The 72,089-nt window shown below is 38.4% G+C and overlaps 1 protein-coding gene and 1 pseudogene across 1 annotated transcript; both read right to left on the bottom strand.

Moving 5' to 3' along the window:
• Nucleotides 1–43,010: 43,010 nt before the first annotated feature.
• LOC101115277 (olfactory receptor 5V1-like) lies at nucleotides 43,011–43,949 on the bottom strand. Its single transcript, XM_004009416.2, has one exon. The coding sequence runs from the start codon at nucleotides 43,947–43,949 to the stop codon at nucleotides 43,011–43,013; it is 939 nt and encodes a 312-aa protein (XP_004009465.2).
• Nucleotides 43,950–70,708: 26,759 nt separating this feature from the next.
• LOC101115031 (olfactory receptor 5V1-like) lies at nucleotides 70,709–71,656 on the bottom strand (annotated as a pseudogene).
• Nucleotides 71,657–72,089: the final 433 nt, after the last annotated feature.

Below are 72,089 nucleotides of genomic sequence, written 5' to 3'. Positions count from 1 at the left end.
TCCATGGACACCCGTAGAGTCTCAAAGAGTCGGACATGACTGAGCAGCTTTAAATTCATTTTACTTCACTTCACATATAGCCCTCTCCAGAGAGTAGAATTTCTTTACAAGCACATATGAAACAATTTTAAAACACATCATATATTTTACCATGAAATGAATCTCAATAAATTTCAAAGCATCAAAGATAACAAATATTATCAAACATGTAGTGTGTGTGTATGTGTGTGCGTGTGTGTTTATCTGCGTGTCTGCAATTTGGAAAACTCAGCAGTGGCCACAGGACTGGAAAAGGTCAGTTTTCATTCCAATTTCAAAGGAGGGTGATGCCAAAGAATATTCAAACTACCATACAATTGAGCTCATTTCACATGCTAGCAAGATTATGCTCAAAATCCTTCATGCTAGTCTTCAGTAGCAGGTGAACCGAGAGAACTTCCAGGTGGGCGAGCTGGGTTTTGAAGAGGCAGCAAAACTAAAGATCAAATTGCCAATATTCTTTGGATCATGGAGAAAGCAAGGGAGTCTCAGAGCATATCTACTTCTGTTTCACTGACTATGCTGAAGCCTTTGAATGTGTGTATCACAACAAACTGTGGAAAATTCTTAAAGAGATGGGAGTACCAGACCACTTTACCTGTTTCCTGCGAAACCTGTGTGCAGGCCAAGAAGCAACAGTTAGAATCAGACATGGAACAACTGACTAGTTCAAAATTGAATTCATGGAAACATTACTCGCAATAGCACAAAACTGGAGGAAAAAAAAAAAAACAGAAAAAGTTATGTTTTAAAAATGTATTGCTACATATCAGTTATTTAAGTGCTTTATAACCATCAGCACTTGCATGAATAAATCTCCAAGGCCAAACTTTGAGTTAAAAAAAGACCAACAACACTTTCAGTATGATTCTCTGAATATAAAACTCAAAAGAAAACACACATTTGAAGACACAAATATTTATGATAAAATTGTAAAGAAAAGGCATTGACTAAAACAAAATTGACGGTGTTGTAGCTCTCTAAGAAAGATAGGAGGCAACCACCAGGAGTTTGAATTCATTGCTGATGTACATTTCCTATATGTGTGGTGACCACAGGTAACTTTCCTTAATTTTAAATGTATAAATGTTAACAGAATGTATTTCCTTGTGTATTCAATATATTTTATAAATATGAATTAAAATAATTTTACTTTTAGAAATGTCAAAAATAACACAAAACCATTAAGGAGACCTCATTTCGTTATTCTACTGCATCATATTAACAAGTACGTATTGTCATTCCACTCCCAATACATTTGCAAACCCTGACATGCTTCTAATAAGCAAATGGCCCATGAATTCTGTTCTGAGAGTCACCTAAAAGGGTAAAACACTCAATAACGCTTCTATTAGAGTAAACCAGAAATCAGCAGTTAATTAGAACATTCAAAGCAATGGGTAGTCCAATGTATAAAAATATATGAAGATACGATTTATTCCATAATTAATCTTTAGACAGAACTTAAATAGCAATAAAATACTAATGTATTCCTATCAAAATAATGATACATTTAATACCATGCTGGTGGCATCCAAAACAAGCAGATAAATAAATAAATAACAGAAGATATATTACTGTAGATGTGACAGGGTAAAAAAAAGTGAATACATTTGGATCAACTTGCATAAGGATGTTAAAAACTGCTTCTGATATATACCAAAGACATATAATATGCATATCAGATATATGTATATTTACACATTAAAACAAAACTTTCCTCTGACAGGAAGTTCAGAATATATCTGAAGATCTGAAACAGGTGACATGGTGCAGAGTGGGTGGGGTTTAATCACAGGCTCTGTCACTATGAGAGAGTAATAGTTTCCTAGGGATAAAGAAGATAAAGAGTTCATGGAAGAAATGATGGACTGGAACAAGACCTTTGATGTGAAGCCAGAGGACATGGATTTCTGGCCTCTTTAAAGGGCTAATCCAAAGTAGCCAAGCTCCTTGCTGTCTGTGCTTACCCTTTTGATGGGAAATTTTGTTATTCCCATTAAACTCGTGGTTTGGAATTTGACAAGAAAGGCTCAGTATTGCTGCTAAAAAGGGTGAGACAAAATGCCTCTGACTCTGGACCTGTTATATCCACAATATCTGAAAGGGGTGCAAAATTACAATTAATCACAAGAAGCAGTTTTCAGTTGGAATCCCAGATAGCTACTTGCTGAAAGTTACCCGGCTGCTAGACAGATGTGTGTGTGTATGTATGTCTTCATGTTACAAAAGGAGAGAGAGAGAATCTCCATATTGTTAAGCTTAACATTAAGAAAAACTAATATATTAGTAGAAACTAATATAGTAGGAGCTCGTTATAGTTGGAATGTATTGATACATTTTGAATAAGTACAGTCTCGCCACACATGCACTTAAAATATCCACTTTAAATTTAGTGAAAAGAAGTATAACTTTTATTTTAAAAGAACATGAAATTATGAAACATATCAGGAAGGGCAAAAGGAAGATAATTGAATATAAAATAAACAAAACCAGAAATCTTGGAAACAAAATATATTTACTCTATTAAAAAAAACATAAAAGATATTCTATAGTCAATATTAGACAAAGAGCAATTTAGCTTATTAGAAGATAATAATGAGATATTTGCCCATATAAAACAAACAAAAATGATAAGAAACATGAAAAGCTGTTACAATGTGGAGAGAATAAGGCAAGCATATGGGTAATGGATGTCAACAACAGCTATGGATTTTTATAATCTTTAATAAGATACACAAAGAACACACCATGTAGTGTGTTTGAAAATTTTATGATTTTCCAAATGATAATTAAATATTTGAAGCATTAACATCTATTGTATAATGATAAAGTAATGATAATTATTAACTTAAACATTTATAGGATTGAAATACTCTCTTTAAATCAGTACAAGAAAAACATGGGGGTACAGAGAATGTGGGAAGGCTATGGCATGTTTCAATTGAAAAGATGTGTTTAAGCTATTTGGGAGGCTAGAACACTAAGTAGAAAATAATAAAAATAGTTTTGCACTGGAGCGTAGTCACAGTAGCAGGAGGGTGAGAAAGCTCATGGAGTTTTCTTTATCCTAGAATTTCTCCAAGATAATAGGCTGAAATTGAAGTGCTGTGACTAAAATAAGCCAATCCAGTCTATCCAATAATTTTTGTATTTTTCACTGATGACTAAATGTTTCACTATATTGATGCCATTAATAATTTTTTGCTTTTTTTTGTTTTTTTTTAACCTTTATTTTTTTCTTCCAATTTTACTGATATTATTGGCATGATTTGACTACATACACGATGAAATGATTATCACAATAAGTTTAGTGAACATCCATCATCTCATAAAGGTACAAAATTAAAGAAATAGAAAACAAATTTCTCCTTATGATGACAACTCCTAGGATTTAATCTCTTTTATTTTACATTGTTCTTTTTTATTTTTTAAATTTAATTTCAATTTATTTATTTTTTATATGAATTTATTTATTTTAATTGGAGGATAATTGCTTTGCAATATTGTATTGGTTTTGCCATACATCAATATGAATCCACCACGGATATACACGTGTTCCCCATCCTGAGCCCCCTTCCCACCTTCCTCCACATACCATCCCTCTGGGTCATCCCAGTGCATCAGCCCCAAGCATCCTGTATCATGCATCGAACCTGGACTGACAATTCATTTTATATATCATATTATACATGTTTCAATGCCATTCTCCCAAATCATCCCACCGTCTTCCTCTCCCACAGAGTCCGAAAAACTGTTCTATACATCTGTGTCTCTTTTGCTCTCTCCCATACAGGGTTATTGTTACCATCTTTCTAAATTCCATATATATGTATTAGTATACTGTATTGGTGTTTTTCTTTCTGGCTTACTTCAGTCTGTATAATAGGCTCCAGTTTCATCCACCTCATTAGAACTGATCCAAATGTATTCTTTTTAATGGCTGAGTAATACTCCATTGTGTATATGTACCACAGCTTTCTTATCCATTCATCTGCTAATGGACATCTAGGCTGCTTCCATGTCCTGGCTATTATAAACAGTGCTGCGATAAACATTGGGGTACATATGTCTCTTTCAATTCTGGTTTCCTCAGTGTGTATGCCCAGAAGTGGGATTGCTAGGGCTTAAGGCAGTTCTATTTCCAGTTTTTTAAGGAATCTCCACACTGTTCTTCATATACACAAAAATAAACTCAAAATGGATTAAAGATCTAAACGTAAAACTAGAAACCATAAAACTCCTAGAGGAGAACATAGGCAAAACACTCTCCGACATACATCACAGCAGGATCCTCTATGATCCACCTCCCAGATTATTGGGAAAAAAAGCAAAAATAAACAAATGGGACCTAATTAAACTTAAAAGCTTCTGCACAACAAAGGAAACTATAAGCAAGATGAAAAGATAGCCTTCAGAATGGGAGAAAATAATAGCAAATGAAGCAACTGACAAACAACTAATCTCAAAAATACACAAGCAACTCATGCAGCTCAAGTCCAGAAAAATAAATGACCCAATCAAAAATGGGCCAAAGAACTAAACAGACATTTCTCCAAAGAAGACATACAGATGGCTAACAAACACATGAAAAGATGTTCAACATCACTCATTATCAGAGAAATGCAAATCAAAACTACAATGAGGTACCATTTCACACCAGTCAAGATGGCTACGATCCAAAAGTCTACAAGCAATAAACGCTGGAGAGGGTATGGAGAAAAGGGAACCCTCTTACACTGTTGGTGGGAATGCAAACTGCTAATTTTTTGCTTTTTAATATTCTAGCTTCCGTTCTTGGGCTCTATGAATAAGTGAAACTTTTGTGTAAAATTTAAATAATTGAAGAACTCTTGTGAAGTAAGACAGCTGAACAGCCTGTGTCTCCACACCCAATAAAATATCCACTTATACTTTTAACCCAGTGACAGTTTTACCATAAATGCTGTGACATCGTAAAAATAATAAAATAAAGCTAAGTTGCAAGTCTGGAGTTATGTCTTCAAGATATGAAATAAGTGGCATGTCAGGGAAAAGAGTTTGTACTTGAAATGATTAGTTTATTCTAGTAAATAGAAAAGCTTCATAAACCATGAGGATCAGAGTTAAACAAGCCCACAGGCACCAACAATTGCTTCTGCTATTCTGCTACTGCAAATAAAAGAGTGCGCTATTATCCTACAACTCCCAATACACCTGTAAACACAGACATAATGTGCTTAATGATAGGCAAATGATTCATGCATTGTGCACGAAGAATCTACCTGATCCCAGAGAAACCTAAAACTTTTTCTCAAAGTTTCTGTTTGATTCACTGCTGCCAAGTTTCCCTTAAGTGAACTTGAGGCTTCATTAATATCTAGAGTGCAGGGAGAGCTGAATTAGAAACCCAAGGGATGTTTAAGCAAGCTCTTCTTCTCCTGGGATCCAAACTACAGATATGTGTTTGCAATTTCCTCTATTTTACTATAACTTTTTAATTGTTATACTGTAACACTCTAACAAGTCCCTTGGCATGGACCAGAGCAAGGTCCCTTGACACAGTCTGGGTTTAACTGGCAGGACTCGCAATTCCAGGAAGTTCTTAAATAATGAAAACAAGTCTGCTTTAAAGCCTTTTTTTTATATATAAGTTCTGAGACAGTGATTTAAATCTTTGTTCATCTCCTATGCATTTAACATGACCTCTTTTTAATAACTAGTCTCACTGGGATACCAAGTGATTATCAAGTTAGTGAAATCAAACCACGACAAGGGAGCTCTGTGTGAAACATCACCATCAAAACAAAGCAATCACACTTTGAATTCAAATTATTTGGTAATTCTGGTGCTTTTTATTTGTTCTCAAACAAAAGTTCTTTTCTTTTGTTGCTGTTTTTATTACATGCTCCTGAATTTACCTTTGAAAATCAATGTATCATTGAGTCTTCTATTAATAGACAAGCTTCAGGAGAAAAATGCTAGTATGCATCATCCCAACCAGCACTAGAAAGACAATTTTGATTTTATAATCTACTCATATGCCACACAGTTTTCATATCCTCTTCCTACACACTACCTCAAAACAAACAAAAAAGTTCTACTAGACATAGACTAAAATATTTAAATAACTGATTATCATGATTACAACCAGAATTTAACAACATCATAGCCAATCAGTGCACATGATGAATTATCTATGTTAACATTTTAGCTGGCGAAAGAAATGGCAGCTCTCTCCAATATTCTTGCCTGGAAAATACCATGGAGTGAGGAGCCTGGCAGGCTACAGTGCATGGGTCACCACAGTCAGACACGACTTAGCAACTAAACCACCACCACCACCACCATCACTTTTTAACAGTTGCAACACAAAATGTTCCTTGTAGTTATTGAAAGTCCACCTAGGAGTTTCTGTTCCCACTGTTTCGTAGAAGCGATTATAGTCGCTTGTCCTCACATGTTTCATTTGAAAAAGTTAAATACATTTTAAAATATTATATGCATTTTTAAGATTATGATTGAAATGAAACAACTATTCCTTATTTGGATAGATTTAGTGCATAGAGTTTAAATACTTTTAACTAAAATTTGATACCTTAGGTTTGCCCTTCCTTTTTAGGTACATGTTAGTAAGCATACTTCTGAGATCTGTTTTCCATGATGTACTTTTTAAATTTCTTATTTATAAAATGTGATATTTTCTCCCCAGCCAAGTTGCTTATTTCTCTCCACCTGATCTAAGACATTGCTTAAAGCAGATCTTACATAAGATCTTACTTCATTAGAAATAAAGAGCACAGAGTTAAAAAGAGCCATTATGAAGAGATAGGCCAAGGCCCAGGGGGCTTTCTTGCCTCACACCATTTGAAATCACTCAGGATAGGATATATATGACATATAGGAATATGTTTACACTTTATATATATTTGCATATTTATATATAACAAAGTCTATAAATTTATATATTATATTAACATATATTTTCATAGGTTTATACTCAGAACTAAGGTAAGTTCACTGGTGCACATGTATCTTTTCAAATTATTGCTTTCTTCAGATACATATCTTATTAAAGACTGTTGTTCAGTCTTTTAGTCATGTCTGACTCTTTGCAACCCCATAGACTACAGCATGCCAGGCCTTCCTGTCCATCACCAACTCCCGGAGCTTACTCAAGCTCATGTCCATCTAGTCACTGATGTCATCCAACCATCTCATCCTCTGTTATCCCTTTCTCCTCCAGCCTTCAATTTTGCCTCAAAATTGGAGCTTCAGCTTCAGCATCAGTCCTTCCAATGAATATTCAGGTCTCATTTCCTTTAGGATTGACTGGTTGGATCTCCTTGCAGTCCACAGGACTCTCAAGAGTCTTCTCCACCACTACAGTTCAAAAGCATCAATTCTTCAGTGCTCAGCTTTCTTCACAGTCCAACTCTCACATCCATACATGACTACTGGAAAAACCATAGCTTTGACTAGATGGACCTTTGTTAGCAAAGTAATGTCTCTGCTTTTTAATATGCTATCTAGTTTGGTCATAGCTTTTCTTCCAAGGAGCAAGCATCTTTTAATTTCATGGCTGCAGTCACCATCTGCAGTGATTTTGGAGCCCAAGAAAATAAGTCTGTCATTGTTTCCATTGTTTCCCCATCTATTTCCCATGAAGTGATGGGACCAGATACCATGATCTTTGCTTTTTGAATCTTGAGTTTCAAGCCAGCTTTTTCACTGTCCATTTTCATTGTCATCAAAAGGCTCTTCAGTTCCTCTAACTAAGGTCACATGATACTGAATGGGGTTTGATGATACAGGTATGTAGGTATTGTTATAAGACTACTCCTACAAAAGATTGATTTAACTAAATCCCCAGCAAGCTCATATGAGGACAGACTGAGTGCATGTGAGGATGAAGAAGAGCCTGAGAAACCAGTGGAAAAATAATGAAAGTAAGCACTTATTGTATTCCTGATTAATTAATAAATCATGTGTTGTCAGAAACTCCATGTTAATTATATCTCATGGTCTCAAATATACTTCCCATCCATCCATCCAAAACATCCATCTATCCATCCAAAACATGCTCATCTGTGTTCAACTCTTCGTGACCCTATGGGCTGTAGCCTGCCAGGCTCCTCTGTCCATGGGATTTCCCAGGCAAGAATACTGGAGTAGGGTGCCATTTCCTACTCCAGGGAACCTCCCTGATTCAGGGATTGAACCCTCCTCTCTTATGTGTAATGCATTGCAGGAGGATTATTTACTGACTCATATTTGATTGCAATTTTAGAAAAAGATTATGCTCATGAAAAATATACTCTCAAACATTTTAGTGAAGATTCTCTGTGCTCACCTACGAGAGATCCCAAATGAAGAAAATTCTCCAAATTTTGTACAGCACAATAGAAATAAATATCACTCCCATAAGTCTCTTAGGAAAGCAAAACTTTTTTTATTAAAAGAGATAGCTTGTGCACAAAGGAGGTGAAAAAGGGTATCAATTCTGGCAAAATTTCAGGGAAAGAGTTTTAAACACAGTGTGAGGAAGGGGCCCACAGGATGCCTGATCAGTTTGTACTCATCTCAGATTGGTTGGCATCAAGATGAAGTTACAAGCATGATCAGTCTTCTGGTTTCAACCTGTCAGCAGATTTTATCTGCTGTGGGACTGCTTCCTGTAAAAATAGGAATGTGCATAATGCCTTTATCTGTATCTTTCAGGGAACTGGGAATTGGGTGATTCTGCTAGGTGGAAGATTCATAGTCCCACTTTTCTTCATTGGAAGCTATGTACATCTGTACAAAGTTGCAACAGAAGGAGAGCTAACCATTTACTCTTGTGGATAACTGGTTATTGTCTCAGAAGCCCATGCTTTAAGGTTCTTTGTGTTACTGGGTTTGTCAAGCCCACTTCCCCAAGGCCATTTCATCATCCTTTCCCAAAATGACAGTACTCTTTTCTTTATATTTCAAAAATATGGAATTTAGATACTATTGCTTCCCTTATAGCTCAGTTGGTAAAGAATCCACCTGCAATGTAGGAGACCCGAGTTTGATTCCTGGGTTGGGAAAGTCCGCTGGAGAAGGGATAAGCTACCTACTCCAGTGTTCTTGGGCTTCCCTTGTGGCTCAGCTGGTTAAGAATCTGCCTGCAATGTGGGAGACTTGGGTTCAATCCCTGGGTTAGGAAGATATCCTGGAGAAGGGAAAAGGCTACCCACTCCAGTATTCTGGCCTAGAGAATCTCCTAGAGATTGCAAAGAGTTGGACACAACTGAGTGAACTTCACTTTCACTTATATACTATCATCTAAAATCAAAGCACTACCACCAATGATATTGTTCAGGTAGAATTTTTTTATGAAGAAAAATGAATCTCCCTAATTCCCTGGCATAAGACAAGTCTGATGAACTGAATGTGTACAAAATGGCATATTTAAGCTTTATCTTGAAAAAATATAGACAGAGTACCTGAGGAACTATGGACAGAGGTTCATGACATTGTACAGGAGTCAGTGATCAAGACCATCCCCAAGAAAAGAAATGCAAAAAGGCAAAATGGTTGTCTGAGGAGGGCTTACAAATAGCCGAGAAAAGAAGAGAAGCTAAAAGCAAAGGAGAAAAGGAAAGATATACCCACCTGAATGCAGAGTTCCAAAGAATAGCAAGGAGAGATAAGAAAGCCTGCCTCAGTAATCAATGCAAAGAAATAGAGGAAAACAATAGAATGACAAAAACTATAGATATCTTCCAAAAAAATTAGAGATACCAAGTGAATATTTCATTCTAAGATGAGCAAAATAAAGGACAGAAATTGTATGGACCTAACAGAAGCAGAAGATATTAAGAAGAGGTGGTAAGAATATGCAGAAGAACTGTACAAAAAAAGATCTTCATGACCCAGATAATCATGATGATGTGATCACTCACCTAGAGCCAGACATCCTGGAATGGGAGTCAAGCAGGCCTTAGGAAGCATCACTATGAACAAAGCTAGTGCAGGTGATGGAATTCCAGTTGAGCTGTTTCAAATCCTGAAAGATGATGCTGTGAAAGTGCTGCACTCAATATGCCAGCAAATTTGGAAAACTCAGCAGTGGCCACAGGACTGGAAAAGGTCAGTTTTCATTCCAATCCCAAAGAAAGGCAATGCCAAAGAATATTCAAACTATCCCACAATTGCACTCATCTCACACCCTAGCAAATTAATGCTCAAAATTCTCCAAGCCAGGCTTCAACAGGACATGAACTGAGAACTTCCAGATGTTCAAGCTGGTTTTAGAAAAGGCAGAGGAACCAAAGATCAAATTGCTAACATATATTGGATCATGGATAAAGTAAGAGAGTTCCAGAAAAACATCCACTTCTACTTTATTGACTCTGCCAAAGTCTTTGACTGTGTGGATCACAACAAACTGTGGAAAATTCTGAAAGAGATGAGAATACCAGACCACCTGACCTGCCTCCTGAGAAATCTGCATGCAAGTAAAGAAGCAACAGTTAGAACTGGACATGGAACAACAGATTGGTTCTGAATTGCGAAAGCAGTATGTCAAGGCTGTATACTGTCACTCTGCTTATTTAACTTCTAGGCAGAGTACATCATGCGAAATGCCAGGCTGGATGAATCACAAGCTGGAATCAAGATTGCCAGGAGAAATATCAATAACTTCAGCTCTGCAGATGACACTACCCTTATGGCAGAAAGCAAAGAAGAAATAAGGACACTCTTGATGAAAGTGAAAAAGGAGAGTGAAAAAGTTGCCTTAAAACTCAACATTCAGAAAACTAAGATCATGACATCTGGTCCCATCTCTTCATGGCAAATAGATGGGGAAACAGTGACAGACTTTATTCTTTTGAGCTCCAAAATACTACAGATGGTGACTGCAGCCATGAAATTAAAAGACACTTGCTTCTTGGAAGAAAAGCTATGACAAACCTAGACAGCATATTAAAAAGTAGAGACATTACTTTGCTGACAAAAGTCTACCTAGTCAAAGCTACGGTTTTTCCAGTAGTCATGTATGGATGTGAGAGGTGAACTATAAAGAAAGCTGAGCACTGAAGAATATGCTTTTGGACATCAATTTGGAGTCTTTGGAGAAGACTCTTGAGAGTCCCTTGGACTGCAAGGAGATCAAATTAGACAATCCTAAAGGAAATCAGACCTGAATATTCATTGGAAGGACTGATGCTGAAGCTGAAACTCCAATACTTTGGCCACCTGATATGAAGAACTGACTCATTGGAAAGACCCTGATGTTGGGAAAGATTGAAGGCAGGAGGAGAAGGGGATGACAGAGGATGAGATGCTTGGATGGCACACCTACTGGATGGACGTGAGTTTGAGTTAGCTCCAGGAGTTGGTGATGGACAAGAAAGCCTGGTGTGCTGCAGTCCATGCAGTTGCAAAGAGTCAGACACGACTGAACAACTGAATTGAACTGATAATATTTCAATTTTTCCTGAGTCCCAGGGACAGAAGAGCCTGGTGGGTTGCCGTCTATGGAGTTGCACAGAGTCGGACACGACTGAAGCAACTTAGCAGCAGCAGCAGCAGTATTCCTCTGGACATCATAAGATTCTGTCCAGAGGTATTCAATAGAGAACTATTTATATGTACGCTAAATCACTTCAGTCATGTCCGATTCTTTGTGACCCCATGGACTGTAGCCCACCTACCACCTCTGTCCATGGAATTCTCCAGGCAAGAATACTGGAATGGGTTGCTATGCTTTTCTCCAGGGGATTGTCCTGACCTAGGGATAGAACCCCTCTCTCAAAAGTCTCCTGCATGGCAGGCTGGTTCTTTACCACTAGCACCACCTGGGAAGCTGCATCACTCAATCATGTCTGACTCTTTGCAACCCCATGGACTGTAGCCTGCCAGATTCCTCTGTACATAGGGATTCTCCAGGCAAGAGAACTGGTGTGAGTTCCATGCCCTCTTCCAGGGGATCTTCCCAACTCAGGGACTGAACCCAGGTCTCCCACACTGCAGGCAGATTCTGTAACATCTGAGCCACCGAAGCTTGCTTTATACATAAATCCAATCTTAACAAGCTCCTCTAAGAATTAAGTTAGAAATGGCCCTCAGAGTTCAACTTTTAGTATCAACGAATGCCAATATTTAGACAGGTGCTTCTGCCCCTAATATTTTATAAATATCATTACTTTTTATTTTAGCTCTTTTATGATGTCAATATCTACACTTAAAACTTTGTTTAAATGTAATTTATTTTGGAATGAAGAGTATAGATGTTATCAGTGTCATGGCAAATGTGTCTCTTTTCACTTGCAATGCCAATCAAATGATGGCAGTTTTTCTTAGGATCCCAAGGTAAACTGTAGCTATTTGGGAAAAGAGAACTGGAGGTACATATGGCAAGATTTAAATAATATGGCTTTCTTATTTTTTTTCCAGCTTTCCTGAGATATAATATGACACATGAGATTATATAAGTTGAAAATGTACGATGTAGTTATTTCATGTATATGTGCAAAATAAGCAAAACTTTCTTTATTAAAATATGCTTCATTTGACTTATATGAAATGTTCATATATTGATATTGGCTATCTGCTCTATTTTTCTGACTTGAAGCTTTTATACCAGTACCATTCTTCCTCAGTTAGTATTGCTCTATGGTCAATCTTTGTGCCATGTGTTTCCTATTAGTCTTACTTTTTCATATAATTCCTGGATATTTTTCAATATAATTGTGTTTTATAATACATAATATGGGGCTACAAGCAAATGGAATGCATAATATATATGTGCAAGTTGCCTTTCATTATTAAACAAAAGGTAGCATGTTGATGTATGGCAAAACCAATACAATATTGCAAAGTAATTAACCTCCAATTAAAATAAATAAATTTATATTTAAAAAATAAAAATAAAAAATAAACAAAAGGTAGCATTGTCTATAACTGTTCCATAATGAATCTGTATTTTTTAGTTATTAAAACAATGCATGAAAGAAAGTGAAGTCGCTCAATCATGTCTGACTCTTTGCGACCCCATGAACTGTAGTCTAGCAGGCTCCTCTGTTCATGAGATTTTCCAGGCAAGAGTACTAGAGTGGGTTGCCATTTCCTTCTCCAGGGAATCTTCCCAACCCAGGGATCAAACCCAGGTCTCCCGAATTGTAGGCAGACGCTTTACCATCTGAGCCACCAGGGAACTCAATACTTAACATTGTTTGTATACAAAACAATGCATATGTTAGGGTAAAATCTTCATAACCTTATTTTTATTTCTTGTGTTGAGAACATTGTGGTTTTTATTAGCTTCCTTATTGTTGTCTTGTAAGTATTGCCATCAGTTTGATTATGGGCAAAGATCTCCATAGAATAGGAGAAAACATTTCCAAATGATATATCTGACAAGGATTAAGATAGACCACATAGGTCAAGCTGAAAGGTAGGAACTAGTAAGAGAGGAAAAATGTTCTCATTTTTCCCCCAATTCATTATTGTCAGTGAATGGGTGTTTAATTTTTGCATTTATGCTCTTCAGTGATATTATGGTAAAATTTTACTTTCTTAAATATTCTTGTTAAGCATAGATATTAAGAATTGTTCATTTCATAACATGTGGAAGTGTCAACTCATAAGGTAGTACACCTGAAACTAATATATTGCAAATTGACTATATTTCAATAAGCAAAGATTGTGTTTGCTGAAGAAGGTTTGAGGTTATGTTGTCTTTTTCACATTCTCAATGTGTGTAATACTGGCATATATATATTTTCTTAATCATGGAATAACTCATGAAGAAAGCCATCAGGGCTCAAAATATAATAGATTTAATATTTTATATGAATATCAGAGGATTCAAATTATCTGTTTCTTCCACTGCAATTTTTTTAAGTTGTATTCTTTGAAAATTTTATCTGCATTATCTAAATTGTCATTTATTGTCAGTTTTTAAAAATCATATCCATTAATTATCTTTTGGATGACTATAGGTTATGCAATAATATTCTTTTTCTTGTTCTGGTATTTGCTAATTTGTCTTTGTTCTCTGTCTTTTTTCATCATTATTATTGGTTTTATTCAGAAATGCAAGAAGAGACATTACAACTGACAACACAGAAATACAAAGGCTCATGGGATTATAAGGAACAATTATATGCCCATAAAATGTACAATCCAGAAAAAATGGACAAATTCCTATAAATGCACAATCTCCCAAGACTGAACAAGGAAGAAATAGAAAATATGGCCAGATCAATTATCAGTAATGAAATTGAATCAGTAATAAAAGAACAGATGGCTTCACAGGTGAATTCCACAAACATTTAAACAAGAGTTAACATCTATCCCTTCCAAACTATTCAAAAAATTTCAGAAAAAGAAACACTTTTAAACTAATTTTGCAAGACCAGCATCATGCTGATACCAAAAACAAAGATACCATACACACAGAAAAGAGACGATTATAGGCCAAAATCACTGATAGGCATAGATGCAAAAATCCTAAACAAATTATTGCTAAATCAAATTCAACAATACATTGAAAGGAGAAAACACTATGAACAAGTAATGTTTATCCCAGGGATGCAAAGTGTTACTTGCTCAGTTGTGTTCAACTCTGTGACTCCATGAACTGTAGCCCACCAGGCTCCTCTGTCCATGGAATTTTCCAGGCAAGAATACTGAAGTGGACTACCATTCCCTTCTTCAGAGTATCTTCCCAACCCAGGTATCAAATCCAGGTCTCCTACATTTCAGGCATTTTATTTATCATCTGAGCCACCAGGGAAGTCCAAGCTTGGCTCGATATCCACATATCAATTAAAGTGATACAGCACATTAACAAACTGAAGAACAAAAATCATATGAGCATTATAAATAGATGCAGGAAAAAAACATGAAAAAAATTCAACATCGGTTTATAATGAAAACTTTTAGCTCACTCTCATTTTTATTCAACTTCATATTGGAAGTTCTAACCACAGTCATATAATAAACCATAAGTCATATATAAGTCATATATAACTATAGACATATAATAAAAAGAAATAAAAGGAATCCAAGTTTTTGAAGGAGTAAAACAGTGTCTATGTGCAGATAACATGATACTATATAAAGAAAGTCATAAATACATCATCAAAAGGAGAGATAGAAAAATCCTGAGCTCACTTCCCCTCATGGGCACACTAAAATTGCAACAAATTATAGAACAACCATCAATAAAAAATACCAAAACCTAGTGGGAAAGATCATCTACAACTAAAGATATAAATAAAAAAATCAAGAAGTCAAGATCAAGATGCTGGAATAGTAGGAAGCAGAGTTCAACTCCCTTCACAGAAACATTGATAATACATCTACAGGTGGGACTGTTCACATGCATGCATGCTAAGTTGCTTCAGTCATGTCTGACTCTGTGCCATCCTATGGACTGCAGCCTGCCAGGGTCCTCTGTCCATGGGATTCTCCAGGAAAGAATACTGGAGTGGTTGTCATTTCCTCCTCCGGGGGTCTTCCCAACCAGGCATCGAAACTGCATCTCTTACGTCTACCTGCATTGGCAGGTGGGCTCTTTACTACTAGTGCCACTGGAGAACAATTAACGCAGAATAGCTATTTTGCCAACAGATGACCTTAGATGTCTTTAAAAAAAAAAAAAAAGGAAAAAAAAAGAAAAAAGAAAGAAAACCTCCATGTAACTGGGTAGGAAAAAGGGAAAAAGAAAAAAACAAAAGGAATCAGAACAGGGCTTGTGCCCCAGGGAGGGGGCTGTGAAGGAGGAATGTTTCCTTCACCTTGGGAAGGCTCCTTACCAGCAGAGAATTTAGACTGGATCCAGGGGGAGTCTCAGAATCTAAACAGTGATAGCAGCAACCAGTCTGTGAAAGGTAAAAGAGAAAGTAACCCGCACCAGGTGTCTATACCACCACCCTGTGCTCTCTGACCTGAGACACTTTCCAGTCATTAAGGGTGGGAGTGCAGTGCTGAAACTCACTCTGAAGCCTAGTCCCAAGGAGACTACTAGGGATAGGTGCAGAAACAGCCTGAAGAGGTTGGACCATTCCAGCTGAAAGTGTCCTAGGAAGAAGCCTGGGCCCACCAGATGGATAAGGCACCACTTTTGAGAGGTGCATGAGGAGAGGGGTTGGAGCAGCATAAGAACTCTTTCTGGGTGAGGGCTCCCAGGCAACAGGACATCATCTACAGAAGCTCTGAGGGTGGGCACAACACACCACTGCCATCTTTGACTCCAGAGGCAGGCACTGACCACCTCTTCCAGGCCAGAGCCAGATGCCAGACCCCACCCTTGCTGACCCAGAGAGCACAGCCAGATCCAGACACTAGCAATTCTTTCAGAGGGACCCAGGCTCTGCCCTGTTGACCCAGAGAGGTGTGGATAGATCTAGCTTACTGGGAATTATGCCAGGGGGCCCCAGGACCTGCCCATGCTATCCCGGGAGGGTGAAGATAGCTTCCATAACTAGGAGCTCCTTTGGAGGATGTTAGAATATGATCTGCAGTCCTGGGAGAACACACATAGCTCTCACTACTGGGAAACCCACCAGTAGGTGATGGGACACACCCTGCTGTGCCAGAAGGGCATAGAAAGCTTCTGCAGCTGGAAAATCCATCAGTGAGTGCCAGAACCTGCCCTAGTGCCCAGGAGGGCATAGATAGCTCTCAGTACTGCAAAACCTGTCACTGGGTGCTAGGACCTACCCCACTGTTCAGGAGGGCTGGAAAAACTTCTGTAAATAGGAAATCTGCCAGTGGGTACCAGGACCCACCCTACTATCCTGGGAGAGTACAGATAGCTCCCCCCCCCAGTAGGAATTCAGTCAGAGGAGGGTCTGAAACCACAGCTGAGCCCCAGCAGCTATATGACTAAGAAGAGCTGAAATCCTCACAGCTGCATGAACTATGGAGTTATACCTCCACTGATGGCATCCTAAATTCAGCACCTGCAAAATATCCAGAAAGACAAGTGTTCTTGCAGCTGGGGCAGATCTGGTGTTAGCAGCTATGGGCTCTGTGAGCACATTCACATGGGAGTAGGGCCAGACCAGAGTTTAAGCTGCCTCCATAGTTCCCACAGCAGTTCAGGTGCATGACTACTGCACTACTGGGACCTAACCTCAGTGGGCCTGCACCAGTGATCAGGTGGAAACAATACTCGAAAGACTGACACGACTGTGATGGAGCATGCACATTGTTGTTCAAAAGCTTATAACTTAGGTCTCATTTGCTTATTTTTGTTTTTGTTTCTTTTTCCCTGGGAGACTGACCTAAGAAAATATTCAGTTCAGTTCAGTCGCTCAGTCGTGTCCAACTCTTTGCGGCCCCATGAATCGCAGCACACCAGGCCTCCCTGTCCATCACCAACTCCCGGAGTTCACTCAGACTCACTCAGCCATCTCATCTTCTGTCGTCCCCTTCTCCTCCTGCCCTCAATCCCTCCCAGCATCAGAGTCTTTTCCAATGAGTCAACTCTTCACATGAGGTGGCCAAAGTATTGGAGCTTCAGCTTTAGCATCATTCCTTCCAAAGAAATCCCAGGGTTGATCTCCTTCAGAATGGACTGGTTGGATCTCCTTGCAGTCCAAGGGACTCTCAAGAGTCTTCTCCAACACCACAGTTCAAAAGCATCAATTCTTCGGCGCTCAACCTTCTTCAGAGTCCAACTCTCATATCTGTACATGACCACAGGAAAAACCATAGCCTGGACTAGATGGACCTTGGTCGGCAAAGTAATGTCTCTGCTTTTGAATATACTATCTAGGGTGGTCATCACTTTTCTTCCAAGGAGTAAGCGTCTTTAATTTCATGGCTGCAGTCACCATCTACAGTGATTTTTGAGGCCAAAAAATTAAGTCTGACACTTTCTACTGTTTCCCCATCTATTTCCCATGAAGTGATGGGATCAGATGCCATGATCTTCGTTTTCTGAATGTTGAGCTTTAAGCCAACTTTTTTGCTCTCCTATTTCACTTTCATCAAGAGGCTTTTTAGCTCCTCTTCACTTTCTGCCATAAGGGTGGTATCATCTGCATATCTGAGGTTATTGATATTTCTCCCAAAATCTTGATTCCAGATTTATATCAGGGAATATTTTGCCAAAATACTCTTTTAGAAGCTTTATGGTGGCATGTCTTATATTTAAACTTTTGGGCTATTTTTAGTTTATTTTATGTGGTATGAGGGACTGTTTAACTTCATTCATTTACATGCAAACTGTCCAGCTGTCCAAATACCACTTGCTGAATAAACTGTCTTTTCTACACTCTACTTTCTTGCATCATTGGATGAAGATTAATTGACTGTAAGAGTGTAGATTTATTTCTGAGCTCTCTATTCCATTCCTTTGATCCATATGTCTGTTTTCATGCCAATACCACAATGTTTTGATTACTGTAGCCTTGTAGTGTTGTCTGAAATCTGGAAGAGTTTTGTTTCCATCCTTATTGTTTTTCCTTCAAGATTGCTTTCCCCCTCAAGATTTTAATCTGTAGACTGGAATAGCAGGGCTGTTTTAACTACAGCAATCCTTCCAGTTCAAGAGAATGGGCTATCTTTTCATTTCCTTGAATCATTTTCAATAACCTATACTAATGTTTTATATTTCTTAGTATATACATGCTTCACCTCCTTAATTAAGTATATTCCTAATTATATTATTTGATGTGATTTTAATTTTTTTGACTTTCTCTTTCTGATAACTCATTGTTAGTGTAAAGAACTAACAATATACAACAGATATCTATATATTAATCTTACATCCTGCTACATTGCTGAATTCATTTATCAATTCTGGTAATCTTTGTGTGGAGTCTAGGGTTTTCTACATATAGAGAGTCAGACATGACTTATCAATAAAACAACAACAAATATGTCATACAATAACAATTTTACCTGTTCTTTTCTGATTTATAAACCTTTCACTTCTTATTCTTGTCTGATTGATATCTCTAGGCCCTCTAGTACTTTGTTGAATAAAAGTTGTGAAATACATTGTAAAATAAGATGTCAAAATTGTGAGTAGAGAAAAGTATAAATGTTGAGTTGTTAAAATGTGTTTGTTTGAAATTAAGAAATAAGCCAGAGAAGAACAAGATGGTGGAGGAGTAGGTGGATGTGGAGTCCATCTCTCTCCATGGATTCATTAGGAATACACATTCAGACACAGAAGTGCATGCAGAACACCAGCTGAGAGTGTACAGGAGTACCTTGGAAAAGAATATATAGAACCATGCAAAACTTTGTAGAATGAAGGAACTAGGGGGGAAAACAGAAGTGTTAGTAGGCCTGGACCTGCCCTCGGTGGGTAGGGAAACTGAAGTAGGGGTCTGAACCCCACATCAGGGCAACTGAGTCAGAGGAGAAACATTTAAAGCTGAGAATGAAACAGCTGATCTGTGGCAGCCTAAATAGAATGGGAATCAGACAGTCTTTTCCAGAGCCATACATATTCTGGACAGGAACGATGGTTCACTGGAAGGCGCAGCAGCTGGGAGCTGGAGTTCAGGGATTGTAGAGCAATTCCAGGGCAAGGGCTGCTGTTGACTGTGGAGAGACGGACTGGGGAAAATGAGGGAGGAGATTGTGGTGGGAAATGCCAGTGGAGAAAAGGTAGGCGGTCACGGAAGCAAGGCGATACTGCTGAGTCACACGTAAGGGGTGGAATCATCACCACAGCCTCTATCTCCCCATATGCCAGCATCGGCAGCTGAACAATAGAGAGGCTGGCCCATCAAATGCCTGATGCATTGAACTAGAGTAGGACCCCACCCAGGTTGCTCGTTTAAGTGACTGATGCACTGAACTACAGAGTAGGACCCCAGCCGGGGGGTCCCTCTAAGTGCTGACATGCCAAACAACAGAGATGGACCCCAGGCAAGGGAACCCCCTAAGTGCCTGAATGGGTGGAACTATGGAGAAAGACTGGCTAAAGAAACCTTCTGATTGCCAGCTACATGAGGCTCGACAAAAGACTCTGATAGGGCCATAACTCCTGTGGTGGAGGCAGTCTGTGTCTCTTTATACTTGGCACCACCAGGGTCCCTATAGGCCAAGCAGCTGTGCCACCTTCACGCTCAACTCTCACTGGGGCAGAGCTGCCACAGGCAAAAAAAAAGGCCTTGCGTCTATGTGTACACGGTCTCTTTGGTAGTGTCTTACTCTTTCTGACCCTGTAGACTGTGGCCTGCCAGGCTTCTCTGTCAGGGAGGGGGTTCTCCAGGCAAGAATACTGGATCATATTGGTCAATACTAGTTGCCATACCTTTCTGCTCCTGCTGCTGCTGCTAAGTCGCTTCAGTCATGTCCAACTCTGTATGACCCCATAGATGGCAGCTCACCAGGCTTCCCCATCCCTGGGATTCTCCAGGCAAGAACACTGGAGTGGGTTGCCATTTCCTTCTCCAGCCATACCCTTCTAGAGCACTATATTCCCTGCTGCCCTAGTTGCCAACTCCCCTAAATACCTGGTGATGCCAGAACCCCTGCAACCCAAGCAGCTGCACCACCTCCACACCTGGCCCTCACAGGGGCAAACCCAAGTCCTCCAGGGCAGCCTCAGGAGCAAACCCCAATGGACAACCCACATGTAGAGGTAGAAATAAAACCACAATTGAAACCTAGGAGCAATGTGACTGAGGAAGAAGACCCAAAACCTTCCCACCAGCTGTACAAGCTGCAGATTAAATATACCATTAACTAGGCAGACTCTGTGTCTATGGAATATATAAAAGGTCACTGAGAGTTCCCACAAAAGAAAACACAGTAGTTCTGATAGCTGTTGACATTGGAGGCAAGAACACACAGGTGCAGAACCAGATTAGAATGAGTTGACCCCACAGCAGCTCAAGAGATCAGCACAGTGTTGGAGGGCATCCTAGGCAGGTAAGGTGAACTGTGTCTCCCAGCGAGGGAAAGGATTCTGACAGCAGTGACTCAAGAAAAACACTTATTATTCTAATTTTTTAACTTGTTCTGTAGAATCATTTGGATTCTTTTTTCTTCCCCTCCTTTTGTAGTTGTCGATTTTAGGGCACTATGAAATCCAATTAAGCTTTTGAGGTTTTTTTTCCCTCAGTCACATTTTTAAATTGTGGTTATAAACCTCTGCCTCTGTGTTGGACTTTTGCAGTTCTGGAGTTTTCCTTTTTTTCCTTTTCTTTTCTATCTTTTCAATTTTTAATTTTTAATTTTTTAAACCTATTATTATTTTTCTACATTTATTCCTTTGTTTGCTTTTCCTACTGTTCTTTTCCCCTTGCTTTAATCTTTAACATATACATATAAATCTTCTTTAACATATAACATATATAAATCTTCATATAACATATATAACATATAAAAACATATATGTCTTCATATAACATATAACATTCGTGTAACATATATAATCTTCTTTATCTACCTGTATTTAACTTTGCATATCTATTCTTTCTTTACTTTCTGTCCTTTCCTCTCAACATATTTGTTAGTTTTATTTTCACTACTTTATTCCCCAATTGGCACCTTGCTTTTGCTTTGTTTTCCAGTTTTTGCTTTAGTTAGTTTTATTCTGGCAGATTTAATTTTTGGTTTCCTTTGTTCACTGGGTCAATCTATTGTACTTTATTTTTGTTGGACTGTTTTGATTTTGCTTATGGGTGTATATGCATATCTGTATACTCAGTCACATTTTTTTATTGTTGTTATAAACCTCTGCCTCTACGTTGGGCTTTTACACTTCTGTAGAGGTTTCCTTTTTTTTTTTTTTCTTTCATTTTTTTCCTTTGTTTTATAATTTCAATCTTTAATTTTTTACCTATTATATTTTTTCTACATTTATTCCTTTGTTTGCCTTTCCTACTGTTCTTTTCCACTTGCACTTAGTCTATAATGTATAAAAATCATCTTCATCTACCCTCTATTTAACTTTGCATATCTATTCTTTCTTTTCTTTCCTCTCAACATATTTGTTAGTCTTGATTGCTTTATTCCCCACTTGGTTGTTTTCTGGTTTGTGCTTTAGTTAGTTTTGTTCCTAACTGGTAAACATAATTTTTTATTTCCTTTGTTCACCGGGTCAATCTACTGTACTTTATTTTTGTTGGACTGTTTTCACTTTGCTCATGGGTGTATATGCCATTATTTTAGTTATGATTTGCCTGAGTTTGCAACTGCCATTTGTCTGGGGTTCATCTTTGGTTTCTCATTTTTGGCAATTTGTTTTAATCTCACTTAATACCATAACAAACCACTTGTGGAATCTTCCTTCCTGACCAGAGATCAAGCTCTGAGCCTTTGGAATGGGAGCTCTGATTCCAAGACCCTAGACTACCAGAGAACTAACCCTCAGTTCAATCACTCAGTCATGTTCAACTCTTTGCGACCCCATGAATCACAGCATGCCAGGCCTCCCTGTCCATCACCAACCCCCAGAGTTCACTGAAACTCATGTCCATCGAGTCGGTGATGCCATCCAGCCATCTCATCCTCTGTCATCCCCTTCTCCTCCTGCCCCCAATCCCTCCCAGCATCAGAGTCTTTTCCAATAAGTCAACTCTTCACATGAGGCAGCCAAAGTATTGGAGTTTCAGCTTTAGCATCAGTCCTTCCAAAGAACACCCATGACTGATCTCCTTTAGGATGGACTGGTTGGATCTCCTTCCAGTCCAATGGACTCTCAAGAGTCTTCTCCAACATCACAGCTCAAAAGCATCAATTCTTCAACACTCAGCTTTCTTCACAGTCCAACTCTCACATCCACACATGACCACTGGAAAAATCATAGCCTTGACTAGACGGACCTTTGTTGGCAAAGTAATGTCTCTGCTTTTGAATATGCTGTCTAAGTTGGTCATCACTTTCCTTCCAAGGAGTAAGTATCTTTTAATTTCATGGTTGCAGTCACCATCTACAGTGATCTTGCAGCCCCCAAAAACAAAGTCTGACACTGTTTCCACTCTTTCCCCATCTGTTTCCAATTAAGTGATGGGACCAGATACCCTGATGTTAGTTTTCTGAATGTTGAGCTTTAAGCCAACTTTTTCACTCTCCTTTTCACTTTCATCAAGAGGCTTTTTAGTTCCTCTTCACTTTCTGCCATAGGGTGATGTCATCTGCATATCTGAGGTTATTGATATTTCTCCTGGCAATCTTAATTCCAGCTTGTGCTTCTCACACACTAGTAATATAATGCTCAAAATTTTCCAATCCAGGCTTCAGTAATATTTGAATCATGAACTTCCAGATGTTAATCTGGTTTTAGAAAAGGCAGAGGAACTAGAGATCAAATTGCCAACATCTGCTGGATCATCGAAAAGGCAAGAGAGTTCCAGAAAAACATCTATTTCTGCTTGATTGACTATGCCAAAGCCTTTGACTGTATGGATCACAATAAACTGTGGAAAATTCTTCAAGAGATGGCAATATCAGACCACCTGGCCTGCCTCTTGAGAAACCTATATGCAGGTCAGGAAGCAACAGTTAGAACTGGACGTGGAACAACAGACTGGCTCCAAATAGGAAAAGCAGTAAGTCAAGACTGTATATTGTCACCCTGCTTATTTAACTTCTATGCAGAGTACATCATGAGAAACGCTGTGCTGGAAGAAGCACAAGCTGGAACTAACCCTGGGGAGTATAAAATAGTGAAAACTCACACAAAGGAAACCACTTGAATATAAGACCCAGCATCATCCAAACACCAGTAGCACCCTGTGCATGACGCCTCATCTAAACAACAAAAAAACAAAAATACAAACCAAATCATCAGCAGATAGGATTACCAACTCACTCATCCTTGCCCATCAGAGGAAAAACAAGCAAACAAAAACTTAGTACAAATCTTGCCATATACAAAGCTTACACAACCATTGGACCAACCTTAGGGGGGTAGAAACCAAAAGGAAAAAAGAATTCAACCTTGAAGCCTGGAAAAAGGAGACCACAAACCCAATCAGTTAAAAATAAAAAATGAAAAGACATAGAAATAGTACACAAAGGAAGGAACAAACTAGAAACACAGAAGTCCAAATAAATGAAGAGGAAATAGGCAAACTACCTGAAAAAGAATTCAGAATAATGATAGTAAAGATGATGAAAAACCTTGAAAACAAAATGGAGAAAATGCAAGAATCAATTAACAAACACACAGAAGCATTAAAGAATAAACATACGGAGACAAACAACACAATTACTGAAATTAAAAATACTCTAGAAGAAATCAGCAGCAGACTATCTGAAGCAGAACAAATCAGGAAGTTGGAAGATAAAATGGTGGAAATAACTTCTGAAGAGCAGAATAAAGTAAAAAGAATGAAAAGAACTGAGGATAGTATTAGAGATCTCTGGGACAATATCAAACACACCAACATGTGAATTATAGAAGTCCCAGAAGAAGGAGAGGAAAAGGGTATGAGAACATTTTTGATGAGATTATAGTGGAAAATTTTCTCCAACATGGGAAAGGAAATAGTCAACCAAGTCCAAGAGGCACAAAGAGTCCCATACAGGATAAACCCAAGAAGAAACATGCCGAGACACATACTGATCAAACTAACAAAGACTAAAAACAAAGAAAGAATATTAAAAGCAGCAAGGGAGAAGCAACAAGTAACATAGAAGGGAAACCCCATATGCTTAACAGCTGATCTTTCAGCAGAGACCTTTAGCCAGACTTATCAAGGAAAAAAGATAGAAAAATCAAATCAACAATATTTTAAATGGAAAAGGAGCAGTTGCAACAGACAATGTAGAAATACAAAGGATTATAAGAGATTATTATGAACAACTATATGGCAATAAAATAGATAGCATGAAAGAAATGGACAGGTTCTTAGAAAAGTTCAATTTTCCAAGATTGAACCAGGAAGAAATAGAAATTATGAACAACCCAATTACAAGTACTTAAATTGAATCTGTGATCAAAAATCTCCCAAAAAACAAAAGCCTAGGACCAGATGGCTTCACAGGAGAATTCTTTCAAACATTTAGAGAAGATCTCTTGGAGAAGGCAATGGCAACCCACTCCAGTACTCTTGCCTGGAAAATCCAATGGACGGAGAAGCCTGGTAGGCTGCAGTCCATGGGGTCGCTGGGAGTCAGACACGACTGAGCGACCTCACTTTCACTTTTCACTTCCATGCATTGGAGAAGGAAATGGCAACCCACTCCAGTGTTTTTGCCTGGAGAATCCCAGGGACGGGGGAGCCTGGTGGGCTGCCGTCTATGGAGTCGCACAGAGTCAGACAAGACTGAAGTGACTTAGCAGCAGAGAAGATCTAATATCTAAACTTCTAAAACTCTTTCCAAAAATTGCAGAGGAAGGAATACTTCCAAACTCATTCTACAAGGCCACTGTCACCCTGATACACAAAACACAAAAAAAGAAAACTACAGGTCAATATCACTGATGAACATGGATGCAAAAATCCTCAACAAAATTTTAGCAAACAGAATTCAGCAACACAGCAAAAGCTCATACACCATGATCACATTGGGTTTAGTCCAGGTATGCAAGGATTCTTCAATATACACAAATCAGTCAATGTGATAAACCATATTAACAAATTGAAAGATAAAAACCATATGATAATCTCAATAGATGCAGAAAAAGCCTTTGACAATATTCAGCACCCATTTATGATTAAAACTCTTCAAAAAATGGGCATAGAAGGAACCTACCTCAACATAGTAAAGGCCATAGATTATAAGCCTACAGCAAATATTATTCTCCATGGCGAAAAACTGAAAGCATTTCCCCTAGGATCAGGAATAAGACAAGGGTGTCCACTTTCACCACTATAACTCAACATAGTTCTGAAAGTCCTAGCTGAGCAATCAGGGAAGAAAAAGAAATAAAAGGAATCCAGATCGGAAAAAAAGAAGTAAAGCTCTCACTGTTTGCAGATGACATGAGGCTGTACATAGAAAACCCTAAAGAAAGTATCACAAAATTACTAGAGCTAATCAGTGAATTTAGCAAAGTTTCAGGATACAAAATAAATATGCAGAAATCCCTTGCATTTCTATATAATAACAATGAAAAATCAGAAAGAGAAATTAAGGAATCAATCTCATTCACCTTACAACAAAAAGAATTAAATATCTAGGAATAAACCTACCTAAGGAGATAAAAGAACTGTACACAAAAAACTATAAGACACTAATGAAATAAATCAAAGACATAAACAGATGGAGAGATATTTCGTAGTCTTGAGAAAGAAGAATGGAGCTGCAGGAATCATCCTTCCTGATTTCAGATTACACTACAAAACTAAAGTCATCAAGACAGTGCAGTACTGGCACAAAAACAAAAATATAGACAAATGGAACAAGATAGAAAGCCCAAAATAAACCCCATGCGCATAAAATCAAAAGCAAGATCCTCTATGACCCCAGAAAGCTTTTGCACAGAAAAGGAGAGTAAAAGCAAGGTGAAAAGACAACTCTCAGAATGGGAGAAAAATATTGTAAAGTAATTAACCTTCGATTAAAATAAATAAATTTATATTTTAAAAAATAAAAAAGTAAAAATGAAAGAAACAACTGACAAAGGATTAATTTCCAAAATATACAAGCAGCTCATAAAACTCAATACCAGAAAAACAAACAACCCAATCAAAAAGTGGGAAAGAGACCTAAAGAGACATTTGTCCAAAGAAGACATAGAGATGGCTGACAAATGCTTGAAAAGATGTCCAACATTGTTTATTATTGGAGAAATGCAAATCAAAACCACAATGTGATATTACCTCACACCGGTCAGAATTGGCAACATCAAAAAGTCTACAAACAATAAGTGCTGGAGATGCAAGGAATATTCCTTAAAAAACTAGGAATAAAACCACCATATGACCCAGCAATCCCACTCCTAGGCCTATATTCTGAGGAAACCAAAACTGAAAAAGACATATGTATCCCAATGTTCATTGCAGCACTATTTACAATAGCTAGAACATGGAAGCAACCTAGATGTCCATCAACAGATGAATGGGGTGAACAGATGAACAGATGAACAGATGCTGGGGTACATACACACAATAGAATATTACTCAACCATAAAAAGGAACGCGTTTGAATCAGTTTGAATGGTACAGAGAATAGACTTATACACATGGAAACTTACATTACCATGCGTAAAATAGACACCCAATGGGAATTTGCCGTATGGCTCAGAACAGAGGCTTTGTATCAACCTAGAGGGGTGGGATGGTGAAAGAGATATATATATACACTTATGGCTGATTTATGTTGAGGTTTGACAGAAAACAACAAAATTCTGTAAAGCAATTATCCTTCAATAAAAAATAAATTTTAAAAAAATGTAGCAAATTTAAAGTACCTAAAAAAAGAAGAAAAAGAAGCCACATATACTGTGCTGTGCTTAGTCACTCAGCCATGTCTGACTGTTTGCAACTCCATGGACTGTAGCCCGCCAGGCTCCTCTGTCCTTCAGGATTCTTCAGGCAAGAATATTGGAGTCGGTTGCCATGCCATCCTTCAGGGCATCTTGCCAAACCAGGGATCGAACCTAGGTCCCCTACATTGCAGGTAGATTCTTTGCCATCTGAGCCTCCAAGGAAGCCCAAGAATACTGGAGTGGGTAGCCTGTTCCTTCTCTAGGGGATCTTGGAGTACCAAGGTCTCCTGCATTGCAGGTGGATTTTTTACCAGCTAAGCTACCAGGGAAGCCCTAAGCGACTAAACAACCATATATAAATACCTTTATATATCTTTATATAAAACTCATGATAATCACAACCCAAATATTGTAATTGTTGCCATTTTTCACTTGCTATGTCAAGTCTGACTCTTTTTAACCCCATGGACAGCAGTGTGTTAGGCTTCCCTGTCCTTCACTATTTTCTGAAGTTTACTCAAACTCATGTCCATTGAATCAGTGATGCAATCCAACCATCTCACCCTCTGTCACCTCTTCTCTTGCCTTCAGTCTTTAGAAGCATCAAGGTCTTACCCAACAAGTTTCAACTCTTCACATCAGGTAGCCAAAGTATTGGAATTTCAGTTTCAGCATCAGTTCTTCCACTGAATATACAGGGTTAATTTCCATTAATATTGATGGTTTGATCTCTTTGCTGCCCAAAGGACTCTCAAGTCTTCTCCAGCCCCACAATATAAAAACATTAATTCTTTGGAAATCGGTATTCTTTATGGTCCAATCCTCACATCCATACATGACTAGTGGAAAAAATCATAGTTTTGACAAGACCGTTGTCAGTAAAGTGATGCCTCTGCTTTTTAGTATGCTGTCTAGATTTGTCATAGCTTTTCTTCCAAGAAGCAAGCACGAAATTTTAATTTCATGGCTATAGTCACCATTCACAGTGATTTTGGAGCCCAAGTAGTGTTTGACTTGGCAGCACGTATTTTAAAATTGGAGTCCCAAAAAATAAAGTGCAACACTGTTTCCAGTTTCCCTTCTATTTGCCATAAAGTGATGGAACTGGATGCCATGATCTTGGTTTTTGGATCACTCTCCTCTTTCACGCTCATCAAGAGGCTCTTTAGCTTCTCTTTGCTTTCTGCCATTATAGTTGTATCATCTGCATATCTGAGGTTGCTATGTCTCCTGGCAAACTTGATTCCAGTTTGTGATTCATATAGCCCAGCATTTTGCATGATGTACTCTGCATAGAATTTAAATAAGCTGGTGACAATATACAGCCTCAATTTACTCCTTTCCCAGTTTTGAACCAGTCCATTGTTCCATGTCTGGTTGTAGTAGGAAGGCACAAAGAAAATGAATTGAAATATAACACTAAAGATATCTGTCAAATTACAAGAGAAAGGAACAAAAGATGAAGAAAGGAACAAAAAAGAATTACAGACACAACTGCAAAACCATTAGTAATGGCAATAGAACACACCTATCAATAATTACTTTAAATATAATTGGAATAAATGATCCAATCAAAAAAACATAAAGTGGCTGAATGAATACAAAAACAAGACCCATTTCTATTCTGCCTCAGAGAGTCACTTATAATCCAAAGACACACACAGAGTGAGAGCAAGGGAATGGAAAAAGCTGTACCATGAAAGTGGAAATCAAAAAAACAGAGGGTAGCAATAGTTATATCAGACAAATTAGGCTTTAAAATAAAGATGATTACAAGTTGAAAAAAGGATATTACACAATTATTAATCAAATAAGAAGATTAAAAATTATAATATTTACACAGCCAAAATATAGGAATACCTAAATACATAATACAAATATTTGTGGACATAAAGGTAGAAACTGAGAGTGACACAAATATAACAAGACATTTTAACACCTCTCATACATCATGGACATATCATCCAGACAGAAAATCAATAAGGAAACACTGATCTTAAATGACACTTAGAAAGACTTTAAAAATATATGTACAACATTCCATCTGGTAGCAACAGAATACACATTCTTTTGAAGTGCACGGGGTAGGCCACATGCTAAGCCACAAATTAAGTCTCTGTAAATTTAAAAAAATTGAAATAGTATTAAGAATCTTTTCTGAACACAACACTATGGTACTAGCGATCAATTACAAAAAAAAAAAAAACTTCAGAAAACACAGACACATGAAGGCAAATGATATACTGCTAAACAACAAATGGGTCACTGAGGACATGAAAGAAGAAAATTTTAAAAAAACCTGGAGGGAAATACAGACACAAACACAATGATCTAGAATCTGTGGAATGTAGCAAAAGCAGTTCTAAGAGGGAAATATGTAGCAATATATGCTTATTTCAACCAACGGTATTTTTCACAGAGCTAGAACAAATAATTTCACAATTTGTATGGAAATTAAAAAAAAAAAAAACCTCGAGTAGCCAAAGCAATCTTGAGAAAGAAGAATGGAACTGGAGGAATCAACCTGCTTGACTTCAGGCTCTACTACAAAGCCACAGTCATCAAGACAGTATGATACTGGCACAAAGACGGAAATATAGATCAATGGAACAAAATAGAAAGCCCAGAGATAAATCCACACACCTATGAACACCTTATCTTTGAAAAAGGAGGCAAGAATATATAATGGAGTAAAGACAATCTCTTTAACAAGTGGTGCTGGGAAAACTGGTCAACCACTTGTAAAAGAATGAAACTAGATCACTTTCTAACACCCCACACAAAAATAAACTCAAAATGGATTAAAGATCTAAATGTAAGACCAAAAACTATAAAACTCCTAGAGGAGAACATAGGCAAAACATTCTCTGACATAAATCACAGCAGGATCCTCTATGATCCACCTCCCAGAATATTGGAAATAAAAGCAAAAATAAACAAATGGGACCTAATTATACTTAAAAGCTTCTGCACAACAAAGGAAACTATAAGCAAGGTGAAAAGACAGCCTTCAGAATGGGAGAAAATAATAGCAAATGAAACAACTGACAAACAACTAATCTCAAAAATATACAAGCAACTCCTGCAGCTCAATTCCAGAAAAATTAACGACCCAATCAAAAAATGGGCCAAAGAACTAAACAGACATTTCTTCAAAGAAGACATACAGATGGCTAACAAACACATGAAAAGATGTTCAACATCACTCATTATCAGAGAAATGCAAATCAAAACCACAATGAGGTACCATGTCACGCCAGTCAGAGTGGCTGCGATCCAAAAGTCTACAAACAATAAATGCTGGAGAGGGTGTGGAGGAAAGGGAACCGTCTTACACTGTTGGTGGGAATGCAAACTAGTACAGCCACTGTGGAGAACAGTATGGAGATTCCTTAAAAAACTGAGAATAGAACTGCCTTATGACCCAGCAATCCCACTACTGGGCATACACACCAAGGAAACCAGAATTGAAAGAGACATATGTACCCCAATGTTCATCGCAGCACTGTTTATAATAGCCAGGACATGGAAACAACCTAGATGTCCATCAGCAGATGAACGGATAAGAAAGCTGTGGTACATATACACAATGGAGTATTACTCAGCCATTAAAAAGAATACATTTGAATCATTTCTAATGAGGTGGATGAAACTGGAGCCGATTATACAGAGTGAAGTAAGCCAAAAAGAAAAACACGAATACAGAATACTAACACATATATATGGAATTTAGAAAGATGGCAATGATAACCCTTTATTTAAGATGGCAAAAGAGACACAGATGTATAGAACAGTCTTTTGGACTCTGTGGGAGAGGGATAGGGTGGGATGATTTGGGAGAATGGCATTGAAACATGTATAATATCATATATGAAACGAGTCGCCAGTCCAGGTTCAATGCATGATACTGGATGCTTGGAGCTGGTGCACTGAGACGAACCAGAAGGATGGTGTGGGGAGGGAGGAGGGAGGGGGTTCAGGATGTGGAACACGTGTATACCTGTGGCGGATACATGTTGATGTATGGCAAAACCAATACAATATTGTAAAGTAATTAACCTCCAATTAAAATACATAAATTAATATTTAAACAAAACAAATATATATATATATACGCTTACTTCAGAAAATAAGAAAAATCTCAAATAACCTAATTAACCTCCAATTAAAATAAATAAATTAATATTTAAACAAAACAAATATATATATATATATATATATATACGCTTACTTCAGAAAACAAGAAAAATCTCAAATAACCTAACTTTACACCTAAAGAAACTAGAAAAAAAAATTTAGTATAAGTTTCAGAACTCATAAAGATCAGAGAGAAATAAATGAAATAGATCCAAAAGTACAATAGAAAATAATTGGGGTTTTCCCTGCCATCAGCACCAGGAAGTCCTGGGATGGCAAGTATGGTGAGCTTCCTATGGAAGAAGACATTGATCTGAGTGATGTGGATCTGGACAACCTGGAGAAAAATGAATTGTGAGAGGCTCTGCACAGACCAGTTTTCTTTTCTTGGGAGTTGATTTTCCTGCAGTGAAAGAACATCCTTTCCAATCCAAGGAATCTACCAGTGAGTGGCCTTTTTACCTGAGAAGTAACACTTGACTGGTCATTTGAAAGCACTGCAACACATTGCATCACTGTTTACAATAGCCAAGACATGGAAGCAACTTAGATGTCCATTGACAGATGAATGGGTAAAGAAGCCATAGTATGTATATATACAATGGAATACTATTTAGCCACAAAAAGGAACACATTTGAGTCAGTTCTAATGAGGTGGATGGACCTAGAGCCTATTATACAGGGTGAAGTAAGTCAGAAAGAAAAAAAAAAAACAAATATTGTATATTAATGCATCCCTGGTGGCTCAGATGGTAGAGTCTGCCTGCAATGGTGGAGGTCTGGGTTCAATCCCCAGGTCATGAAGATCCCCAGGAGAAGGAAATGGCAACCCACTCCAGTATTCTTGCCTGGAAAATTCCATGGATGGAGGAGCCTGGTGACCTATAGTCCATGGGGGTCACAAAGAGTCGGACACGACTGAGCAACTGACTTATTTTATCTTATATGGAATCTAGAAGGATGGTACTGATGAATCTATTTGCAGAGCAGCAATGGAGATGCAGACATAGAGAACAAACTTATGGATAAGGGAGGAGGAGAACAGGGAGAGGGTGAGATGAATGGAGATAGTAGCATGGATGCATATACACTAACATTTGTAAATAGACAGCCAATGGGAATTTGCTGTATGACTCAGGGAAATCAAACTCGGGCTCTATAATAACCTAGAGGGGTGGGAATGGGTGGGAAGTGGGAAGGAGATTCAAGAGGGAGGGGACAGGTTAATTCATATTGATGTATGACAGAAATCAAACCAATATTGTAAACCAATCATCAATTAATTAAAAATAAACAAATATTTTAAAAAACACTGCAATGGCAAACTTTTGTGTCTCAAGAAAACAATGAAAAATTATATGAATTGTCATAGTCACTGAACTGAATCGTATTCTGTCAAGTAATATTTTGAAGAAAATCGATGGACTATTGAAGCATTTTTCTCTCCCTCTCACTGCTACTTGAATGTCCTTGGACACTGTTTCTTACATAAGTTTTAAAATATGATCATTTTCATTTGAATATTAATGGCTTTTTTCCATCCAAGAATAAAACAGTCTTTTGGATTAAAAATAAGATAAACAAAATTGATAAAACTTTAGCCAGACTCATCAGGCAAAAAAGAGAAAGGAAAATCAATTAAATCAGAAATGGAGAAATTACAAACAAAACCACCGATATACAAAAAGTTGTGTGACTAATAAAGACAACTATACACCAATGCAATGGACAATCTATAACAAATAGACAAAGTCTTAGAAATGTTTAGCTTTCCAAAACTGAACCAGGGAGAAATAGAAAATATAAACAGGCCAATCACAAGCATAGCAATCAAAATCATTGTCAAAAATCTTCCAATAAACAAAAGCCTTGGGCTAGATGGCTTCATAGGCAAATTCTACTGAAAGTTTAGAGAAGAGCTAACACCTATCCTGCTCAAACTCTTCCAGAAAATTGCACAGAAAAGAAACCTCCCAAACTCATTCTACAAGGCTACTATCACCTTGATACCAAAACCAGACAAAGGAAATTACAGGCCAATATCGCTGATGAACATAGATGCAAAAATCCTCAATAAAATTCTAGCAAACAGAATTCAACAGCACATTAAAAGGATTATACAGCATGACCAAGTGGGCTTTATTACAGGAATGCAAGAATTCTTCAATATACACAATATTGATATACCATACTAACAAACTGAATGACAAAAAATATATATGATAACCTCAGTCGTTACAGAGAAAGTCTTTGACAAAATTCAACACCCATTTATGATTAAGGAAAAAAAAAAAAAAACTTTCCAGAAAGTTGGCATAGAAGAAATGTACCTCAACATAATAAAGGCCATATACAACAAACCCACAGAAAACACTATCCTCAGTGGTGAAAGACTGAAAGAGTTTTCTCTACGATCACGAACAGGACAAGGGTGCCCATTTTTTCCAATATTATTCACTATAATTTTGGAATCCTAATCACAGCAATCAGAGAAGAAAAAGAAATAAAAAGAATCCAGATTGAAAAAGAATAAGCAAAATTCTTACTACAAACAAAATGATACTATAAACAGAAAACCTTAAAGATGCTACCAGAAAATTACTAATCAATGAATATAGGAAAATCTCAGTTTATAAAATTAATACACAGAAATCTCTTTCACTCTTATATGCTAACAATGAAAAATCAGAAAGAGAAATTAAGGAAGCAATCCCATTCACCTTTGCAAGAATATAATACCTGGGGCTAAACCTGCCTAAAGAGACAAAGACCTATATGCAGAAAACTATAAGGCACTGATGAAAGAAATCAAAGATGACACAAACAGATGGAGAGATAGACCATGTTCTTGGGTTCGAAGAATCAATACTGTGAAAATGACTATACTTTTCAAAGGAATCCACAGACTCAATGAATCCTTATCAAACTACAAATAGTATTTTTCACAGAACTAGAACAAAAAATTTCACAATTCATATGGAAACACAAAAGACCCTGAATAGCCAAAGCACTCTTAGAAAAGAATAAAGCTGGAGGAATCAAACTTCCTGACTTCAGACTATACTACAAAACTACAGTCATCAAGACAGTATGGTAGAGGCACACAGCAATCAAACCCAAGGAAACAAGATAGAAAGCCCAGAGATAAACTCACACACCTATGAGCATCTTATATTTGACAAAGGAGGAAAGAATATGCAATGGAGAAAAGGCAGTATCTTCAATAAGTAATGTTGAGGAAAAAATGAATTTTTTTTTTCAATTTCACTTCTCATGAGGTGGCCAAAGTATTGGAGTTTCAGCTTTAGCATCAGTCCTTCCAAAGAAACCCCAGGGCTGATCTCCTTCAGAATGGCCTGGTTTAATCTCCTTGCAGTCCAAGGGACTCTCAAGAGTCTTCTCCAACACCACAGTTCAAAAGCATCAATTCTTCAGTGCTCAGCTTTCTTCACAGTCCAACTCTCACATCTATACACGACTACTGGAAAAACCACGTAAAAAATGAAATTAGAACACTTCCTAACATCATACACAAAAATAAACTCAAATGGATTAAAGACCTAAATATAATACTAGAAACTTTTAAACAATTAGAGGAAAACATAGGCAGAACACTCTTTGATATCACAGCTAGATCCGCTATGGCCCACCTCCTAGAGCAGTGGATAATTTTTTAAAATAGACTGATGGGACCTAATAAAATTTAAAAGCTTTTACACAAAGAAGAAAACTACAAACAAGGTGAAAAGACAATCCTCAGAATAGGAGAAAATAATAGCAAATGAAATAACTGACAAAGGATTAATCTCCAAAATATACATGCAGCACATGCATCTTAATACCAGAAAAACAACCAACCAATCAAAAAGTGGACAGAATACCTAAACAAACATTTCTCCAAAGAAGACATACAGATGGCTAATAACACATGAAAAGATGCTCAACATCACTCTTCATTCAGTTCACTTTTTATTCAATTCTTCGGCGCTCAGCTTTCTTCACAATCCAACTCTCACATCCATACATGACCACTGGACAAACCATAGCCTTGACTAGACGGATCTTTGTTGGCAAAGTAATGTCTCTGCTTTTGAATATGCTGTCTAGGTTGGTCATCACTTTCCTTCCAAGGAGTAAGTGTCTTTTAATTTCATGGCTGCAAACACCATCTGCAGTGATTTGGAGCCCCCCAAAATAAAATCTGAATCTGTTTCCACTGTTTCCCCATTTATTTCCCATGAAGTGATGGGACCAGATGCCATGATCTTCGTTTTCTGAATGTTGAGTTTTCAGCGAACTTTTTCACTCTCCCCTTTCACTTTCATCAAGAGGCTCTTTAGTTCCTCTTCACTTTCTGCCGTAAGGGTGATGTCATCTGCATATCTGAGATTATTGATATTTCTCCTGGCAATCATGATTCCAGCCCCACATTTCTCATGATGTACTCTGCATATCAGTTAAATAAGCAGGGTGACAATATACAGCCTTGACGTACTCCTTTTCCTGTTTGGAACCAGTCTGTTGTTCCATGTCCAGTTCTAACTGTTGCTTCCTGACCTGCATATAGGTTTCTCAAGAGGCAGGTCAGGTGGTCTGGTATTCCCATCTCTTTCAGAATTTTCCACAGTTTATCATGATCCACACAATCAAAGGCTTTGGCATAGTCAATAAAGCAGAAATAGATGTTTTCTGGAACTCTCTTGCTTTTTCCATGATCCAGTGGATGTTGACAATTTGGTCTCTGGTTCCTCTGCCTTTTCTAAAACCAGCTTGAACATCTGGAAGTTCACAGTACATGTATTGCTGAAGCCTGGCTTGGAGTATTCTGAACATTACTTTACTAGCATGTGAGATGAGTGCAATTGTGTGGTAATTTGAGCATTATTAGAGAAATGCAAAATAAAACCACAATGAGGTAATACTTCACACTGGTCAGAATGGCCATCATCTAAATGTCTGCAAACAATAAATGCTAAAGAGGGTGTGGAGCAAAGGGAACGATATTGCACTGTTGGTGGGAATGCAAATTGCAACAGCCACTATGGAGAACAGTATGGAGATTCTTTTTTAAAAACCGAGAATGAAATTACCATATGACCAAATAATCCACTAGTGGGCATATACCCTCAAAATATCATAATTGAAAAAGATGTATGTACCCCAGTGTTCACTGAAGCACTATTTAAAATAGCTAGGATGTAGAAACAACCTAGATGTTCATCAGAAGATGAATGGATAAAGAAGTTGTGGTACATATACACAATGGAATAACACGCAGCTGTATAAAGGAACACCTTTAAGTCAATTCTAGTAAGGTGTATGAACCTAGAGACTATTATACAGAGTGAAGTAAATCAGAAAGGGAAAAACAAGTATTATATGTTTATTAGTTGCTTAGTTGTGTCCAACTGTTTGCAGACCCATGAACCTGCTAGGCTCTTCTGTCCACGGAATTCTCCCAGCAAGAATACTGAGTGGGTTGCCATTCCCTTCTCCAGAGGATCTTCCTGATCCAGGGACCAAACTCAGGTATCTTGCATTGCAGGCAAATTCTTTACCATCTGAACCACCAGGGAAGTCCTACAATTATATATTAACATATATATATGAAATCTAAAAAGATGATACTGATGATCTTCCTTGCAGGGCGACAAAGGAGACACAGTTGTGAAGAACAGACTTTTGATATCAGTGGGGGACAAAGAGGGTGGGATGACTTGAGAGGCTAGTATTGAAACATATGCATTACCATATGTAAAATAGAAAAGACATTAGGCATTTAGTGTATGATATAGGGAACCTAAAGCCCATCCTCTAGGACAACCTAAAGGTATGGGATGGGGAGGGATGTGAGAGGAAAGTTTAAGACAAAGGGAACATATGTGTGCCTGTGGTTGACTCATGTTGGTGTATGATAGAAACCATCACAATATTGAAAAGTAACTATCTTCCAATTAAAAAATAAAATAAAATTTAAAAGAAAATTAATACCCACAAAATAGTATTGAGAAAACTAGACAGCAATATGCAAAAGAATTAAACTGGACTCTTGTGCTTCATACAAAAATAAATGGAAGGCCTGAAATCATAAAATTTCTAGAAGAAAACTTTGGACTTAGTAAATATTTTTTAGATATATCTCCTGAGGCCAGGGTAACAAAGTTCAAAAAAAATTTTCATATGCTTACATCAAACTAAACCTAGAGAAGGGAAAGGTTACCCACTCCAGTATTCTGGCCTGGAGAATTGCATGGACTGTATAGTCCATGGGGTCATGAAGAGCTAGACACAACTGAGTGATTTTCATTTCACATCAAACTAAAAACATTTTGCATGGTAAAAAGGAAAACCATCAAGAAGCTGGAAAGGAAACTTATTGAACTGAAGATGTTAACAATGTATCTTACAAGGATTTAATATTCAAAATATACAAAAAAAGTCATACAATTCAACATCAAACCAAAACAAAAAGCAAACAATTCAATTAAAATTTAACAAAGGAACTTCATAGATATTTTTCCAATGAATACATATTGGTGGCCAACACGCAAATAAAAAGATGCTTACCATCCCTCTGGGTCGTCCCAGTGCACCAGCCCCAAGCATCCAGTATCATGCATTGAACCTGGCCTGGCGACTCGTTTCATAGCACTGGGATGACCCAGAGGGATGGTACGGGGAGGGAGGTGGGAGGGGGGTTCAGGATGGGGGACACGTGTATACCTGCAGCAGATACATGTTGATGTATGGCAAAACCAATACAATAATGTAAAGTAATTAACCTCCAATTAAAATAAATAAATTTATTTTTTAAAAAAGATGCTTACATCTTTAATCATCAGGTAAATGTAAACCAAAACAATGATGAGATATCACCTAACACCTGTTAGATTGTCTATTATAAAAGAGACAACAAATAACAAATAATGATAAGCATGTGGAAAACAGGAAACTCTGTGAACCATTAAAGGGAATGTAAATTGTGCAGTCACTGTTTAAAAGAGTATAGAGGCATCTCACAAAATTTAAAAAAGAACTAGCATATGTTGTGTCTCAGTCATGTCTAAATTTTGTGACTATAGTCCACCAGGCTCCTCTGTTCATGGGATTTTCCAGGCAACAATATTGGAGTGGGTTGCAATTTCCTATCCCAGGCTTCCCAGGAGGTGCTAGTGAATATGCCTGCCAATGCAGGAGATGCAAGAGATGAGAATTTGATCCCTGGGTCTAGAAGATCCCCTGGAGGAGGGCATGGCAGCCCACTCCAGTATTCTTGCCTGGAAAATACCATGGGCAGAGGACCCTGCAGGGCTACAGTCCATGGAGTTGCAAAGAACTGGACACGATTGAGCACACACATATACAATTTGAAAATATATGTAAACCCCCATTTGCAGCATTTTTTACTATATACAAGCTATAGAAGCAACCTAAGTACCTATTGATAAACATATGGATACAGAGGATCTATATGGTGGCGTGTTACTCAACTGCAAAAAAGAAAAAACTTTGTCATCTGTGAAAACATGGGTGGACCTAGAGGGTGTTACTCCAGGTGAAACAAATCAGACAAAAAAGGAAAATATATAATTTCACTTATATGTGGACTCTAAAGAACAGAACAAATGAACAAGTGTAACAGAAACAAAGCCATAGATATAAAAAATAAATAGCTGATTGTCAGAGAGGAGGAGTTGGGATACATCTGTAAACAGATGAAGTGGATTAAGAGGTACAAACCTTCAGTTACAAAATAAGTGAGTTACATATATGAGCTGCGAGGAATATAGTCAATAATGAAATTATATCTTTATATGGTGACAAATGATAATTAGAATTACTGTGGTAGTCATTTTGAAATGTATAGCAATACTGTATCACTATGTGTGCATCATGAACTAACATAGATCTTCAAAAACAAGCAAGTAAGTAGACTCATATTAAAAGATGCCAAAAGCAGGAAGTGGAGAGAGGGAAATTGAATGAAGATAGTCAAAAGTTGCAACGATCAGTAATAAGATAAATAACTACCAGAGCTCTAATGCACAGTGTGATAAATATAATTAATTACCACTGCTCTATGTTATATACGAAAGTTGTTGAGAGTAAATCTTAAGTTCTCATCACAAATAATAAGATTCTTTTATTTATTTAGTTTTTCATCTATATGGCATGATAGATATTTATTGCAAGTATTGTTGTAACCATTTAATGATACATGAAAGTCAAACCATTATGCTGTACACCTTAAATTTGTGCAGAACCGCGTCTCAATTAATCTGAATATATTTGACGGAAAAAAGAAGACTCTGTCATTGGCCTGAGAGTAGATTTATAGGTCAATGAAATAGAATGGCAAACTGATATAAACTCATAAATTTATGTTTAACTGATTTTCTACAAGGATGGTAAGACAATTTAAATAAACATGGGAGATCTTTTTGGAATAATAAAAGAAACCAAAAAGAAACAATCTACAAAATGAAAAATCAACCTACAGAATGAGAGAAAATATTTGCAAATTATATATTTGATAAAGGGTTAATATCCAAAATGCATAAAGAAAACATATAGTTTGATAGCAATAAGACCAATCTAATATTTTTAAAGGGCAGAACAACTAAATACCCTTTTTTATTCAAAGATGTTATATTAATGACAACAGGTACCTGAAAAGGTGATCAACATCACTGAACATCAAATATTTAATAAATGCAAAACATAAACATATTCAATATGCACTTGATAGAACGGCTCCCTGAAAAGACAAGCAATAACAGTAATTGGCAAAGACATGGAGAAAAAGAAAGCTGAGTGCTGAAGAATTGATGCTTTTGAACTATGGTGCTGGAGAAGACTCGAGAGTCCCTTGGACTGCAAGGAGATCCAACCAGTCCATACTAAAGGAGATCTGTCCTGGGTGTTCATTGGAAGGACTAATGTTGAAGCTGAAGCTTCAATACTTTGGTCACCTGATGTGAATAGCTGACTCATTGGAAAAGACCCTGATGCTGGGAAAGATTGAGAGCAGGAGGAGAAGGGGACGACAGAGGATGAGATGGTTGGATGGCATCACCGACTCAATAGACATGAGTTTGGGTGAACTCTGGGAGTTGGTGATGGACAGGGAGGCCTGGTGTGCTGTGGTTCATGGGGTCCCAAAGAGTCGGACACTGTGCACTGTTGGTGAGAATGCAAATTGGTTAGAGATAGTGGGAAAATGTATGAAAGTTCCTTAAAAGTTACAAGTAGAACTACCATATGGTTCAGCCATTCCACTTTTGGGATATACCTAGAGGAAATGAAAACATAATTTTGTAGAATATCTGCACCCCCAAGTTCATTCTTCATTATAGTTGAGTTCAGTTCATTCCCTCAGTCATTGTCCGACTCTTATATGGTGTTACATTTACATATCCCATGTATTCTGTTTTTATGTGATGAAGACTTGATTCTTTCATACCACATGCAAACTTTAGAAAAAATAGAATAAAAACAACAAATCTCAAGTCTTTCATAGTAATGCTATTATTTCATTTTATTCTTCAGGTATGCATAAGTTTTCCCACTCTTTCAAAAATTAAGTAACATATAAATGACTCATCACAACTATGAATAGCCCTGTATGTTGTGGAAGATGTATATTAGGCCTTTTCTGAATTTTTTAAAATGTAATTAATACAAAAACATCATATCTCAATGCATTTTTACTCTAGCTCATGTAACAAAAAGTACATATGATCAGCCTATCATTTGATAGCCTGAAATATAATTTAAAGGATAATTTTGAAAATGACTAAGAGACCAATGACAATCCAGAGGAGGAATAGATAGATGTTTTTGAGTAATATAAGACTACCTCACATAGTGATAATGGAAAGGTAGAATGCAGATAAGAGAAAGAGAAAAAATATTGAAAGTCAGTATGAATGAAGTCAGAAATGCAGAGTGAGGATATACTAATTGTGATCACCAGACTGAAAATTAAATTTTTAGCTATTGAGATGTACAGGATAGGGATGATTTTTTATATATATTTTATTTATTTATATTGGCTGTTCTGGGTATTCACTGCTACTGCAGGCTTTCTCTAGTTGCAGTGTGAGGACTTCTCATTGAGGTGATATCTCTTGTTGCAGAGCACAAGCTCTAGGGCACTTGGGTTTCAGTAGCTGTGGCACATGGGCTCTGTAGCTGTGACTCCTGGGCTCCAGAGCACAGGCTCAGTAGTAGAAGCACATGGGCTTAGTTGCTCCACAGCATGTGGGATCTCCCTAGACCAGTGATTGAACCAATGTCCCTTGCATTTCAAGGCAGATTCTTAGCCACTGGACCACTGGGAAAGCCCAGAAGATTATTAAGAAAAATTATGCATGACTTCTGACTTTGAAGTATTAAGACATAGAGAAAATAATTTTACCTCTACATGTGACAAGGAGAGGGAATGGAGTGGTGTCCCATCCACAGTCAGAGACTATCACTCTCTAGGCAAACTGAATGGAAGTGCTGCACTTTAAGGCACAGCAGAGTCTAGTTTCATGAATTTTAGTTTGAGGAGTGGGGGAAAATTGATAATAAAAATATGAGGTAGAAGATAAGAAGATGTGTTTGTGTGTGCATGTGTATATTAAATGATGTTTCTTTCAGTTTTGACCATGTTGAGGCTATGATGATAGTAATATAGTGAGCTGAAATAGAGATCTAAATCTGTTCAGTTCAGTCACTCAGTTATGTCTGACACAGAACTAAATGCACCCCTGTGACCAAGGACAAGCAGAACTGAGAATGGATAGGGTTATCAGAAAAGGGAGAAACAGAGAAATATAGAGTATAGAAGCAAAAGTTGAAGAGGAAGAATGAAATGAAAACAAAAGGGAGTAAGAGCATAAGCAGTCAATCAAATAAAGGAAAGAAGTGTAAGGATGATGTATAGATGAATATCATTTAGAAACATGCAAACATACAGATAATATAGGTATATGGATATGGATAAGACCATATATCCAAGTTAATTTAAGACTGCTTCAATTTGTATCTCTTATACTAGTGAAATTACTAACAGTTCTCTGCTTTCTCTCAGAAATGTCAAATTTTAGAAGATGAACTTAAAGATCCTGTGAATAAAGGAAGAAATATCCATATATAGAGAAGCATGGTGGTGGTGGGTTAAGTTGCTAGGTCAAGTCTGACTTTTGGGACCCCATGGACTCTATCCCATCAGGCTCCTCTGTCCATGGGATTTCCCAAGCAAGAATATTGGAGTGGGTTGCCATTTCCTTCTGCAGAGGATCTTCCCTACCCAGGGATCAAACCCAGGTCTCTGACATTGCAGGCGGATTCTTTACCAACTGAGCCACCACGAAGCCCCATAGAGAAGTATAATTAAGATTATATGCATTTGCACTTGTGTGAAATTTTCTAAGTGTATGCAAGTATGCATTTCATGTGTAACAATTAAAAATTATTCTATGTATTCATTCTAAAATAAATACTGAATCATTCCCTTTTAACATTAGACTTGCTATAAACATGCTTTCTGATATAAGAGCCTTCTGATTGCTCCTTTCACCTCTGTGTTTCTCATGCTATAGATCATGGGGTTTAACATTGGTGTAATAATTCCATATAACATGGAGATGAGTCTATCTCTTGCTGGGGAGTGTTGACTGGAAAAGGGACGTACATAGGTAAATATTGTCGTGCCACCGAATAAACAGACCACCAGAAGGTGGGAAGCACATGTGGAAAAGGCTTTACGCTTCCCTTCTGCTGACTGGATCTTTAGGATGGTAGATATGATATAGAAATAAGAGATAAAGATGACCAGGAAGGCACTGCTCCCCAGGATACCTGCTTCCACCAAAATAAGCATTTCTGCCACATAAGTGGATGAGCATGAGAGAGCGACCACTGGTGGGATGTCACAGTAGTACTGGTTAACTTGGTTGGACTTGCAGAAAGAAAGGCGGAATGTGGACACTGTATGAAGGAGGGAATTGAGAAACCCAGCTACCCAAGTCCCAGCAGTCAGCTGAACACAGCGAACCTTGGTAATCATGAGGGTATAACGAAGAGGGAAACAGATGGCCACATACCTGTCATAAGCCATGACAGAGAGAAGGAAGACTTCAGTTCCCACAAGGGCCACCAGAAAATAAAGCTGCAAAGCACACCCAAGGTAGGAAATGCTGTGCTTCTCAGTCAAGAGGTTCTCCAGCATCTTGGGAACAGTAACTGATGGGCAGAAGATGTCTAAAAGGGACAGATTTGCCAAAAAGTAATACATGGGTGTGTGCAGTTTTTTCTCAGTTCCAATGGCCAAGAGAATAACTCCATTTCCCACCAAGGTGACCTGATAGATGATGGTAAAGACCACGAAAAGAGGGTAGCGCACCTCGGGGAGATCAGAAAGCCCTATAAGAATAAATTGAGTCACTGTGGTTTGATTGCAGATGCCCATCTCTTCAATTCACATCAATCTTTCTGGAAGTAATGTAACAAACAAAAATGAATTAGAGCAAAAAGCCAAAGAGGCAAACAGTGAGAAATTCTTGCAGAACAGATGGTGTGTGGTTGATCATGAATTATGTAAAATAATATTTTATTAGAGATTTTCATTATTATAACTACTGTTAAATACATCTCCTGTGTTCATAATTCTTGAAAGATTTATCCTCAGTGGATCCTTGTCAAGAGGAATCCCTCTGAGAAAGTAAGAATACTTTTAAAAATTTGCCTTCAGTAATACCATTGTAGATTCTTCAAGATTGTGAAATCTCAAGCACTAATGTTCTGTTTCTCACATCTGCTTGAACATTTACCTTATTTTGCCTTGTATTATCTCAATGTGTATTATTTTATACACTATCTCAATACAAACTGTTTGAAGGTAGAAGCTATTCCTTGGTACTTAAAATTTCATATCTGCTACCAACCTCAAATATATCATATAAAAATGTTTATCTAAATGATTGGTGAAAAAGGAATAAATGTTTTATTTGTATAAGAATTTTTATCTAAATGATTCCTAAATAAAAGAATGAGTGAGGTTTTACCTGCTCTGACAAAATGTTTCTATTAGTAAGAAATAAATATGGAAAAACTTTTGTAACTTTAAAGTCATAGTTGTTTAAATATCCGCAACCATGTGTTTTCCAGAAAGAGTATACCCTATTATGATTAAGTTAGCCTATAAAATATAAATATGAGTTGGTTGATAGTGTTTGAATGTCATCCAAAAAAGAAACAAATGTATTCATTAATATTCAATTTCTTTTTCTTTCAAAGTTTAAATATTTGACCTGTGTCTGAGTATTTAAAGAATTATGAAGTTACAAAAGTTAAATATGCTTAAACATACCGCTAATACTGAGTCTCCTACATTGCAGGCAGATTCTTTACCATCTGAGCCACAGGGAAGCCCATTGGTGATACCAATTCTTACTTAATTTTCTAATTTCATTTCAATGTATCTTAATAGTCCACATAATCATCCAGTTTATAATATTTACAAAAATTATTTTAATTTAAAATCTACAATATCTCTGTGGATTTTGTCACTTTGCAAACTTTTTAAATATCACACGCATATATTATAGAAAATTGTGAATAGAAAATACAATAAAAAGCCATTTTCAATGCCCACCCCCTCCTTCACATTTATTGTGCCAACTGAAAACCATTAACTGACTTCTGAAATAAAATAAATATAAATAGCACTATTACACACAATGATTTATTTATATGCATTAAATGAAATGGATTTCAGCCACCTTTTCCCCATGCAATGTTTAAACAAAAATCTGAGACACTTTGGGAGATGTTTTTACTCTTTCTACAAGGAGCACCAGAACTATACCATGCTTGGGGAAGGAAAAAAAAAAAAAAAACACTTTTATCAATAATTCTCAAATCATGACATTTAGGAAATAAGATTACCATGATAATCACAAAGTATCTATAATTTTCAATCTATAGAAGGCATTTAATGAATGAGTTAAATAATGCCTGGGCATCTGTAGGTGGCAGGAGACGTCTGTAAGGCCACCCCTTTGTCCCCGCTCTCCCGCCTCCTCCCCCTTCTTCTTTCAACCTGACTTCCTTTTCTCCCTTGAAATCTTTGATGTTAGTACTTGGAGTCTTCTATTTAAGGGCTTCTCTGGTGGTGCAGAGGTTAAAGTGTCTGCATGCAATGTGGGAGACCTGGGTTTGATCCCTGGGTCGGGAAGATCCCCTGGAGCAGGAAACGGCAACCCACTCCAGTATTCTTGCCTGGAGAATCCCATGGACAGAGGAGCTGGTGGGCTACAGTCCATGGGTCACAAAGAGTCCAACACGACTGAGCGACTTCACTTTCACTTTCAATGAATGAGTTAAAATGTCAAAACAAAAACATCTAATGTGTCACTTCTCAAATTCTCAAATTTTCCATAGTCTATTGTGCTGTTCAATTTCAGTCTACAGTTAATATTTTTAAAATAATATAGTCACTTCAATAAGTTTTTGAAGGCACTTTATAAGAAATATTTTGAGATAGTAGATATTAATTTCTATACTAAGTACTCATTTTTCTCTATACCCACACTTGCTAATTTGTTTCATTTTTTGCAAGGATTATAAAAAGTAAATCAAAATTATCCTGACAAACACATAAGGTAGCTCTACATAAGGATACATAATCAACATATGTCTTTTAAAACATAATGAAGTGAAATGAAGTGAAGTCGCTCAGTCCTGTCTAACTCTTTGCAACCCCATGGACTGTAGCCTACCAGGCTCCTCTGTCCATGGGATTTTCCAGGCAAGAGTACTGGAGTGGATTGCCATTTCCTTCTCCATTAAAACATAATCGATTTTTGCTAAACTTTGCACTTTATCATTTAAGTACGTTAGGTTCAGCTTAGGGTCTTGGCATATAGAATGTAGAATTTGTTCATTTGGGAAGGAAACTTTGGTTCATTTTAACAATACACTCCTTTTAAATCAAACATAGTTAAAGCTTAGCTGTTTGATATCTAAATAGAAAAATAAGTGAGTTTTTTAATTTAAATAATATATAGCTGAGGATGAAGTTCTGTAACATTTTGTATTAATCTAGGAGATTGGGTTAATAAAAAGAAAGAAATTCTCATGAAGTGTGATCTGTCACGTGGTTTGTGAAGTTAATTGGTGTAAATATAAGCATATGAGTATATGAAGAGAATACAGGTTGAAATTACTTTTTTATCATAAGCAGCCAAATATAATGAGAACAGGAACTAAGATGTATGTCATAAGATTAGCCTTCTTTGGAAATTTCCTAGAAAACAAACTTTCTTATTATTTGTATATGGCTTACCCTTTTGCATATGGTGAAACCAGCTGTATCATATATGAACCTCTTTTCTTTAGCAAATAATCACTTCAAAGTTCAACTACACAGAGAAAAAAATTAGTTAATTATTCACTAATAATCACTGAGAAATGCTAGCTCTTAAGAAAATTCAAAATTTATAAATTATTTAGCACATCAATTACAAAGAAAATATATTTATTAAAGCAATATTGCTAAATAATAAGTTCTATAGCCTTCATTTTTAATGCATGAAGTAATAGCCAAAATAATAAAGAAAAAATATTCTTGTTACATGTAATATCTCCACCTGTTTTGTGACATCTTTGTTCCTTATGGTTTCATGGACCCAGTTCTAGAGAATGTACTTTCAGGTCAGAAACACTGATTAGATACAGCAGCATTTCACATATAGAGGGTTTGGATGCACACTTCTGTGGGTATGCACAACTTTTATAACTTAAAGTATTTATAGAGACATTCATTCTATTATATTTGATATTTTGCTCTTAATCTTACTCGTGTGGTGTTCAGTTTTAACTAATTTCTTAAATGTATACATTTTTTCAACATTCAATTATTAACCTTAGCTTTAAAATTCTATAATTTAATATACAATTCAGAGGGCTCATTACAAACCCAAACATTCACTAAAAAGAAAGTAAAATGAGCTAGCTGAAAAAAATCTCAGTAAATATAAGCAAACTACTCACTCCTACATAGGTGCATCCTGTAATTTCCTTTATAGTTTATATTATGCCCACTTTTTCCTTAGGGAGAAAAAACAATAATAAGGACTATAGAGAGTATATACTTCTCTTCTTCATAATCTAAATTACTACCAACCTAACAATGGACACCTGGAGGACACAAACAAAACCTTGGAGACCAAGGAGAAAGGAGTAGTGACCCCACAAGAGACTGAGCCAGACTTGCTTGTGACTGTTTGGGAGTCTCCGGCAGAGGCATGGGTTGATAGTGGCATGGGGTTGATAGCAGTGGGGGTACTGACAGTAGTGGTCTTGGGAGGTGTGGCATGCTGGTATAAGTCCTTTTGAATGAGGTTACCATTACTCCTACTATAGTTTGCCCTGAGGCCAAACTATAGGGAAGGAACACAGTCCCACCCATCAGCAGATTAATTAGATTAAAGATTTACTGGGAACCATTTACTTGCCCACCAGAGCAAGAACCAGTTTTCCCCAGTCAGTACCTCTCATCAGGTAGCTTGCACAAGCCTCTTATCCTCATCCATCAGAGGGCAGACAGAATGAAAACCACTGTCACAGAAAACTAACCAAAAGGATTGCATGGATCACAGCATTGTATAAGTTAATGAAATTATGGCCCATGCCATGTATGGCCACCCATATGGAGATGGAGAGTATTGTCAAAACGTGATCCACTGGAGAAGGGAATGGCAAACCACATTCTTGCTTTGAGAACTCCATAAACAGCATGAAAAGGTAAAAAGATATGACACTGAAAGATGAACTCCACAGGTCAGGAGGTGTCCAATATACTACTGGAGAAGAACAGAGAAATAGCTCCTGACGGAATGAACAAGCTGAGCCAAAGCAGAAAGGACTCCCAGTTCTGGAGGAGTCTGGTGGTGAAAGTAAGGTATGATACTGTAAAATACAATATTGCATAGGAACCTGGAATGTTAGGTCCATGACTCAAGGGAAACTGGCAATGGTCAAATAGGAGACTGCAAGAGTGAACACTGACATTTTAGGAATCAATAAACTAAAATGGATGGCAATGAGTTAATTTAATTCAGATGGCCATTATATCTACCACTGTGGGCAAGGATACCTTAAAAGAAATGGAGTAACCCTCATAATTAACAAGAGTCTGTTATGCAGTATTTGGGTTGAATCTCAAAAAAGACATAATGATCTCTGTTCATTTCCATGGCAAACCATTAAATATGACAGTAATCCAAGTCTATGCCCCAGCCACTAAAGTCGAAGAAGCTGAAGTTGAATGGTTCTATTAGAACTTACAAGACCTTCTAGAATTAAATCCCCAAAAGATGTCCATTACATTATAAGGGACTGGAAGGCAAGAGCAGGAAGTCAAGAGATACCTTGAGTAATAGGCAAGTATGGCTTTGAGGTACAAAATGAAGCAGGGCAAACGCTAACAGAGCTTTGCCAAAAAAACACGATGGTCATTGCAAACATTCTCTTCCAACAACACAAGATATGACTCTACACGTGGACATAACCAGATGGTCAGTACCAAAATCAGATTGATTATACTCTTTGTAGCCAAAGATGGAGAAGCTCTATACAGTCAGCAAAGAAAAGACTTGGAGCTGACTGTGGCTCAGATCAGGAACTCATTGTTGAAAAATAAAGACTTAAATTGAAGAAAGTAGGGGAAACCACTAGACTGTTCAGTTCAGCTCAGTTCACTCACTCAGTCGTGTCCAACTCTTTGCGACCCCATGGACTGCAGTATACCAGGCCTCCCGGTCCATCACCAACTCCTGGAGTTAACCCAAACTCATGTTCATTGATGTAGAAGGCAATGGCACCCCACTCCAGTAATCTTGGCCGGAAAATCCCAAGGACAGAGGAGCCTGGTAGGCTGCAATCCATGGGGTCGTGAAGAGTCGGACACGACTGAGCGACTTCACCTTCACTTTTCACTTTCATGCATTGGAGAAGGAAATGGCAACGCAATCCAGTGTTCTTACCTGGAGAATCCCAGGAATGGGGGAGCCTGGTGGGCTGCCGTCTGTGGGGTTGAACAGAGTAGGACACGACTGAAGCGACTTAGCAGCAGCAGCAGCATGTCCATTGAATCGGTGATGCCATCCAGCCATCTCATCTTCTATCGTCCCCTTCTCCTGCCCTCAATCTTTCTCAGTATCAGGGTCTTTCAAATGAGTCAGCTCTTTGCATCAGGTGGCCAGAGTTTTGGAGTTTCAGCTTCAGCATCAGTCCTACCAATGAATATTTAGGACTGATTTCCTTTAGGATGGACTGGTTGAATTTCCGTGCAGTCAAAGAGACTCTCAAGAGTCTTCTCCAATATCACAGTTCAAAAGCATCAATTCTTTGGCACTCAGCTTTCTTCACAGTCCAACTCTCACATCCATACATGACCACTGGAAAAACCATAGCCTTGACTAGACGGACCTTTGTTGGCAAAGTAATGTCTCTGCTTTTTAATATGCTGTCTAGGTTGGTCATAAATTTCCTTCCAAGGAGTAAGTGTCTTTTAATTTCATGGCGGAAATTAGCACCTGCAGTGATTTTGGACGCCCAAAACATAAAGTCAGCCATTGTTTCCACTGTTTCTCCAAGATGGGACCGGATGCCATAGTCTTTGTTTTCTGAATGTTGACCTTTAAGCCAACTTTCTCACTCTCTTCTTTCACTTTCATCAAGAGGCTTTTAGTTCCTCTTCACTTTCTGCCATAAGGGTGGTGTCGTCAGCATATCTGAGGTTAATGATATTTCTCCTGTAATCTTGATTCCAACTTGTGCTTCCTCCAGACCAACATTTCTCATGATGTCCTCTGCATATAAGTTAAATAAGCAGGGTGACAATATACAGCCTTGACGTACTCCTTTTCCTATTTGGAACCAGTCTGTTGTTCCATGTTCAGTACTAACTGTTGCTTCCTGACCTGCATATAGGTTTCTCAAGAGGCAGGTCAGGTGATCTGGTATTCCCATCTCTTTCAGAATTTTCCACAGTTTATTGTGATCCACACAGTCAAAGGCTTTGGCATAGTCAATCAAGCAGAAACAGATGTTTTTCTGGAACTCTCTTCCTTTTCCCATGATCCAGCAGAAGTTGGCAATTTGATCTCTGGTTCTTCTGCCTTTTCTATAACCAGCTTAAACATCTGGAAATTCACGGTTCACATATTGCTGAAGCATGGCTTGGAGAATTTTGATCATTACTTTACTAGTGTGTGAGATGAGTGCAATTGTGCAGTAGTTTGAGCATTCTTTGGCATTGCCTTTCTTTGGGATTGGAATGAAAACTGACCTTTTCCAGTCCTGTGGTCACTGCTGAGTTTTCCAAATTTGCTGGCATATTGAGTACAGCACTTTCACAGCATCATCTTTCACGATTTGAAATAGTTCAGCTGGAATTCCATTTCCTCCACTAGCTTTGTTCGTAGGGATGTTTTCTAAGGCCCACTTGACTTCACATTCCAGGATGTCTGGCTCTAGGTGAGTGATCACACCATCGTGATTATCTGGGTCCCGAAGATTTTTTTTTTTTTTTTTGGTACAGTTCTTCTGTGTATTCTTGCCATCTCTTCTTAATATCTTCTGCTTCTGTTAGGTTACTACCATTTCTGTCCTTTTATGCTCCCATCTTTGCATGAAATTTTCCCTTGGTATCTCTAATTTTCTTGAAGAAGTCTCTAGTCTTTCCCATTCTATTGTTTTCCTCGATTTTTTTGCATTGATCACTGAGGAAAGCTTTCTTATCTCTCCTTGCTATTCTTTGAAACTCTGTATTCAAATGTATATATTTTTCCTTTCCTCCTTTGCTTTTAGCTTTTCTTCTTTTCACAGCTATTTGTAAGATCTCCTCAGACAGCCATTTTGCTTTTTTGCATTTCTTTTTCTTGGGGATGGTTTTGATCCCTGTCTCCTGTCATGAACCTCCGTCCATAGTTCATCACTCTATCAGGTATAGTTCCTTAAATCTACTTCTCACTTTCACTGTATAATCATTAGGGGTTTGATTTAGGTCATTGCTGAATGGTCTAGTGGTTTTCCCTACTTTCTTCAATTTAAGTCTGAATTTGCCAAAAAGGAGTTCATGATCTGAGCCACAGTCAACTCCCAGTATTGTTTTTGCTTGTTTTCACTTTCGTCAAGAGACTGTATAGAATTTCTCCTTCTTTGGCTGCAAAGGATTTAATCAACCTGATTTCAGTATTGACAATCTGGTGATGTCCATGTGTAGAGTCTTATCTTGTGTTGTTGGAAGAGGATGTCTGCTATGACCAGTGCAGTCTCTGGTGGCCTGCTGCAGGGTTGGGGGCACGGAGTGTAGCAGTACATGCATGGGATCTTTTGAGGGAGGTCACCATTATCTTCATTACTTCCACCTTGGTTGGCCCCAGGTAAATAGCAGGGAGGGAACACAGCTCCATCCATCAATAGAAAATTCGATTAAAGATTTACTGAACATGGCCCTGGCCATCAGATCAAGACCCAATTTCCCCCCTCAGTCAGTCTATCCCATTAGGAAGCTTCCATAAGCCTCTTATCCTTCTCCATTAGAGGGCAGATAGTCTGAAAACCACAATCACAGGAAACTAACCAATCTAAATCACATGAATCACAGCCTTGTCTAACTCAATGAAACTATGAGCCATGCCATGTAGGGCCACCCAAGATGGACAGGTCATGGTGGAGAGTTCTGACAAAATGTGGTCCACTGGAGAAGGGAATGACAAACCACTTCAGCATTTCTGCCTTGAGAACCCCATGAATAGTATGAAAAAGCAAAAAGATAGGACACTGAAAGATGAACTCCCCAGGGAGGTAGGTGCCCAATATGCTACTGGAGATCAGTGGAGAAACAACTCCAGAAAGAATGAAGACCACTCAGGTATGACCTAAATCAAATCCTTTATGATTATACAGTGGGAATCGAAAATAGACTCAAAAGATTAGATCTGGTAGAGTTCCTGAAGAACTACTGAGGAGGTTCATAATATTGTACAGGATGTGGTGATCAAAGCCATCCCCAAGAAAAGAAATGCAATAAGGCAAAATGGTTGAGAAAAGAAGAGAAGCGAAAGGCAAAGGAGAAAAGGAAAGATATACCCATCTGAATGCAGAATTCCAGACAATAGCAAGGAGAGATAAGAAAGCCTTCTTAAGTGAACAATGTGAAGAAATAGAGGAAAACAATAGAATTGGCAAAGACTAGAGATCTCTACAAGAAAATTCACGGTTCCAAAAGAACATTTCATGCAAAGATGGGAACAATATAGGACAGAAATGTTATGGACCTAACAGAAGCAGAGGATATTAAGAAGAGGTAGCAAGAATACACAGAAGAACTGTACCAAAAAGTTCTTAATGACCTGGAAAACCACAATCTAGAGCCAAACATGATGGTGTGTGAAGTTAAGTGGACCTTAGGAAGCATTACTACAAACAAAGCTAGTGGAGGTGATGGAATTCCAGCTGAGCTAAAAGATGGAATTTTAGCATTCTAAAAACATTTGCTGTTAAAGTACCACACTCAATATGCCATCAAATTTGGAAAACACAGTGGTGGACACAGGACACAGGACACAGGAAAAGGTCAGTTTTACATTCCAATCCCAACGAAGAGCAATGCCAAAGAATGTTCAAACAATTGCACAGTTACACTTATTTTAATGCTCAAAATACTTCAAGTTAGGCTTCAACATTATGAGAACTTACAGATGTACAAGCTGGATTTAGAAAAGACAGAGGAACAAGAGATCAAATTGCCCATGTCCATTGGATCATTGCAAATGTAAGAGAATTCCAGAAAAACATCTACTTCTATTTCATTGACCTTGCTAAGGCCTTTGGCTGTGTGGATCACAATAAATAGTGGAAAATTCTTAGATGGGAATATTAGATCACTTTACCTGCCTTCTGAGAAATGTGTACGCAGGTCAAGAAACAACCGTTAGAATGAGTCATAGAACAAACCGGTTCAAAATTGGGAAAAGAGTATGTCAAGGCTGTATGTTGTCAACCTACTTATTTAACTTATATGCAGAGTATATCATGCTAAATGCTTGGCTGGATGAGGCACAAGCTGAAATCTAGCTGTCACGAGAAATATCAATTATCTCAGATATGCTGATGACACCATTCTAATGTAGAAAGTGCACAGGAACTAAAGAGCTTCTTGATGAAGGTGAAAGAGGAGTGAAAAAGCTGGTTTGAAACTCAACATTCAAAAAATGAAGACCATGGCATCCAGTCCCATGACTTCATGGCAAATGGGAAAACAATTGAAACAGTGCCAGACTTTATTTTCTTGGGCCCCCAAATCACTGCGGATGGCAACTGCAGCCATAAAACTATAAGATCCTTGCTGTTTGGAATGAAAGCTATGACAAATCTAGACAGCACATTAAAAAGCGTAGACATCATTTTGTTAACAAAGGTCCATATAGACAAAGTCATGGTTTTTCCAAGAGTCATGTATGGATGCGAGAATTGGACTATAAAGAAGGCTGAGTACTTCCAAATTGGATGCCTTCAAACTGTGGTCCTGGAGAAGACTCTTGAGAGTCCCTTGGACTGCAAGGAAATCAGACCAGTCAATCCTAAAGGAAATCAACCTTGAATATTCATTGGAAGGACTGACGCTGAAGCTGAAGCTCCAATACTTTGGCCATGTGATGTGAAGGATCAACTGATAGGAAATTATCCTGATGCCTGAAAAGATTGAAAGCAGGAGGGAAAGAGGGCAACAGAGGATGGGATGTTTGAATGGCATCATTGACTCGATGGACATGAGTTTGAGCAAACTCCAGGAGATGGTAAAGGACAGGGAAGCCTAGGAAGCTGCAGTCCTATTGTTGTTGCTGCTGCTGCTGCTGCTGCTAAGTTGTTTCAGTCGTGTCCGACTCTGTGCGACCCCATAGACAGCAGCCCACCAGGCTCCCCCGTCCCTGGGATTATCCAGGCAAGGACACTGAACTGGGTTGCCATTTCCTTCTCCAATGCATGAAAGTGAAAAGTGAAAGGGAAGTCACTCAGTCGTGTCCAGCTCTTCACCACTCCATGGACTGCAGCCTACCAGGCTCCTCCATCCATGGGACTTTCCAGGCAAAAGTGCTGGAGTGGGGTGCCATTGCCTTCTCCAGTCCTAATGTTAGGAATGTAAATTGGTACAGCCACTGTGGAGAACAGTATGGAGACTCCTTGTGTGGGTGTGTTCTCAGTAGCTCAGTCATGTCCAACTCTTTCCTTAAACTCTAAAGTTAGAGCTACCATATGATTCTTTTTTACTTTCTCTTCCATTATAGGTTATTAAAATATTGAGTGTAGTTCCCTGTGCTGTATAGTAAAACCTTGTTGGTTATCTATTTTGTTTATGTGCTGTGCTTAGACCCCCAGTCATGTCTGAATCTTTGCGACCCTCTGGACTGTAGCCCACCACATTCCTCTGTCCATGAGAACTCTTCAGGTAAGAATCCTGGAATGGGTTTCCATGCCCTCTTCCAGGGTATCTTCCCAACCCAGGGATTGAACCCAGGTCTCCCACATTGCAGGCAGATTCCTTATCACCTGAGCCACTAGGGAAGCACTATTTAGGCTTTAATTCCAAACACCTAATTTATCCTTCCCCCTCTTCTTTGGTAACCATAAGTTTGTTTCCTTTGTCTGTGAGTCTATGTCTGTTTTTAAAATAATTCATTTGTATAATTTTTATATATCATATTATATTTCTCTTCATCTGGCTTACTTCACTTAGTATGATAATCTCTAGGTCCATCCATGTTGCTGCAAATGATATTATTTTATTCTTCTTTTGGCTGAGGAATAAATAGTCTGTTGTATATACATAAACTACATCTTCTTTACCAATTAATCTATTGATGAGCATGTAGGATGCTTCTGTGTTGTGGCTATTGTAAATAGTGCTGCTGTGAATATTGAGGTGCATATGTCTTTTAGAACTATGTTTTACTATGGATATATGCCCAGAGTTGCTGAATCATATGGTCGTTTGATTTTTTTTATTTTTAAGGAACGTCCATACTGTTCTCCATAGTGACTGAACCAATTTACATTCCTACGAAAAGTGTAGGAGGGTTCTTTTTTCTCTGCACTCTATGCAACATTTATCATTTGTATACTTTTGATGTTGGCCATTCTTATCACTATGAGGTGATACTTCATGTAGTTTTGATCTGAGTTTCTCTAGTAATTAGGGGTTGAGCATTTTTTTCCTGTGCATTTGACCATCTGTATGTCTTTTTGAAGAAATGTCTTTTTAGATTTTCTGACCATTTTTTGCTTGGTGTGTTTTCATATATATATGTTAAATAACTGCATGAGATATTTGTATCTTCTGGAGATTAATTTATTGAGAATCTCATCATTTGTGAACTTTTTCTCTCCTTCTACAGGACATTTTGCGGTTGGTTTTTTGTTGTTGTTGTTTGCTTATGGCTTCCTTTGCTGTGAAAAAGCTTTCAAGTTCAGTTGCATCTTATTTGTTTACTGTTATTCTTATTTCTATTACTCCAAGAGATGAACCCATAAAAATATTGCCACAAATCAGATCTCAGTTCAAGATGGTGGAGTAGAAGTGCATGCACTCATCTCTTCTACAAGAGCTCCAAAATTTCAACTAGCTGTTGAACAACCATTGACAGGAGAATGCTGCAACTCACACACACACAAAAGATAATCCATGTTCAAAGACAAAGAATAAACTGCAATGAGAATGTCCTGCTAAGTCACTTCAGTCGTGTCCGACTCTGTGTGACCCTATAGATGACAGCCCACCAGGCTCCCCCGTCCCTGGGATTCTGCAAGCAAGAACATTGGAGTGGGTAGGAGGGGCACAAATATGATAAAATCAAATCCCATATACACTGGGTGAGCAGTGCACAAACTGGAGAACAATAATACCAAAGAAGTTTTCCCACTGTTGTGAAGATTCTGAGCCCCACATCAGCGTTCCCAGGCTGGGGATCTGGAAAAGAGAGTAGGAATTCCCAGAGAATCTGACTTTGAAGGTCAGTGGAATTTGATTATAGGACTTCCACAGGACTGGGGGAAAGAGACTCCACTCTAGGAGAGCACAAACAAAATCTTGCATGCATCAGGACCCAAAACAAAAGAGCAGTAACCCCACAGGAAACTAAACCAGACATACACGCTAGTGTTGGAGGGTCTCCTGTGGAGGTATGGGTCAAGAATGGCCTGCCACAGGCATGGGGGCACTGATAGCAGTGGTCCTGGAAGCAGCCCCTTGGTATAAATCCTCCTGGTGGTCACCACTAACCCTACCATAGATCCCATAGACTCTGGAGCTGGGTAGCATCAGGTTAAACAAGCTCAACCCCACCTATCAGCAGACAATTGGTTAAAGTTTTACTGAGTGTGGCCCTTCCCACTGGGGCCTAAGGAAGACCTAGTTTTTCCCACCACAAATCCCTTCCATCAGGAAGATTGCACAAGCCCCTTAGCTTCACCTACCCAAGGGCAGACAGAAGAAGTAAGAAGAACCACAATCGCACAGCTGCTAGAATGAAAACCATTACACAGAATGTTAGTCAAAACAAAAATGTAGAAGGTCATGTTCCAGATGAAGAGACAGATAAACCTTCCCCCCCCACACACACACACACCAAAAAAAAAAAAAAAACTAAACGAAGTGGAGATAGGCAATTTTCCAGAAAAAGAATTCAGAATAATGATAGAGAAGATGATCCAATATCTCAGAAAAGAAATAGAGAAGACACAGGAAATGCTTACCAAAGCTCTGGAAGAACAAAGGAACAAATAAATAGAGATGAAAGATACACCAGAAAAAATCAACAGCAGAATAATTGATGCAGAAGAATGGACAAGTGACCTAAAAGACAGAATGGTGAAAATTACTGCCACTAAATAGAATACAGGAAAAAAAGAATGAAAAAAAATCTGGGTTGGATGAAGCACAAGCTGGAATCAAGATTGCTGGGAGAAATATCAACAACCTCAATTATGCAAGATGACACCCCTTATGGCAGAAAGTGAAGAGGAACTAAACAGCCCCTTGATGTATGTGAAAGAGGCGAGTGAAAAAAACCGGCTTAAAACTCAACATTCAAAAAATGAAGATCATGGCATCTGGTCCCATCACTTCATGGCAAATAGATGGGGAAACAGTGGGAAACAGTGACAGACTTTATTTTCTTGGGCTCCAAAATCACTGCAGGTGGTGACTGCAGCCATGTACTCAAAAGATGCTTGCTCCAAGATCACAGCTTGGAGAAAAAGCTATGATCAACCTAGAAAGAAAAGAAAGAGAAAAATCATTCACTCATGTCCGACTCTTTGCAACCCCATAGACTGTAGCCTACCGGGCTCCTCCGTCCATGAGATTTTCCAGGAAAGAGTATTGGAGTGGGTTGCCATTTCCTTCTCCAATAGCATATTAAAAAGCAGAGATATTACTTTGCCAACAAAGGTCTGTCTAGTCAAAGCTATGGTTTTTCCAGTAGTCATGTATGAATGTGAGAGTTGGGCCATAAAGAAGGCTGAGTGCTGAAGAACTTGATGTTTTCAAACTGTGCTGTTGGAGAAGACTCTCGACACTGAGTCCCTTGGACTGCAAGGAGATCAAACCAGTCAATACTAAAGGAAATCCATCCTAAATATTCACTGAAGGGACTGATGCTGAGGTTGAGGCTCCAGTACTTTGGCCGCTTGATGTGAAGAGCCAACTCAGTGGAAAAGACCCTGATGTTGGGAAAGGCTGAAGGAAGGAGGTGAAGGGAATGATAAGAGGACGAGATGGTTGGATGTCATTACTGATTCAATGGACATGAGTTTTAGCAAGCTCCAGGAGATGGTAAAGGACAGGGAAACCTGGCATGCTGCAGTCCATAGGGTTGTGAAGAGTAGGACACGACTGAGTGACTAAACAACAACAAAAACGTATCTCATGTCATCTGTAAATAGTGACAGTTTTACTTCTTCTTTACCAATTTGTACTGTTTTTATTTATTTTTCTTTTCTAATTGCCATGGCTAGGACTTCCAAAACTCTGTTGAATAAAAGTAAGAGTGGACCTCCTTGCTTTATTCCTGTTCTGAGATGATATGTTTTCAGCCTTTCACCATTGAGTATGAAGTTAGCTGTAAGGTGCTGTCATGTTCCTGCATGCATGTTAAGTCACTTCAGTCATGTCTGACTCTGTGCAACCCTATGGACTATACCCTACCAGGCTTCTCTGTCTATGGGATTCTCAAGGCAAGAATTCTGGAGTGACTTGCCATGCCTTCTTTCAGGGGATCTTCCAGACCCAGGGATTGAACCCACTTCTATCTCTCCTGCACTGGCAGGCAGGTTCTTTCCTGCTAGTACCACCTGGGAAGCCTGTACCCACTTTATTATGTTGAAGTATGTTCCCTCTGTGCTTCTCATGTGGTGCTGTGGTAAAGGATATACTTGCCAATGCAAGAAATCCAGAAGACAATCACTGGATCAGAAAGATCCCTTGGAGTAGGAAATGGAAACCCACTCCAATATTCTTGTCTGGAAAATTCCATGGAAAACGAAGCCTGGCAGACTCCGGTCCATAGGGTGCTCAGAGTCAGGCACGACTGAGCAGTTGATCGTGAGCATGTTCCCTCTACACTCACTTTCTGGAGAGCTTTTTATCATAAATGAATGTTGAATTTTACAAAAGCTTATTTTGCATCAGTTGAGATGATTTTTTTTTTAGTCTTCAGTGTGTTAACATTGTGTGTCACACTTACTGATTTGTGCATTTGATCATGGTGATCTTTTTATGAATTTGGCTTGCTAGTACTTTTTTTGAGTAGTTTTGCATCTAAATTCATTATGAGATTGGCCCGATTTTTTGTATGTGTTATCTTTATCTGATTTTGGCATCAGGGTGATGGTGGCCTCAAAGTATGAACTTGGGAATATTGGTTCTGCAATTTTTCAGGAGAGTTTCAGAATGATAGGTGTTAACTCTTTTCTAAACTTTTATTAGAATTCACCTGTGAAACCATCTAGTCCTAGACTTGATTTTTGAACGTTTTAAAATCACAGTTTCAGTACTTGTAATTTGTCAGTTCATATTTTCTCTTTCTTTCTGGTTCAGTTTTAGAAGTTCCTATCTTTCTAAGAATTTCTTGGTTTCTTTTAGGTTATCCATTTTATTGGCATGTGGCTGTTTGCAGTAGTCTCATGGTCTTTTGTATTTCTGCTGTGTCAGTTGAAACATTTACTTCTTCATTTTTAATTTTATTTGAGTCCTTTCCCATTTTTTCTTGATCAATTTGGCTGTTGAGTTCAGTTAAATTCAGTCGCTCAGTCCTGTCCAACTCTTTGCGACACCATGAATCGCAGCACGCCAGGCCTCCCTGTCCATCACGAAACCCCGGAGTTCATTCCGACTGACGTCCGCCGAGTCAGTGATGCCATCCAACCATCTCATCCTCTGTCGTCCTCTTCTCCTCCTGCCCCCAATCCCTCCCAGCATCAGAGTCTTTTCCAATGAGTCAACACTTCCCATGAGGTGGCCAAAGTACTGAAGTTTCAGCTTGAGCATCAGTCCTTCCTAAGAAATCCCAGGGCTCATCTCCTTCAGAATGGACTGGATGGATCTCCTTGCAGTCCAAGGGATTCTCAAGAGTCTTCTGCAACACCACAGTTCAAAAGCATCATTTCTTCAGCTCTCAGCGTTCTTCACAGTCCAACTCTCATATCCATACATGACCACAGGAAAAACCATAGCTTTGACTAGACGCACCTTAGGCGGCAAAGTAATGTCTCTGCTTTTCAATATGCTATCTAGGTTGGTCATTACTTTTTTTCCAAAGAATTTTAATTTCATGGCTGCAGTCACCATCTGCAGTGATTTTGGAGCCCAAATAAATAAAGTCTGACACTGTTTCCACTCTTTCCCCATCTATTTACCATGAAGTGATGGGACTGGATGCCATGATCTTCATTTTCTCAATGTTCAGCTTTAAGTCAGCTTTTTCACTCTCCTCTTTCACTTTCGTCAAGAGGCTTTTTAGTGCCTCTTCACTTTCTGCCATAAGGGTGGTGTCATCTGCATATCTGAGGTGATTGATATTTCTCCTGGCAATCTTGACTCCAGCTTGTGTTTCTTCCAGTCCAGCGTTTCTCATGATGTACTCTGCATATAAGTTAAATAAGCAGGGTGACAATATACAGCCTTGAGGTACTCCTTTTCCTATTTGGAACCAGTCTGTTGTTCCATGTCCAGTTCTAACTGTTGCTTCCTGACCTGCATACAGATTTCTCAAGAGGCAGGTTAGGTAGTCTGGTATTCCCATCTCTTTCAGAATTTTCCACAGTTTATTGTGATCCACACAGTCAAAGGCTTTGGCATAGTCAATCAAGCAGAAATAGATGTTTTCCTGGAACTCTCTTCCTTTTCGCATGATCCAGCAGATATCGGCAATTTGATCCCTGGTTCCTCTGCCTTTTCTAAAACCAGCTTGAACATCAGGAAGTTCACCATTCACGTATTGCTGAAGCCTGGCTTGGAGAATTTTGAGCATTACTTTACTAGCATGTGAGATGAGTGCAATTGTGCGGTAGTTTGAGCATTCTTTGGTATTGCCTGGCTTTGGGATTAGAATGAAAACTGACCTTTTCCAGTCCTGCGGCCGCTGCTGAGTTTTCCAAATTTGCTGGCATATTGAGTGCAGCACTTTCACAGCATCATCTTTCAGGATTTGAAATAGCTCAACTGGAATTCCATCACCTCCACTAGCTTTGTTCGTAGTGATGCTTTCTAAGGCCCACTTGACTTCACATTCCAGGATGTCTGGCTCTAGGTGGGTGATCACACCATCGTGATTATCTGGGTCCTGAAGCTCTTTTTTGTACAGTTCTTCTGTGTATTCTTGCCACCTCTTCTTAATATCTTCTGCTTCTGTTGGGTCCATACTATTTCTGTCCTTTATCGAGGCCATCTTTCCATGAAATATTCCCTTGGTATCTCTAATTTTCTTGAAGAGATCTCTAGTCTTTCCCATTCTGTTGTTTTCCTCTATTTCTTTGCATTGATCGCTGAAGAAGGCTTTCTTATCTCTTCTTGCTATTCCCTGGAACTCTGCATTCAGATGCTTATATCTTTCCTTTTCTCCTTTGATTTTCATTTCTCTTCTTTTCACAGCTATTTGTAAGGCCTCCCCAGACAGCCATTTTGCTTTTTTGCATTTCTTTTCCATGGGGATGATCTTGATCCCTGTCTCTTGTACAATGTCCCAAACCTCATTCCATAGTTCATCAGGCACTCTATCTATCAGATCTAGGCCTTTAAATCTCTTTCTCACTTCCACTGTATAATCATAAGGGATTTGATTTAGGTCATAACTGAATGGTCTAGTGGTTTTCCCTACTTTCTTCAATTTAAGTCTGAATTTGGTAATAAGGAGTTCATGATCTGAGCCACAGTCAGCTCCTGGTCTTGTTTTTGTTGACTGTGTAGAGCTTCTCCAACTTAGGCTGCAAAGAATATAATCAGTCTGATTTCAGTGTTGACCATCTGGTGATATCCATGTATAAAGTCTTCTCTTGTGTTGTTGGAAGAGGGTGTTTGCTATGACCAGTGCATTTTCTTGGCAAAACTCCATTAGTCTTTGCCCTGCTTCATTCCACATTCCAAGGCCAAATTTGCCTGTTACTCCAGGTGTTTCTTGACTTCCTACTTTTGCATTCCAGTCCCCTATAATGAAAAGGACATCTTTTTTGGGTGTTAGTTCCAAAAGGTCTTGTAGGTCTTCATAGAACCATTCAACTTCAGCTTCTTCAGTGTTACTGGTTGGGGCATAGACTTGGATTACTGTGATATTGAATGGTTTGCCTTGGAAATGAACAGAGATCATTCTGTTGTTTATGAGATTGCATCCAAGTACTGCATTTTGGACTCTTTTCTTGACCATGATGGCTACTCCATTTCTTCTGAGGGATTCCTGCCCGCAGTAGTAGATATAATGGTCACCTGAGTGAAATTCACCCATTCCAGTCCATTTTAGTTCGCTGATTCATGGAATGTCGACGTTCACTCTTGCCATCTCTTGTTTGACCACTTACAATTTGCCTTGATTCATGGACCTGACATTCCAGGTTCCTATGCAATATTGCTCTTTACAGCATCAGACCTTGCTTCTATCACCAGTCACATCCACAGCTGGGTATTGTTTTTGCTTTGCCTCCATCCCTTCTTTCTTTCTGGAGTTATTTCTCCACTGATCTCCAGTAGTGTGTTGGGCACCTTCTGAACTGGGGAGTTCCTCTTTCAGTATCCTATCATTTTGCCTTTTCATACTGTTCATGGGGTTCTCAAGGCAAGAATACTGAAGTGGTTTGCCATTCCCTTCTCCAGTGGACCACATTCTGTCAGACCTCTCCACCATGACTCGCCCATCTTGGGTTGGCCTGTGGGGATAGCTTCGTTTCATTGAGTTAGACAAGGCTGTGGTCCTAGTGTGATTAGATTGACTAGTTTTCTGTGAGTATGGTTTCAGTGTTTCTGCTCTCTGATGCCCTCTTGCAACACCTACCATCTTACTTGGGTTTCTCTTACCTTGGGTGTGGGGTATCTCTTCACAGCTGCTCCAGCAAAGCGCAACCACTGCTCCTTACTTTGGATGAGGAGTATCTCCTCACTGCCACCCCTGCTGACCTTGTATATGGAGTAGCTCATCTCAGCCCTCCTGTACCCGCACAGCCACCATTCCTTGGAGGTCGGATTGCTCCTCCCGGCTGCCACCCCTGGCCTAGGGCGCAGGGTGGCTCCTCCCATCCACTGCCCTTGGTCTTGGGCACAGGGTGGCTCCTCCTCTCGGCCGTTCCTGCTCCGTCGCAGCCTGGCATTCTCGGCGGCTGCCCCTGACCTCGGAGGTGGGGTAACTCCTCTTGGCCGCCACCCTTCGGTCATGGGGTCCTCCCAGCTTCTGCCCCTGACCTCAGATGTGGGGTAGCTCCTCTCTGCCGCGCTTAGTGCGCCAGTCTCAGCTGTAGGTTTATCAGTTTTATCTTTTCAAAGAACCAGATTATACTTTTAGTGATCTTTTCAGTCTGTATTTCATTTATTCCTGCTCTGATCTTTATGATCTCTTTCCTTCTACTACCTTTGGATTTTGTTTGTTCTTTCTTTCTTTGCTTTAGGTGTAACATTTGATTGCTTATTTGGTATTTTTCTTGTATTGCTATAAACTTCCCTGTTAGAACACGTTTGATGTATCCCATAAGTTTTGGTTCATCATGTTTTCATTTTGTCTCTAGATGTTTTTTGACTTCCTCTTTGACTATACCAGTAATCCATTGGTTGTTTAATAGTATATTGCTTAGCCTTTGTGGTTTTGTGGAGTTGTTTGGTTTCTTTTTTGTTTTTGCATTTTTTTCTTGTAGTTGATTTATAATCTCAGCGGTTTTTTGGGGGGGGGTCAGAAAAGATGCTTGATGCAATTTAAATTTTCTTAAATTCACTTTTAGAGAGGAGAGGGAATAAAAAAAGATATATCCATACCTTGTTTTTATTCAAGGACAAGAAACTGAGATATATGTTCAAGAGAAAAGATATACCTTCATCAAAGTATTGCCAGCCATAAATTTAAACAGTCCAATACTTTCAAGCAGGGGAGAGCATGTCATCCAGTAACTTCATCCAGTTTCAATATTTTTAAAATTCATTTATTTTTTATGGAAGGATAATTGCTTTACAGAATTTTGTTGTTTTCTGTCAAACCTCAACATGAATCAGCCATAGATATAGATATATCCCCTCCCTTTTGAAACTTCCTCCCATCTCCTTCCCCATCCCACCCCTCTAGATTGATACAGAGGCCCTGTTTGAGTTTCCTGAGCCATACAGCAAATTCCCATTGGCCATCTATTTCACATATGGTAATGTAAGTTTCCACATTTCTGTTTCCATACATCTCACCCTCTCCTCCCCTCTCCCCATGTCCATAAGTCTATTCTCCATGTCTGTTTCTCCATTGTTGCCCTATAAATAAATTCTTCAATACCATTTTTCTAAATTCTGTATATATGTTAGAATATGGTATTTATCTTTCTCTTTCTGACTCACTTCACTCTGTATAATAGGTTCTACGTTCATCCTCCTGATTAGAATTGACTCAAATGCATTATTTTTTATGGCTGAGTAATATTCCGTTGTGTATATGTACCACAACTTCTGTATCCATTCATCTGTTGATGGACATCTAGGTTGCTTCCATATTCTAGCTACTGTAAATAATGCTACATTGAATTATGGGATACATGTGTCACTTTCAATTTTGGTTTCCTAGGGATATATGCCTAGGAGTAGGATTGCTGGGTCATATGGTGCTTTTATTCTTAGTTTTTAAAGGAACCTCCATACCATCTTCCATAGTGGCTGTATCAATTTACATTCCCACTGACAGTGCAAGAGTGTTCCCTTTTCTCCACACGCTTTCCAGCATTTACTGTTTGTAGACTTTTTGATGAGGGCCATTCTGACTGGTATGAAGTGATATCTCATTGTAGCTTTGCATTTCTGTAATAATGAGTAATGTTGAGCATCTTTTCATGTGTTTGTTACCCATCAGTATGTCTTCTTTGGAGAAATGTCTGTTTAGGTCTTTTCCCCACTTTTTGACTGGGTTGTTTTCCTGGTATTGAGTTTTATAAGCTTCCTGTATATTTTGGAAATTAATCCTTTGTCAGTTATTTCATTTGCTATTATTTTCTCCCATTCTGAGGGTTTTCTTTACACCTTGCTTCTCAGTTTCAATAATTTGCGATTTTAAGATCTTGGGTATTATACAATTCATCCAAAACATTACAAAGGAATATAAAGACAAACTCTAGGGTTTTACTTGTACTTAAAAAACATTTTTTCTTCACTTAATAAGAAGAAACTCAAATTACAATTTTTTATGTTAAATAAGCATAGAAAATTCTGGAACTTTTTTTCACATTTTTAAAAATTTTCAACAACTGTTTCCACTAATGGTCAATGTCTGATTCACGGTAAATTGATGAGAGAGCCATTGTTTTCAACAGAATAGAAACTGTTTCCAGATTTACTAACAGAGATATGAACCCAGTATCTTTAAAGAATATTGTGCTCAAGTAAGTGGTAAAATATAAATATTTGATTATCTGATTGTAAAATGAACAATTTGTTGAATTCTTAACATTTTATTCAATTTTAAATGATTATCTTAACAAATCCTATGTACTCTGTTGCTATATGATGAAACCTTTATTTCATAACACATGTAAACTTGGAGATATAGACTAAAACGAGGAATAAGAAACAAAAAAAGCCTCAAATTTATAATGGTTAAGTAGTTTATTACTTCATTTCTTACTTCAGGTATGCATGGATTAACTCACTTGTTCTAAAATTAAGTAACATATAGTTGCCCACCACAAATATTAACAGCCTTGTATGTTGTGGAAGATGTATATCAGGTCATTGATGAATTTTAGGAAATGTAATTAATTCCAAATAATGTTATCTCAATGTGTTTTACTCTATTTCATGTGTTCAGTTCAGTTCACTTCAGTCACTCAGCCATGTCTGACTCTTTGTGACCCCATGAACTGCAGCACGCCAGGCCTCCCTGTCCATCATTCCGTCACCAGCTCCTGGAGTTTACCCAAATTCATGTCCATCGAGTCGGTGATGCCATCCAACCATCTCATCCTCTGTCGTCCCCTTCTCCTCTTGCCCCGAATCCCTCCCAGCAACAGAGTCTTTTCCAGTGAGTCAGCTCTTCGCATTAGGTGGCCAAAGGATTGGAGTTTCAGCTTCAGCATCAGTCCTTCCAATGAACACCCAGAACTGATCTCCTTTAGGAGAGACTGGTTGGATCTCCTTGCAGCCCAAGGGACTCTCAAGAATCTTCTCCAACACCAGAGTTCAAAAGCATCAATTCTTCAGCTTTCAGCTTTCTTCACAGTTCAACTCTCACGTTCATATATGAGCACTGGAAAAACCATAGCCTTGACTAGACGGACCATTGTTGGCAAAGTAATGTCTCTGCTTTTTAATATGCTACCTAGGTTGGTCATAATTTTTCTTCCAAAGAGTAAGTGAGGAATAGAGGGAAAATCACTAGGCCATTCAGGTATGACCTAAATCAAATCCCTTATGATTATAAAGTGGAAGTGAGAAAGAGATTTAAGGGACTAGACCTGATAGATAGAGTGCCTGATGAACTATGAAATGAGGTTCGTGACATTGTACAGGAGACAGGCGTCAAACTATCTCCATGAAAAAGAAATGTAAAAAGGCAAAATGGCTGTCTGAGGAGGCCTTACAAATAGCTGTGAAAAGAAGAGAAGCAAAAAGCAAAGGAGAAAAGGAAATATATAGGCATCTGAATGAAAATTTCCAAAGAATAGCAAGGAGAGATAAGAAAGCCTTCCTCAGCAATCAATGCAAAGAAATAGAGGAAAATAACAGAATGGGAAAGACTAGAGATTTCTTCAAGAAGATTAGAGATACCAAGGGAACATTTCATGCAAAGATGGCCTCGATAAAGGACAGAAATGGTATGGACCCAACAGAAGCAGAAGATATTAAGAAGAGGTGGCAAGAATACACAGAAGAACTGTACAAAAAAGAGCTTCAGGACCCAGAAGATCACTCACCTAGAGCCAGACATCCTGGAATGTGAAGTCAAGTGGGCCTTAGAAAGCATCACTATGAACAAAGCTAGTGGAGGTGATGGAATTCCAGTTGAGCTATTTCAAATCCTGAAAGATGATGCTGTGAAAGTGCTGCACTCAATATGCCAGCAAATTTGGAAAACTCAGCAGTGGCCACAGGACTGGAAAAGGTCAGTTTTCATTCCAATCCCAAAGACAAGCAATGCCAAAGAATGCTCAAACTACTGCACAATTGCACTCATCTCACATGCTAGTAAAGTAATGCTCAAGATTCTCCAAGACAGGCTTCAGCAATACGTGAACCGTGAATTTCCAGATGTTCAACCTGGTTTTAGAAAAGGCAGAGGAACCAGAGATCAAATTGCCAACATCTGCTGGATCATGGAAAAGGAAGAGAGTTCCAGAAAAACATCTATTTCTGCTTGATTGACTATGCCAAAGCCTTTGACTGTGTGGATCACAATAAACTGTGGAAAATTCTGACAGAGATGGGAATACCAGACCACCTGACCTGCCTCTTGAGAAATCTGTATGCAGGTCAGGAAGTAACAGTTAGAACTGGACATGGAACAACAGACTGGTTCCAAATAGGAAAAGGAGTACGTCAAGGCTGTATATTGTCACCCTGCTTATTTAACTTATATGCAGAGTACATCACGAGAAACGTTGGGCTGGAAGAAACACAAGCTGGAATCAAGATTGCCAGGAGAAATATCAATCACTTCAGATATGCAGATGACACCACCCTTACGGCAAAAAGTGAAGAGGCACTAAAAAGCCTCTTGATGAAAGTGAAAGAGGAGAGTGAAAAAGTTGGCTTAAAGCTCAACATTCAGGAAACTAAGATCATGGCATCCGGTCCCATCACTTCATGGGAAATAGATGGGGAAACGGTGGAAACAATGTCAGATATTATTTTGGGGGGCTCCATATTCACTGCAGATGGTGACTGCAGCCATGAAATTAAAAGACACTATTTCATGTGGCATAAATACAAATAATCATGCTATATTTGGCATAATTTTGAAAATGACTAACAATGGCAATCCAGAGGAGGAAGTGATACATGCCTTTTGAGTTATGTAAGACTACCTTATTAGTGATGTTATTACCTTAGTTCAGTTCAGTTCAGTTCAGTCTCTCAGTCATTTCCGACTCTTTGCGACCCCATGAATCGCAGCATGCCAGGCCTCCCTGTCCATCACCAGTTCCCGGAGTTCACTCAGACTCACGTCCATCGAGTCAGTGATGTCATCCAGCCATCTCATCCTCTGTCGTCCCCTTCTCCTCCTGCCCCCAATCCCTCCCAGCATCAGGGTCTTTTCCAATAAGTCAACTCTTCGCATGCGGTGGCCAAAGTACTGGAGTTTCAGCTTCGGCATCAGTCCTTCCAATGAACACCCAGGTCTTATCTCCTTTAGGATGGACTGGTTGGATCTCCTTGCAGTCCAAGGGATTCTCAAGAGTCTTCTTCAACACCACACTTCAAAAGCATCAGTTCTTCAGCACTCAGCTTTCTTCACAGTTCAACTCTCACACCCATACATGACCATTGGAAAAACCATAGTCTTGACTAGTTGGACCTTTGTTAGCAAAGTAATGTCTCTGCTTTTGAATATGCTATCTAGATTGGTCATTACTTTTCTTCCAAAGAATTTTAATTTCATGGCTGCAGTCACCATCTGCAGTGATTTGGAGCCCAAATAAATAAAGTCTGACACTCTTTCCCATCTATTTCCCATGAAATGATGGGATCAGATGCCATGATCTTACTTTCCTGAATGTTGAGCTTTAAGCCAACTTTTTCACTCTCCTCTTTCACTTTCATCAAGAGGCTTTTTAGTTCCTCTTCACTTTCTGCCATAAAGGTGGTGCCATCTGCATATCTGAGGTTATTGATATTTCTCCTGGCAATCTTGATTCCAGCTTGCGCTTCTTCCAGCCCAGCGTTTTTCATGATGTACTCTGCCTATAAGTTAAATAAGCAGGGTGACAATATACAGTCTTGACATACTCCTTTTCCTATTTGGAACCAGTCTGTTGTTCCATGTCAAGTTCTAACTGTTGCTTCCTGATCTGCATACAGGTTTCTTAAGAGACAGGTCAGATGGTCTGGTGTTCCCATTTCTTTCAGAATTTTCCACAGTTTATGGCTTTGGCATAGTCAATCAAGCAGAAATAGATGTTTTTCTGGAACTCTTTTGCTTTTTCGATGATCCAGCAGATGTTGGCAATTTGATCTTTGGTTCCTCTGCCTTTTCTAAAACCAGCTTGAATATCTGGAAGTTCACGGTTCATGTACTTCAGCTTGGCTTAGGGAATTTTGAGCATTACTTTACTATGGTGTGAGATGAGTGCAATTGTGTGGTAGTTTTAGCATTCTTTGGCATTGCCTTTCTTTGGGATTGGAATGAAAACTGACCTTTTCCTCACTTAGTGATTAATAGACAGAATCCAGGTAGGAGAAAGCTAGAAGGCACTTATGTGACAGAGTTGAAAGGAGAATCAGAAACACAGAGATTAGGTGACATAGTAATTGTGATCACCAGACTGGAGACTAAATTTTGAAAGCTATCATGTTTTCCAGGATAGGGAAAATTATTAAGAAAATTATACATGACTTCTGACTTTAAAGCAGTAGGAGATAAAGAAAATACTCATATCTCTACATGTGACAAGAAAAGGGAATGCACTGAAAATGATGGGCTATCTAGAGTCAGAAACTACAGCTCTCTAGGCAAATGGAACAAAAGTACTGGATTTTAAGGCAAAGCAAAGTCTAGTTTCATTAATTTCAGTCTAAGTAGCAGAGTAAAATTTATAATAAAATACAAGGTAGCTAATAGATGTGCCTGCGTGTGTGTTTGTGTCTGTGTAAATGACCATGTTGATGCTAAGATGGGAATAATACAGTGAGCTGAATTAAATACCTAAATCAGAGACAGAAAAAACTAAGTGCACTCCTAGAAGGCACAGGCAGAACTGAGAATGGAAAGGCTCATAGGAAAATACAGAGAAACTGAGAAATACAGAATAAGTGGAAGCTAAAATTGAAGAGGAAAAAGAATGAAATGAAAACACTAAGGATAAATGTTATAACATAAGAATACTTTATTTATAGTCTATCAAATAAAGGAAAGTATAGGTACCATTTATACATAAATATAGATTCAAAAAAGATAAAAATACAGATATATACATATGAATATGATAATAGATCTAAAAACTTAGACAGGTTCAGTTTATACCGGTTACATGTGTGTAATTATTAACAGTTCTCTGCTTCCTTTCAGAAAATACCAACTTTTGGATGATAAAATTAACATTTCTAGTTCAAGAAGATAGTGATATATAGCTAGACATAACTAATGTTATACATATGTGTGTATAAAAATTTCTATGTGTAGACAAGTTTGCATTCCATATACACTTACCTTAATTGAAAATTATTCTATGAATTATTTCTATGAAATCATCATAAATTGAGCTTTGAGTCATTTGCTTTTAATATTATACTTGCAGTGAATATACTCTATGACATAAGACCCTTCTGAGTGCTCCTTTCACTTCTGTATTTCTCAAGCTGTAGATCATGGGGTTTAACATTGGAGTAATAATCCCATATAACATGGAGATGAGTCTGTCTCTTGCTGGGAAGTATTGACTGGAATAGGGGCATACATAGGTAAATACTGTCGTGCCACCAAATAAACAAACCACCAGAAGGTGGGAAGCACATGTGGAAAAGGCTTTATGCTTCCCACCTGTGGACTGAATCTTTAGGATGGTAGATACAATGTAGAAGTATGAGATAAAAGTAACCAAAAAGGAGCTGATCCCCAAGATACCACCTTCCACTAAAATAAGCATTTCTGCCACATAAGTGGATGAGCATGAGAGGACCAGCACTGGTGGGATGTCACAGTAGTACTGGTTAACTTGGTTGGACTTGCAGAAAGAAAGGTGGAACATAGATACTGTATGAAGGAGGGAATTGAGAAATCCTGCTGTCCAGGTCTCAGCAGTTAGTTGAACACAGCGAACCTTGGTAATAATGAGGGTGTAACGAAGAGGGAAACAGATGGCCACATACCTGTCATAAGCCATGACAGAGAGAAGGAAGACTTCAGTCCCCACAAGGCCCACCAGAAAATAAAGTTGCAAAGCACATCCAGTGAAAGAAATACTGTGCTTCTCAGTCTAGAGGTTCTCCAGCATCTTGGGGACAGTAACTGATGGGCAGAAGATGTCTAAGAGGGACAAATTTGCGAAAAAGTAATACATGGGTGTATGCAGTTTTTTCTCAGTTCCAATGGCCAAGAGAATGGCCCCATTTCCCCCCACAGTGACCTGATAGATGATGCTAAAGACCACAAAGAGAGGGTAGCGCACCTCTGGGTGATGAGAAAGCCCTATGAGGATAAAATGAGTCACTGTGGTTTGATTGTAGGCATCCATCTCCTCTGTCTACAGTGGTCTTTCTGGAGGAAATGTAACAAACAAAAACAGATTAGAGCAAAAAGCCAAAGAGGCAAGCAATGAGAAATTCTTACATGATAGTTGGTGAGCAGTTATTGGTACAGTATGTTAAAATTATATTTTAATTAGAGATTTTGATTATTATGTGTGCACATTCAGGCGAGTCCAGCTCTTTGAGATGCTATAGACTGAAGCCCCTCAGGCTCCTCTATCCATGGGGTTCTCCAGGCAAGAATACTGGAGTGAGTTGCCATGCCCTCCTCCAGGGGATCTTCCAGATCCAGGGATCAAACCCACATCTCTGATGGCTCCTGCATTGCAGGTGGATTCCCCTGAGCCACTGGGGAAGTCCTTTGATTATTATAACTACTATTTTAAAATCTCCTGTTTTCATAGTTCTTGAAGATTCATT

The sequence above is a fragment of the Ovis aries genome, chromosome 5 (assembly GCF_016772045.2).
Source record: "Ovis aries strain OAR_USU_Benz2616 breed Rambouillet chromosome 5, ARS-UI_Ramb_v3.0, whole genome shotgun sequence".
Taxonomy (NCBI): Eukaryota; Metazoa; Chordata; class Mammalia; order Artiodactyla; family Bovidae; genus Ovis; species Ovis aries.
Note: the sequence above shows the minus strand (reverse complement) of the source record. Positions and strands in the feature narration are given on the sequence as shown.

Coding starts and splice junctions, on each gene's coding strand:
- LOC101115277 (XM_004009416.2), bottom strand. CDS start 43,949: ATGGGCATCTGCAATCAAACCACAGTGACTCAATTTATTCTTATAGGG.